General features: G+C 45.3%; 2 protein-coding genes across 2 annotated transcripts; one reads left to right on the forward strand and one right to left on the reverse strand.

The window, feature by feature from the left end:
• The first annotated feature begins 2,795 nt into the window (after positions 1 to 2,795).
• LOC115155881 (cytoplasmic protein NCK2) lies at positions 2,796 to 49,990 on the forward strand. Its single transcript, XM_029702888.1, has 4 exons — positions 2,796 to 3,149; positions 36,516 to 36,760; positions 47,532 to 48,349; positions 48,657 to 49,990. Exons 2-4 carry the CDS (start codon positions 36,532 to 36,534, stop codon positions 48,849 to 48,851), a joined length of 1,242 nt encoding a protein of 413 aa, XP_029558748.1. The 5' UTR covers positions 2,796 to 3,149; positions 36,516 to 36,531; the 3' UTR covers positions 48,852 to 49,990.
• Positions 16,919 to 21,827, reverse strand: LOC115156363 (extensin-like). The gene is made up of 3 exons (XM_029703840.1): positions 21,299 to 21,827; positions 18,839 to 21,028; positions 16,919 to 16,965 (listed from the first exon to the last, which is right to left on the reverse strand). Exons 1-3 carry the CDS (start codon positions 21,825 to 21,827, stop codon positions 16,919 to 16,921), a joined length of 2,766 nt encoding a protein of 921 aa, XP_029559700.1.
• Positions 49,991 to 72,089: the final 22,099 nt, after the last annotated feature.

Below are 72,089 nucleotides of genomic sequence, written 5' to 3' on the forward strand. Positions count from 1 at the left end.
CCCTCTTCAAACCGCCTAATCCTGCCTAATGAGCGGGTCAGCCTTGCCTGTATTAGCAGACCAATCGCGGTCTTCTACTGGATTGACACAGCTTTCTGCAGCGCGGGGGGGAAATTGTTTTTCTCCCATAACCCCCCCCCACGCAAAATATTCACAGCACCCCCACACAACTTCCCACAGCTATGCCAGTCGATCCAGTTACCATCATAGAGCGTTCTTCCATCTGTTGGGGATAGTAACAGTAATAACGAAGTCTGCAGCGCTCTCCAAATGTAATGGTCTCCTCAGTCATTCTTCAAATCACTGATTATCTGTTGGCCCTATGTTGACACAGTAGGGACCACTCATTAAGGAGAGAGCCGATTCACTCTAATTGAACCCATTACCCAATTAATTGTTCTCCCGTTTTGCAATGACTGCATTCAAATTGTCTCCATTAGAGGAATTCGCATTGTCTCCTTCCTTGCATTGTATAGTTGTGATGTTTGTTTACACTATGCTATTAAATGGAGCATGTAATGCAATTATTTACTTCTAAAGAACCAAAGCCAAACCAGACCAGGGAGAGAAATGGAAGTGCAACAGAGAGATTAGTTCTAGTAGTTTGTTGTTCTTTAGCCTCGTCGAGAACCAGGCTTACCTATAAGGAGGAGGGACAACGACCTAATTTTGTAGGTCTGGCTACACAGACTAGTTGTCTGTAATTACACAGAGAGCAAGGTTTCCTTACTGGAAGTAAGAGCTGGTCAAAGGCAGGGTTGGCCCTCTTCTTCTTTGATGAGGTTTAACGGTGGTTGGCATCCAGTAAATGTTGCATTGCCGCCACCAACTAGACTGGGGTATAAATTCCTTATACTTTGCGTGGGGAAAGGGAAAAAATAACAAATATATTAAAAAAATACCCTGCCATCTAACCCTGCACTCATTAAAAACCCACCACCCTATTCCACTATTTAAACCTATCTGGTCCTAGCCCAGGCTAAAGGCCTGGGAGGACGTGATTTAACCACTCAACACACCCTGTAACTCTTCTGACATCAAATCTCGTACACTCAAATTCTTCTCTGCAGCTGCCACCGCACGACCTCTATTTTCTGCAACTTACATTCCATCCCTGTGATACAGTTGATAAATATTGCTATGAACGTTATAAAGTAAATCTTACTGAAGCATATAATCACTCAAGGTCCTATCCCTCTGTGCTGGCACAGATCTTTTTTTATTTATTTCACCTTTATTTAACCAGTTAGGTCAGTTGAGAACAAGTTCTCATTTACAACTTTCTTCACTGCCTCATCATATGACACCCTCTGCACTACTCTAACACTGGTAACCTCAAACTGCCTCTCTCATACCGGACACTTCTGATCCCCAACCCCATGGGCACCCCTACAATTAACACATACCACTTCTTTCCCCAATACTACACATTCCTGTCTCATGCCCTTCTGCACACCTACCTCCCTCCTACACACTGCTGTCACATGCCCATAAGCTTGACACCTGTAACAACGTAATGGATTCGGCACAAAAGCTCGTATGGGATAACAGAAAGACTCGTACGGGATAACGGGCAAAGACTCAACATCAACTCAAAAGAACAGACAATGACTCTTCTGGTTCACCACTCACGCCACCCTGTCTGCATCGCACTAAACAATGAGATTCACAAATACCTGGAATCTTCCCCTTCAGTTGGTCAACTTTTTCATGTACAGCTACCCCAGTATTCACTCCTTTCAATGGCACCCTTTTCTTGAGAGCTAAACAAGTCACAGCTATTGACCCCATTCATGTAGCGCGGAGCGCCTGGTCCCTCTGACCAGCAGAAACACAAACAATTATCACAAGACCACTTCGTAATTCCTTCACCGATTTCACAGCACCCAACTCCATTTTCACCCACCCTGAAACCACATGTGGATCAGCCAAAAGGCAAGGGTCCACTTTCTCCAAAAATATGACTCATTTTTTCCCTCCATCTTCAACCGATTCAAGCTCACCCTCTACCTCCCTCACCCTCTACCTCCCTCACATTGCAAGTACACGTCTCCTAATATGATAACATTGCACTTCTCCTAACTTACATCTAGCTTTGGCCCTCCACAGTGATGTTTATTTTTATTCCCTGAGACATGGGTCACGTTCAGTAATGAACGTGACCCATTTCACCCCGTTTCAAAATGTTTTGAAACGGGGTGAAACAGGAAACTCTGTACAAAAAGAATACTGAACATCACAGTGGGTTGCATTCAGTGATCACAAACTCCATTTCATTGGTTTGTTTGGTTAAAGTCATACTTCCTCAAAATAACAATTGATAATTGTTTGGGCTCCTGAGTGGCGCAGTGGGCTAAGGCACTGCATCTCAGTGCTACAGACCCTGGTTGGATTCGAGGCTGTATTACAACCGGCCGTGATTGGGAGTCCCATAGGTCCAGCGTTGTCCGGATTAGGGTTTGACTGGGGTAGGCCGTCATTGTAAATAAGAATTTGTTCTTAACTGACTTGCCTAGTTAAATAAAGGTAAAATAAAAATAATGTTTTCACGAGGAAACAGTGCTGCAGAATAAACATTGAACAAAGGTCAGATTGGAGTGTTTGTCCTGGCTTCCAGTCCAAGGCAGCAACTTGCCCTTTACACATCAACCTGGAAACTCAACATGTCACGCAAATGCAAATAAAAACAGAATAAAGCTGATTACTTGTTATATCACTGTGTAAATTGAGGTGAATACCTTTAAAGTAGGCTATTTGAATTTCCTCCTTGATTATGAAAGCAACTTCCGAATGCAAAATAACCAGTCATTCAACAACGTATATTGTATGGTTAGTAGAAGTGAATCAATCTCCATGTCATACCACGCACTGTCCCTCGTCTCCCCCCTCGGCGGTGACGTCACTAGTCGGACCAGTGGATGGTGGTGGAGGCAGCTTGTGCCGGAGGGGGAGAGAACTAGCAAGCAGCGAGTGGAATAGCTGGGCCAGAGGAAGGAATCGTTCTGAGAAACCGAACAAAATACGTGAACTTAGTTTTGTTGCGCTTTTGATCGCGACTCGGTTGGTTTGTGAAAAGGTTTTCTGTATCTTCCCCAGTGTGTGTGGCTCTCCAGTCCCCGTTGCCCGTTCTCGTTGGAGTGAACACCAAGGTAAGGACAATTTTAAACTGAGCGTAAAGTTGGTGTGGTCGCCCGGGCTTGATGCTTGTGGCGTGAACTATAGGCTATAGCAGCTGTGTTTTCTTTACACAAACGTAGTAATGCAAACTATGACACGTCAGTGGGTACAAACATACAAAGTAGCCTATCCATTGTTTGGTACAAGGCCTAGACAATATCCATGGACCATGTTGTCCGTTCACTAGAGTAGACCGTCACTTTGTGATTCTTTAGGGCACTGTCTTTGTGTCCACACTCCACACGGTGCAGTTGATAGGCTATATGTGCGTTATTACAGGCTTCCAGTAAAATATGGTTAACATACAAATGTAATGTTTCCCTTTTACATTAAGGAATGCACTTATTATATGAAGTATGCTCGAATATGTTATTACGCTACAATATGCCGAGTAGCCTAACCTTCGACTCATTCATTAACATCTCTTGTGCTTCCACTGTTTGAAACCGTCGTGTTTGGTTTACATCGTAGGCTATCTGTTTTCTTTAAATCCTTCTAATTGCTTCCCAGCTTTTCCCTTTGTTTCAATTTGTTTTGCGCTTTAATCAATTGGGGAATTGCTAAATGCTATCCCATAGCCTATTGGCTTGTTCCACAATGGGTCTACAATCCAAAGATCAAATTCCCACACACTTGTCATATTCGTTGGTATGAGTATTGTTAGCCTATTGAATTGGTTGTTTCACTGTGGCTTTAACAGCTGCGCTTAGATGGACATTTAAACACTCTTCATAGCACACTTCTTTTCACACATTGCAGAAAGTGATGTTTTTGCCAGAATAAAAGAGCTTCACATTGTAGTCTACTGTAGCCAACAGGGTTTACATACAGTAGCCTGTTTTGCAGTCTGGCAGAGTAGTTCATGAACTGCTCTCACCCACAGCCCAGACAAAAGAGCAATGACAGCAATGTGTAAGTAAATCCCATTAGAATCCACCATGGTGTGTCCACTCTTTTGTCGACTACGGTTTAAAAACTGTCATTCAGCACAAGGCCGATTTGTGATATTTATGCTAACTAATGTGCGGTTTCATAGCCTGAAATACACATGGTTTTGAGTAGCCTAATGTAGCTTCCAGTTTTTAATCCACTCCCTTTGCAACACCTACACCCCACCGTTCTCTTATGTAATTCCTTCCGTTAGGCTTCGGGATGTGTGAAGTGGTTCCAGCTGAGAGATACTGTACTTTACAGTCAGGTCCTAATCCTATTTTACTCACATTATACTGCAAATGTGGCAGAAATGCCAGAACTAACACATTTCGCTCCTAGATGTGGACAATAGCATGAACATGTCCTAGTGATTAAGAGACCTGTATGGAAACGGAGCTTATCAGTGTTCTTCTCCTTATCAGATAGTTTTATGTGATGCCGGATTAAGGTACTGTAGGCTACCTGGGACAGTCAGACAGTACAGACGCTCAGGGGTAAGGTGTAGTTTCAGGCCGCACCTACAGTGCCGCCACACCCCTGTGTTAAGATAGGTCACCATGGCAACCCCGTTTTTATGGTACACGGTTTGCTGCCGTTGTTGCAATGACAGGTATGTATGTGGAATGCAGGGTTTGGCGTTCTCTGTAGTCCTGTTGTTACATTTGGGAGGGGACCAGTTTGATTTTGGCATTATGTAAACTACTGTTTGCTGACTCAGGAAGGGCAAGCCTTTCTGCTGCTCTGTGTGGCCTGCACTTGTGTTTTTGGTTGGGGTGAAACGTGGCCTAAAGGACAGAAGTCAGAAACTACCACAGAGTCTTCTCAGCACACAACCATTACCCTCAATCCACGCCTAAAGTGATCAACGAATCACCAAGCTCTTGATTATCTGAAGGGGTGTGTTAGTGCCGGGTTAAAGGGAGACTTCGGGATTTTGGCAATGAGGGCCAGATGAACTCGTGGACACCATTTTTATTTCTTTGTGTCCAGTATGAAAGAAGTTCTAGGTAGTTTTGCGAGTCAATGTTAACTAGTGTTAGCTCAGTGACTGGACGTTTACGGGGGTCTGCTAGCGTGCATGTGAAACTACCTCTTCTTTCATACTGGACACAGAGACAGAAATGGTATCCACCAGTTCACCTGACCTCTGGGGAAGTAGATAAAGGGCCTCATTGACAAAATCCCGAAGTCTCCCTTTAAAACTTACAATACAGAAACAGATTGAGCAACACTGCTGTACAACCTGATTGGAAATCAAGGTGCTAAATCATTTAGTGCTGACAGTAGAAATCATTAGTTTGTTAGCGAGACCGAACAGTAGCCTAGCCCAGTTTGGTTTTCTATGCCTGACTCAACTGTTTAACAAAGACCGACACCACAGTCTTAAACGCAATCACGTCAGGTCTGATTAAGGAAAGGGGGATACCTAGTCAGTTGCACAACTGAATGTATTCAACTGAAATGTGTCTTCCGCATTTAACCCAACCCCTCTGAATCAGAGATGTGGCGGCTTCCTTAATCGACGTCCACGTCATTTGCGTCCGGTGAAACGAAAGACTTTCTGGATAAAGTCATCCGCATGCTTCCCAGACGAAACAGTTCGTTAGAGTTCATGCATATATTATGACGTTTTGTGACGTTTTTGTTCAGACTTTGGTGAGTGTTTTTTTCGGCTTTTTGGGAACACGCATTTTTTTCTGGAGATAGACTTCGGGCTTTGAACTTTAGTTTATGCCCCTTCATCGGTGATTGGTCAACAGTAGGGATTCTTCAATAAAGTATTTTTCATTCAACCAGAGACGACTCGTTTTCATGCACATTTTTCAAAAAGAAATAGATATAAAATTGTGCAACTAAGATCTCATCAGCAAAAACGTAACTCAAATCTGTCATTAATTATCTTAGATTAATTCAGACTATTTTGAGGAAGTCTATACTGGCTACGGTGTCTCAAAATGGACAAACAGCACTATTGCCCCCTTTTTTAGTTTTTCAAGCGAATGTCTTTTAAGGGAGTATGTGAGCACACTCGTTCGGGTTCGGCTGGGCGTCAGCCAAACTGAAGCATGCTGACGCCTTAAACCTGCTTTGTAATATCACACCAACGATGGGACAGTGTTCTTTCTTAAATAGCCAGAACATTTAGGCCTAATGCTATCACAACCCACCATCCTACTGAGCACTGGAATTTGTTGTGTACACACTGTGCCCATTCAGTGCCATGATCTGATTTTACACAAAAGAGCTGTATGGAGTTCGCACTTGCTCTGTGTGTTTGTAGAGAGGGTGTATTGACCCCACTGTGAGAGAGAAACCACTATTTGTCCCTTGACGACATGGGCTCTTTCAGGCTTCTAGACATATAAACCTCTAATGCAGAGGTCTCCAAGTCCGAGCTACCGGATTCTTACATTTTTCACAACTGTATTTTTTTTTAAAATTGCATTTAGTCAATTCGGGGGCTTGTTGGCAGTGCACTTCTAAATATAGGCTACATGCAATGGTAAAGAAACCTCATCGGTTGTGCTTGTTAGAGAGAAAATCAACGAGCTCCACATCAGAAGCCATGCTGGAAAACCACTGCATCACAACACAACTGATTTGGTAGCAAAGTAGCCGATGCTGAAAGTATCTTTCTGTGACCTCTTTCCCCCACTGCAACATGTTCATCTTCTCAAAAGAGGAGGACTAGATAGGCACAGACCCAGATGAATGGATCATCAGCGGACATGGAGAGAGATAGAGTGATGGGAGCCCAATGGTTCTCATTGTTATTCTCCCTCTAGCCATTGTGGTAATCTGGAGCATGGCAGTCAGGGCAGGGCAGCCGTTAACCGTGGCAGCAGTTACAGTAATAATGGAACTCAACACACTGTGACCCAGGAAGTGAAAGAGGATTTGCTGTGCCATTGAGAAGACAAGACACAGTGACGGCAATCAACAGAGGTGTTAGTGTGTTTTGTTCTGTATGCCATATCGATCTGTGCACACACACACATTGCAAGCCTAATGATAACATAGGAAAAGCAAATGTTGAAGAGATTCATGTCATTATAGGCACCCAATACATGATCTCATAAGAACCGGCCCTTCGAGCTTGGAGCTCTTTAAGAGTTCTCTGGACACAGACAGTTCCAGGAGTCTTTGGCCTTTGGCTGAACCTTCTAATTCTGCCCTCACATCAATTATGGTTTCACAGCCTTCACCTTTCCTCAATTTCATTACACAGTGTACCAGCTCTCCCTCTTAATCTCTCTTTGTTGCTCACTCACTCTCCCTGGCTCGCTCTCTCACTCATTCTCCCATTAATGATTTTAAGCTGTTTATCTCACTTTTGTCTCAACGCTCCCTCTCCCATCCTTCCCTCCCTCTTTGCCCTCACTCTGCTCAGGCCCCCACTGCTCGAGTCCACCTGAACCGCCAATGACCTTGTGTCACCACTGGGCACCAAGCCTAATCCTGTTCTGGGACGCGTATATGGACAGAGAGGGGGACAGATAGAGGGAATGGGATTGATATAGGGAGGGAGAGATGGTACTGTTATGACTCTCTCACTACCCATCCACAACCCCTGCCCCCAGCCCCTTAAAATAGGCCCTTAAAAAGACCGACCTCTCCCATGGATGCTGGAGGACAGGGAAAAGAAATTGAGCATGCTTGGGAGTCACTGAAAAATATCTGTTAACTTGGTGCATCATGAAGACATTACATACAGAGACAGTATACAGACTGTCAGTGTGCAAGTCCAAGAGCTTTAGAAACTCCACAGGGGTGGGACGGGGGGAACACCACCACCACTCTCCCAACTTGTCCCCCTCAAACTGATGTCACCACCACCTCTCCACCCCCTGACAGACAAGAGGCCATTAATTCATAAACACCCTCAGAAGTGCTCGTTAAAGAGTAATTAAGGGTCGAAGGCACTCCCGTGCCCTCTCCCAGTTTGCATGGCTGGCTTCGAATTACCTCGGTGAAAATTGCCACTTTGGGCCGTGGAGCAAGACGGAGCGAGCAGCGAAACCCAACACTCCCTGAGAGAAAGAAAGAAAGAAAGAGAGAGATACAGTCCTCAGTTCAGGACCTCTACACACACACACAGTTAGGTAATCGCTGCATCAAGATCTGAATTTACTTGGCTTGCTATCTAGTCATAGGAAATACAGTGGGTGGTGGGATTCTGTGTGTGTGCCCTTGCCTTTGCCTGCCACCCTAGGTGCAGCCTGATTGTAGGGCTCCTGAGAGGCGCAGCGGTCTAAGGGACTGCATCTCCGTGCTTGAGGCGTCACTACAGACACCCTGGTTCGAATCCAGGCTGTATCACAACCGGCCGTGATTGGGAGTCCCATAGGGCGGCGCACAATTGGCCCAGCGTCGTCCTGGTTTGGCCGGTGTAGGCCATCATTATAAATAAGAATTTGTTCTTAACCGACTTGCCTAGTTAAAGGTTAAAAAAAAAAACAACATGTGAGCCGAAACTGAAATACAAACACAACATAATTTATTTCCGTGCAACTTGTGCACTCTCCCTGACAGCTCGTGCCAGTGCCGTTCTGTGAAAGTTGTGAAAAACATCCTTTCAACTTGAACACTGGGGTACTAGTGTGACTCCCCCAGAGGCAGCAGTCATATGCTGCTGCCAGTTTAAAGCAGCCAGTCACAAAGAGAAGGCAGGTTGCCAGAAGTAGCATGGAGCTTTAGTTTTCCCCCTCTGCCTCCTGGCTTCAGTCATGTTCAGATAACAACCCAGATCCCCCGTGTGTTCTGAGGAGAGGTGAAACCTTCAAGGAGCTGGACCGCCATTACGGAGAGAGGAGGAAGACCGAGTGAAGGGTAAAGAGATGGGGGGTGAGAGAGGCAGTGGAAAGATGATGGAGGGTACAAGGAATGGAAAAGGTCAGGCTAAAGGAGGGAGGACAGAGGACAAGGTCCTTGAAATGTAAATAGCGAGGGAAGGTAGGGACGGTCCTATGAACACAAAGCAGTAACTGGTAGAAGAGGGATGTTTGTCAATTTGTTTTAGTTAGTAGATATGTTGGTAGGCCCTTCATGCTCTAAGTGGACACTGCAATCCACTCTCTCTCTCTCTCTCTCTCTCTCTCTCTCACTCACTCACTCACTCACTCACTCACTCACTCACACACACACACACACACACACACACACACACACACACACACACACACACGTGTTGTGATATTTTAATGGATTTACTGCAGGACATCAGTTTGGCTCAGTCCCAAAATGATGGAGAATGCTTTCATGAGTGGCTCACACCTGCCCAACTGCCTCTCTGTCTCTGCGGGTATAAATGGCATTTCTCCTCTCATGAAAAGAGAGAGTTTTTTTTCACTCAATCTCCTCTTCTTACCTCCCCATTACTGTGTTGAATGTGATCCTCTGTCCCGCTGGCTGTGTATGGATCACATAGCCATAGCCCTGATGATGAGACAGCTGTCAGGGTTAGACGTGGCTGCTATACCCTATCCCTGACCCTTACCCCTCTCCAGTAAGACTGGTAGAACTACCCTATACCACTAGAATACACAGTATTCAAATACTTAAAAAAAAAATAGAGCCCCTAATGATTTCCACCAACAGGAACTGGACTTCTTACAGGTTCAAATGTCTCCCTCACGTCATTGCATGCTCTGCAGCTTAGGGCTGATGGGTAATGTTTGGAGGAAGTCGTGACCGAACTACCCGACCACCCATCACAGCATCACTCTATCTACACAGCATGCCTGGATCTGTGATGGGTTATTTAAGTAAAGGTAGACTCAGCGACAGGATGTAGATGCAGAAAGTAAATGGCGCAGTGGACACACAAATACACAGTGGACACACAGATGCCTGTTGAATGTGGCTGTTCAGTGTTTTGTGTGACAGGGTTTCTGTGGAAGGAGACATCACCATTCTGCCTGGTAATACAAAAAATAGGAACACTTCTGTTGTCAAGAGCTGGGTTGTTTAGCATGCCATTTTCAGGGGGAAAATCTATTTCGTGGGGTGTTATTCTGTGACGACTTGTTATAGTGTAATGCCAGAAGTTTGTCCTGACCAAAAAATGTCTAGTTCGACACACACATATACACACACACACACACACACACACACACACACACACACACACACATACACACACACACACACACACACACACACACACACACACACACACACACACACACACACACACACACACACACATACACACACACACAGGTTGATGCAGCAAGTCGTGACATTTATTTATTTTGTCCTGGGCCAGAGATGTTCCACCACACACGTCTCTCTCTCTGATTGTGCGTCAGACTTACTCCCTGGGTCTGAGGGCATTGTCACAACGTCAGAGCAGGGCTTGGGAATATATAACACACACACGCTTGGGCAAGGCAAGCAGGACAGCAGTGACTCACCCCCAGCATATACCCGCTGCTCATCAGGCCAAAGGCCATGACAGACAGTCACTCAGTCACTCAGTCACTCAGTCACTCACTCAGTCAGTCAGTCACTCACTCACTCACTCACTCACTCACTCACTCACTCACTCACTCACTCACTCACTCACTCACTCACACTGAGAGATCTCTTCAATCAAATAAAAAATAAATCCAATTTTATTTGTCACATGCGCTGAATACAACAGATGTAGACCTTACAGTGAAATGCTTACTTACAACCAACAATGCTTTAAGAAGTAAAAAAAAAGAAGTTAAGTAAAAAATAGAAAATAAAAGAAACAAATAATTAAACAGCAGGAGTAAAATAACAATAGCGAGGCTATATATAGGGGGTACCGGTACAGAGTCAATGTGCGGGGGCACCGGTTTGTCGAGGTAATTGAGGTAATATGTACATGTAGGTAGAGTAAAAGTGTCTGCATAGATAATACACAGAGTGTAGCAGCGGCATAAAAGAGGGGCCTGGGTAGCCCTTTGATTAGCTGTTCAGTAGTCTTATGGCTTGGGGTAGAAGCTGTTAAGAAGCCTTTTGGACTTAGTCTTGGCGCCCTGGTACCGCTTGCTGTGCGGTAGCACAGGGACTATGATGGTCTGCTTGAAACATGTTGGTATTACAGACTCGGTCAGGGACAAGTTGAAAATGTCAGTGAAGACACTTGCCATTTGGTCAGCGCATGCTTTGAGTACACGTCCTGGTAATCTGTCTGGCCCTGTGACCTTGTGAATGTTGACCTGTTTAAAAGTCTTACTCACATCAGCTACAGAGAGCGTGATCACACAGTCGTCCGGAACAGCTGATGCTCTCATGCATGTTTCAGTGTTACTTGCATCGACACGAGCATAGAAGTAAATTACCTCGTCTGGTAGGCTCGTGTCACTGGGCAGCTTGAGGCTGTGCTTCGCTTTGTAGTGTGTAATAGTTTGCAAGCCCTGCCACATCTGACGAGCGTCAGAGCCGGTGTAGTACGATTCTATTTTTGCCTGTTTGTTGGTTTGTCGGAGGGCATAGCGGGATTTCTTATAAGCTTCCGGTTTAGAGTCCCACTCCTTGAAAGCGGCAGCTCTACCCTTTAGCTCAGTGCAGATGTTGCCTGTAATCCATGGCTTCTGGTTGGGGTACATACGGTCACTGTGGGGACGACGTCATCGATGCACTTATTGATGAAGCCAGTGACTGATGTGGTGTACTCCTCAATACCATCGGAAGAATCCCGGAACATATTCTGGTCTGTGCTAGCAAAACAGTCCTGTAACTTAGCATCTGCTTCATCTGACCACTTTCTTGTTGACTGAGTCACTGGTGCTTCCTGTTTTAGTTTTTGCTTGTAAGCATAAATCAGGAGAATAGAATTGTGGTCAGATTTGCCAAATGGAGGGTGAGGGAGAGGTTTGTATGCATCTCTGTGTGTGGAGTAAAGGTGGTCCAGAGTGTTTTTCCCTCTGGTTGCACATTTAACATGCTGGTAGAAATTAGGTAAAACGGATTTAAGTTTCCCTGCATTAAAGTCCCTGGCTACTAGGAGCGCCGCCTCTGCATGAGCGTTTTCCTGTTTGCTTATGGCTGTATACAGCTCATTGAGTGCAGTCTTATTGCCAGCATCGGTTTGTGGTGGCAAATAGACAGCTACGAAGAATATAGATGAAAACTCTCTTGGTAAATAGTGTGGTCTACAGCTTATCATGAGATACTCTACCTCAGGCAAGCAAAACCTAGAGACTTCCTTCAATCCCTATGTTTCATCACCCATCAGTTACTTCTGGTGAACCACTGTGTATTTAAGAAGTTGTGTACCAAGTTAGTTTTCCGTCATAAGTAATCATCTTGCCCTGAGTTCTTGGCTTTAGCTCAGTGAGCTAACACTGTCTTGTGGTATGCCAACAACCAGCAAGCAGTGGATGGTAGTGTAATGAAGGTTCATACAGTAAACATACACTCGTCACTCCAAATTGTTCTCTTCACATTCTCTCGTTACCCCTCTCTCTGTCAATCCCCCTGTACTGTCACTCTGTTCACTCTGTGGGGCACTGGGTTGCGCTTAATAATTCTGCTATTCAGAGCAGTTGTAGAGTAGAGGGGGATGGAGAGGAGAAGAGCAGGAGGTACAAAGAAGGTGAAGCACATGCTGGGAGAGAATCAACAGCACTTTAATGGAGGGAGGTAGAGCAAGAGATACTTGTTACTTTTTATTATGGAGTGTGACTTTATATACAGTATGTAGCAGTACGACTATTATAGCCTTTCTTGTCTCAGCGAGACAACTCAAAGGCGAAATCCATTAACGCCAAGATAATGGAATTCATTTCCCTTCATTTCTGTCGTGGATGATGTTGGCTTTCGCCGACTGGTCAAGCCTCGGGACACACTATTTTTCTGATGTTGCCCTACCGGTGTTACACAGTATTGTTTAAACGTACGTCTATGAGCTACTTGCAATGGGCGTCACTACTATTAGCTTCACGACTGACATTTGGACCAGTGATGTCAGCCTCATGAGCATGCTGAGTCTGACAGCACAGTGGGTCAACGAGGATTTTGTACTGAGGAAAGCCTTATTGCAAGCTCAAGAATGTGCTGGTTCTCATACCGCTGCTGCCATTTCAATGGCATTTGAGAACATGTTTGAAACTTGGAAACATGAACACACTAGCTAGCTCCATTCAAACAACTGACTGGAGAAATAAGCTCATCAACTGCGTCTGCAGTAGACGTGATGCCCTCTGTCATGGCATTGAAACGCCTGCTCAACAAAACTGCTGACAGACCGTGGGGTTAAAACTTACAAAAGTACTAGAGGCTGTGAACAAGCGATTCATGGTATTCTCTCTGAGCCTCTTTACTGTGTCGCCACCATGCTAGATGCTAGCTACAAGGACTGCTACTTCGATGCAGACAAGAAACAGGGTTTATGTGAAATGTTACATACACAGCTGGACAAGATGGAAACGGACACAGTGACTGTGCGCACCGAGGAAGAGAAGCCACGGACAGACAGCTGAAACTTCACTGCTTGACATGTATGATGAAATCCTGGTTGAGAATGAAACGACTGAACAAATGAACCGCGAAACAGCACAGCAAATAAGTGAAAGAAATAGGTTTTGATTATGGTTTACTGGTAATGGGGACATAAGTAAATGCCAACAAAATAACTTTTTGGTCAGTGTGTGTATGTGTGTGTTTAACCTTAACTAGGCAAGTCAGTTAAGAACAAATTCTTATTTACAATGACGGCCTACCCCGGCCAAACCTGGACGACGCTGGGCCAATTGTGCACCGCCCTATGGGACTCCTAATCACGGCCGAATGTGATACAGCCTGGATTCGAACCAGGGACTGTAGTGACGCCTCTTGCACTGACATGCAGTGCCTTAGACTGATGTGTCCATGTGTGTGTTAACTATTTAATTGTACTAGAACGCTTAAAAGGGCGCTAAATATTATGTGTCGTTTTTATTGCCAAGGAAAAAATCGGATGTCGGAATCGGACAAAAATGTAATATCGGTGCATCCCTACCTACTGTATTATTGTTGACAACAAGTCTATGTTGGAACTGTTGCTGTTAAAATACAAGTAATCTTTTTTATTCTGAACTGGAATAAAATGATTGAAGCAAGATGCTTTTTGAGGCAAACACTCATACAGTTCTGGGTTGTTCATCTACAGCAGGAAGCGGTCTCCTGCCTGACTGAGAAAGCAGTAGATGTTCTGATCCAGTTTGGCACCACATACCTATGCGAGTCAGGGTTCTTAACTCTGACATACTTAAAAAACAAGTACAGAAACAGACCCAAAAACGAAGCCCAGAATAGACCTGCTTGCTGAAAACTTCAACCAGCCACACACCTCTCATTAGGAGTGTGTTTGTTTGTTTTCTGGTCTACATCTGTGTGATGTGATCAGTTTATTCTAGTTCAGAATAACAATGATGTATTGTATTTTAACAGTCACAGTTCCAACAATCATTTCTACAGTAAGATGTACATTAGGCCTGACTATTTTCATCTGTACTGTTACTTACGGTTGCACGATCAAACAGAACGTGTGTGTGTGTGTTCTGATCAATCAGCTTCTTCCTGTTCAGAATGAAAATGACTTATTGTATTTTAACAGCAACAGTTCCAACCTAGACAAATATGTAAGAGTGTTTTTAATGGGGAACAATAAACATCAATAGCTATTCATATGGGTTTGTAATTTCATTGTTATTGTCTATATTGCTTTAGTTTTAGGCATAAGGGCAATGTAATGTACCCATATTTACGTATAGTTGCATGTTTTCCTAAGCTTGGGTCCCGTGCTGAAAAAGTTGAAGAACCCCTGGGCTGTTAGCATCGAGCAGTAATGTCACCTTCCTCAGGGCTTGAAGTACAGTTGCAAAGGGTACACGACTGCCTTGTGTAGTCAGACGGAGAGCTGGGAGATATATCGAATTCATGTTTTTGCACGATATTCCAAATGCCTGTATCACAAGAATCAAGTTTTTTGTATTCGTTTTTATGTGCGTTTCATGTCCGCTTGTTCTCATGTCGTCTTTTTAGTCTCGTCTCCTTCTTCTGTGCTGTGTGCACATTCCCATTTACACCAGAAATCTGCATATAATGACGAGATGCTCATGTCTCCGCCTTAACAATGGGAGTCGTTGTCCCAAAGGCGGGAAGACAGGCGACAAGCTTAGGTCCAAAATAAGCCCATAGAAATGCATTGGGCTTCTTTTGGATCGATTTTGGCGAGAGAAACCTCTCTCTTCACCTCTTCCTCTCTGTTAATACACACACACCAAGCCCCTCCCCTTGCCACTCACACCAATTTAAGTTGAGAGATCACTTCTTCCTCTCTGACATTTGCATTTGAGGTTTTGCCCAACAGAATCGGTCATATAGACACCGAAACAAACACATTGAGACATTATTTTACTGTAATAGAGGTAGGGCTGTCCCCAGCTAAAAAATAACTTGGTCGAACGAAAGTCGCATCTTCTTTCGACCAATCGAATGGTCTAAATGATAAAACTTGTATTTTTTCATAGACACCCTATGTGTTTTAATAAAATCAATTATATATGCATTGAGCTTGTCTGATGCAGGAAGCCTAATGGTTAGAGCGTTGGGCCAGTAACCGAAAGGTTGCTGGATCGAATCCCCGAGCTGACAAGGTAAAAATCTGTCATTCTGCCCCTGAGTAAGGCAGTTAACCCACTGTCCCCCGGCAGGCCTTCATTGTAAATAAGAATTTGTTCTTAACTGACTTGCCTAGTTAACTAAAGGTTCAATAAAAATAAACATATACAATTTAAGGGCACTGTTTGAAATCAGACACAAATGACTGGAGGGAGCCAGAGATCAAGATAACCAGGAAATATAACCCCCTACCCTCCTAATGGTTATGGCAGATTCTGCCGTTACTCTCCTGAAGTTGCCGGTAATAGGCTACATGAGGAGTCTCCAACCTTTCTCATGTGGAATGGCAATTTATCTGACCGTTTCTACCCATCTGCATTGCGTGCCAGTTATGCTTTTCAGATGCATATTTTTGCGGAACATTTTCATTTAATTTCAATTTTTTTGTCTCAACTAATCCAATTGCGCGCAGAGCAGACACTACTAAAACAAGAATATCAATGAACATTGATTTTGGAAAATGCTCAGTTTGTCTCGCAGCATTGCACGTACCGCTAGCAGCATTTTAGCCAAAGTCTGTTATACTCGCTGTCTAGTCTGTTTTATAAATGGGCAATAATCCTAACACACAATTATATAAGGAATTGTCAACTTGTTGTCATTCTGAGAAATAAGGTAGACAGACCACTTGATTACAACATCTGAACGAAGTGGACAGTCTGGCATGCTGTTCAAACAGTTGGAAACGGACAGAAGGGTTTGTTCATAACAATTCAAATGTTCTACCTTGTTCACTAGTAAATAGATTTGGCTTAACTTGAAATATAAAGATTAGCTGGCTACTCACTAGCATGTGGGCTTCTGCTTGAGAGATGATGAAACCTGTGTTAATTTTCTATAATGCCTGCTACAAGAAGTTAGTCATTATTAGTGAATGTGCAGTTTGCATAGTTGTGGGTAAATTTGTAACAAAAAGGTAAGAAAACTGTTTTCATACAGACTTCAATGCCAGATCATTGCTTATTTTTGATAAAATGATTAGTGGAACTTCTATTTAGTCTAATTTCACACATCCTGAATTCATTCAACTATTGCTGACGGTTTCAAATGCTGTTTATTTTGACCTTTTTAATTGTACAACAAAGCTTATTTAGAGAGAACATTTGAAATATGTAGATTTTTAGGCCATGCTGCCCAGCCCTAGTCAGACGTACAGAGATGGACTCTGTTACACATCCTGATCTGAACTCCCTGAAGGCAGGCTGCGCGTGAAGCCTGCGAGATACAGCCGAGACATACAGCCGAGACATACAGCCGAGACATACAGCCGAGACAATCTCAACCACATGTTATGCTCTGCTTCTTGAATCCACACACATTATCACACCTAATGATGCCCACAGTGACTACACCACACCCTGTATGTGTACACCAAGCTGTCGATCTCTCTCACACACATTATCACACCTAATGATGCCCACAGTGACTACACCACACCCTGTATGTGTACACCAAGCTGTCGATCTCTCTCACACACATTATCACACCTAATGATGCCCACAGTGACTACACCACACCCTGTATGTGTACACCAAGCTGTCGATCTCTCTCACACACATTATCACACCTAATGATGCCCACAGTGACTACACCACACCCTGTATGTGTACACCAAGCTGTCGATCTCTCTCACACACATTATCACACCTAATGATGCCCACAGTGACTGCACCACACCCTGTATGTGTACACCAAGCTGTCGATCTCTCTCACACACATTATCACACCTAATGATGCCCACAGTGACTGCACCACACCCTGTATGTGTACACCAAGCTGTCGATCTCGCTCACACACATTGCATGTAGTTTATGTAGTAGAGAATAGTCATCCTTCCCAGGTTAGCTGCCTTCCATTGCCTTGGAGGGATCACACCAGTATTATCGTGCATTTATACGGAAAACAAAAATATAAACGCAACATGCAATTTCAAAGATTTTACTGAGTTACAATTCATATAATGAAATCGGTCAATTGAAATTCATTCATTAGGCCATAATCTATGGATTTCACATGACTGGGCAAGGGTGCAGAAATGGGTGGGCCTGGTATAGGCCCACCCTCTTGGGAGCCAGCATAATTCGTTTTTCCCCACAAAAGAGCTTAATTACAGGCAGAAATACTCGTCAGTTTTATCAGCTGTCCGGGCGGCTGGTCTCAGACGATCCCGCAGGTGAAGAAGCCGGATGTGGAGGTCCTGGGCTGGCGTGGTTACACGTGGTCTGTGGTTGTGAGGCCAGTTCTTCATGGCGTATGGAGCATTTCTGGGATCTTTTATTTCAGCTCATGAAACATGGGACCAACATGTTTTTTTGTTCAGTATATAATTACACATGTACATAAACACATCATTACATTAATGATGGGTGAAGGTGTCCGATGTTTGAACCCATTGTAGTACCAGGCCCCGAGACCTCTTCAACCCCCCCGTTAGGCTTCTACGTTTCTGAACTCAAACTCCTAACACTGGTCTGCTGCGTCTGGTCTCCCAGGTAGGCACGGCACCGGTACTAATGAGCAAAACAGGAACAGTTCACTAACAAGAGTAGCTTGGAGGTTCGTGTGTGTGTTTCTGTTCGAACGAGAGAGTTTGTGGCATCTGAAGCTAAATCTTCCCCCACATTGATTCTGAAGTTCAGACAATGTTTTCCCCCTATACATGTGTGTGTGTGTGTGTGTGTGTGTGTGTGTGTGTGTGTGTGTGTGTGTGTGTGTGTGTGTGTGTGTGTGTGTGTGTGTGTGTGTGTGTGTGTGTGTGTGTGTGTGTGTTCAATTCAGCTGGCATAGTGGTCTCCATTGTGTTGAGTGACAGTTAGGTGGAGCTCTACCACTAAATCAGAGAACACATGCATCATGTTTTTGTTTTGACAGGTGTTTTAGCAGCCAGTCACAGTGAAAAGGACATGGTAGGGTAAACAGTAGTGGGAGACTAACCTGCAGGTAACTGGACACTAGTGGCATCACATTTCCTCTGTGTGCTGAGTGTGTATAAGCTACAGCCAACTGAGTTTACCCTTTGAGCTAACTGTATTGTTTACACCAGCAGATCTGTGTTCTGCTCCGCTGTTTCTTACTCTTTCCTACATACCTGAGGGTTGTGCAGCGTGGAGGGGTTGTATAGGGTTGTGCAGCATGGAGGGGTTGTGGAGGGTTCTGCAGCGTGGAGGGGTTGTGGAGGGTTGTGCAGCGTGGAGGGGTTGTATAGGGTTGTGCAGCATGGAGGGGTTGTGGAGGGTTCTGCAGCGTGGAGGGGTTGTGGAGGGTTGTGCAGCATGGAGGGGTTGTGGAGGGTTCTGCAGCGTGGAGGGGTTGTGGAGGGTTGTGCAGCGTGGAGGGGTTGTGGAGCGTGGAGGGGTTGTGCAGCGTGGAGGGGTTGTGCAGCGTGGAGGGTTGTGGAGGGTTGTGGAGGGGTTGTGCAGCGTGGAGGGGTTGTGCAGCGTGGAGGGGTTGTGGAGCATGGAGGGGATGTGGAGCGTGGAGGGTTGTGGAGGGTTGTGCATCGTGGAGTGTTGTGGAGGGTTGTGCAGCGTGGAGGGGTTGTGGAGCATGGAGGGGATGTGGAGCGTGGAGGGTTGTGCAGCGTGGAGGGGTTGTGCAGCGTGGAGGGGTTGTGCAGCGTGGGCGTTGTGGAGGGGTTGTGCAGCGTGGAGGATTGTGGAGGGTTGTGCAGCGTGGAGGATTGTGGAGGGGTTGTGCAGCGTGGAGGGTTGTGGAGGGTTGTGCAGCGTGGAGGATTGTGGAGGGTTGTGCAGTGTGGAGGTTTGTGGAGGGTTGTGCAGTGTGGAGGGTTGTGGAGGGTTGTGGAGCGTGGAGGGGTTGTGGAGGGGTTGTGGAGCGTGGAGGGGTTGTGGAGGGGTTGTGGAGCGTGGAGGGGTTGTGGAGCGTGGAGGGGTTGTGCAGCGTGGAGGGGTTGTGCAGCGTGGAGGGTTGTGGAGGGTTGTGGAGGGGTTGTGCAGCGTGGAGGGGTTGTGCAGCGTGGAGGGGTTGTGCAGCGTGGAGGGGTTGTGGAGCATGGAGGGGATGTGGAGGGTTGTGGAGGGTTGTGCATCGTGGAGGGTTGTGGAGGGTTGTGCAGCGTGGAGGGGTTGTGGAGCATGGAGGGGATGTGGAGCGTGGAGGGTTGTGCAGCGTGGAGGGGTTGTGCAGCGTGGAGGGGTTGTGCAGCGTGGGCGTTGTGGAGGGGTTGTGCAGCGTGGAGGATTGTGGAGGGTTGTGCAGCGTGGAGGATTGTGGAGGGGTTGTGCAGCGTGGAGGATTGTGGAGGGTTGTGCAGCGTGGAGGATTGTGGAGGGGTTGTGCAGCGTGGAGGGTTGTGGAGGGTTGTGCAGCGTGGAGGATTGTGGAGGGTTGTGCAGTGTGGAGGTTTGTGGAGGGTTGTGCAGTGTGGAGGGTTGTGCAGTGTGGAGGGTTGTGGAGGGTTGTGGAGCGTGGAGGGGTTGTGCAGCGTGGAGGGGTTGTGGAGGGGTTGTGGAGCGTGGAGGGGTTGTGGAGGGGTTGTGGAGCGTGGAGGGGTTGTGGAGCGTGGAGGGGATGTGGAGCGTGGAGGGGATGTGGAGCGTGGAGGGGTTGTGCAGCGTGGAGGGTTGTGGAGGGGTTGTGCAGCGTGGATGGGTTGTGGAGCAGGGAGGGGTTGTGCAGCGTGGAGGGGTTGTGCAGCGTGGAGGGTTGTGGAGGGTTGTGGAGGGGTTGTGCAGCGTGGAGGGGTTGTGCAGCGTGGAGGGGTTGTGGAGCATGGAGGGGATGTGGAGCGTGGAGGGTTGTGGAGGGTTGTGCATCGTGGAGGGTTGTGGAGGGTTGTGCAGCGTGGAGGGGTTGTGGAGCATGGAGGGGATGTGGAGCGTGGAGGGTTGTGCAGCGTGGAGGGGTTGTGCAGCGTGGAGGGGTTGTGCAGCGTGGGCGTTGTGGAGGGGTTGTGCAGCGTGGAGGATTGTGGAGGGTTGTGCAGCGTGGAGGATTGTGGAGGGGTTGTGCAGCGTGGAGGGTTGTGGAGGGTTGTGCAGCGTGGAGGATTGTGGAGGGTTGTGCAGTGTGGAGGTTTGTGGAGGGTTGTGCAGTGTGGAGGGTTGTGCAGTGTGGAGGGTTGTGGAGGGTTGTGGAGCGTGGAGGGGTTGTGCAGCGTGGAGGGGTTGTGGAGCGTGGAGGGGTTGTGGAGGGGTTGTGGAGCGTGGAGGGGATGTGGAGCGTGGAGGGGATGTGGAGCGTGGAGGGGTTGTGCAGCGTGGAGGGTTGTGGAGGGGTTGTGCAGCGTGGATGGGTTGTGGAGGGGTTGTGGAGGGTTCTGGAGGGGTTGTGGAGGGTTATGCAGCGTGGAGAGGTTGTGGAGGGTTGTGCAGCTTGGAGGGTTGTGCAGCGTGGAGGGGTTGTGGAGCATGAAGGGTTGTGCAGCGTGGAGGGGTTGTATAGGGTTGTGCATCGTGGAGGGTTGTGGAGGGTTGTGCAGTGTGGAGGGTTGTATAGGGTTGTGCATCGTGGAGGGGTTGTGCAGCGTGGAGGGTTGTCGAGGGGTTGTGAATTGTGGAGGGTTGTGCAGCGTGGAGGGGTTGTGCACTGTGGAGGGTTGTGGAGGGTTGTGCAGCGTGGAGGGTTGTGGAGGGTTGTGCAGAGTGGAGGGTTGTGGAGGGTTGTGCAGCGTGGAGGGTTGTGCAGCGTGGAGGGTTGTGTAGCGTGGAGGGTTGTGCAGCGTGGAGGGTTGTGGAGGGTTGTGCAGCGTGGAGGGTTGTGGAGGGTTGTGCAGCGTGGAGGGTTGTGGAGGGTTGTGCAGCGTGGAGGGTTGTGTAGCGTGGAGGGTTGTGCAGCGTGGAGGGTTGTGTAGCGTGGAGGGTTGTGGAGGGTTGTGTAGCGTGGAGGGTTGTGCAGCGTGGAGGGTTGTGGAGGGTTGTGCAGCGTGGAGGGTTGTGGAGGGTTGTGCAGCGTGGAGGGTTGTGGAGGGTTGTGCAGCGTGGAGGGTTGTGGAGGGTTGTGCAGCGTGGAGGGTTGTGCAGCGTGTGTTTGTGTGTGATCATCAGAGCCAGTAATCTTGTTGATGTGCAGAGGATGGGTTTTACATAAGGCATGATTTCCTCCTGTGCTTTAATCATTCTGCTTCTCTGGTTGTGTTTCAGTCTTTAACTCAAGGCATCTAAGCAGTCTAAATTCCAGGGGTAATAATGAGATAGCATAGTACCTTAAACAACCTAAGGACATGGGCATCTGGTGTGTAGCAGTGGCAGATGGGGTCTTCCCAACTGAAATACAACATTCTGTCTATATCGCACTGCCGTTACATAGTAATGTTACCTATCCCAACCCAGTCCTTGAGGACCTCCACATTCCACGTCTTTGTTCTATCCGAACATTAGCACACTTGATTTGACAAGTCAACTAATTGCTGTCATCAGAGAAATATGATAGGTATCTGGCCCTGTATCAGTTCTTAGGCTGGGGCAACTTCTAGCTACTCTGTCATTCCTGTCCTTTCTGTTCCACCAAAAGGGAAAGCAATCAAGTCATGTTAAATCATACAGATAACCCACAGGATGTCAGTGGAGGGGCTGGCCTTATGTGTTTCAGACGAGAAACATGATCTGTCTCTAAGCCTCATTAGTCAGCTGGGTTGGTGGGCTCCCTCTCTCTTTGCAGACTGACTAGCCTAATTTGTTGTTCCTCTACTGGCGGGCTGGACGACAAACGCCATCATCTTTGCCTCGTTTCTTTGTTCATGTTTTTGAGATTGCGGTACACGTCCAGACTCCTAACAGCGTTCAGGCTGTAAAATCACTAGACTATTACACTAATGATAATGGATTGCGAGTCTCAAAGTGCTTCACATTGTGTCTAACACTATTTGCACCTAGCTGGACAATTCAGATGCCCCAGGAGTCCTATTTGCTCCAGGTGGTTGTGCCACAGAACCCCTTCCTGTACTGTCACTCACACCAACATGAAGGAGTTTGCATAAGTAAAGTGATTGTGAATGAGGATTGTGTTGGAGTGTGCTGGGGAGAGAGCGTAGTACTATAATCAATGATGATGTTCAATACAGTGCAGTGGTTTTAGCCCACAGACATTTCTGTTGTATTTTCCCCTTTGGTTGACCCTATGGCTGATTACATTGGCACTGTGGCATACACACACACAGGCATTTAACCACACTCACAAACCACAGCGTTACTCCTCCAGACAGGACTAAACAAACAGATCTGTACATCAGAGCTGTTCTTTTCAGTCCATTGCCTGTCATTTGCTTTGTATTGTGTGCTTTGTGATGCTGTGCCCAGAGACATGGAGCAAGCGACCAGACTGTCACCTCTCCGGGAGTAAAAATAGAGAGAACATGATTAACACTGTAGTCGGGTGCACTTCCATTGAAGCGGTAAGAAATGAACAAAGAAGGGGAGAAAAACATGCCAGGAACTAAACAATGGTCATACAATAGAAGCCTGTGTCACGGTTGTCGTATGAACGAGACCAAGGCGTGGCGTGCGAATCGTACCACATCTTTATTTATATGTGAAACTATGCAATACATACAAGAAACTATTTAAAAAAATGTTTAAACAAACGTGACGAAGAGGTACAACATGCACTAACTCAAAATAATCTCCCACAAACACTAGTGGGAAAAACAACTACTTAAATATGATCCCCAATTAGAGACAACGATGACCAGCTGCCTTTAATTGGGAATCATACGAAAACCCCAACCTAGAAAAAATAACCTAGAACACAACATAGGAAATGAAACTAGACAAAAAACCCAACATAGAAAAAAGAAACTAAAACCAAACATAGAAATAAATACACTAGACAAAACCCCCCAGTCACACCCTGACCTACTCTACCATAGAAAATACGAGCTCTCTATGGTCAGGACGTGACAGCCTGAGGTAGTGAGTCATGAAAAGGAAAGGGAGGGTTTGAGACTAGTTGTGTAAATAAATAGTAAACTTGCTCCAGCACCTATACCTTTATTGGTTGACAACATTTTTTAATTCAGATTTCAATCCAACTCCGATCTGAATACTTTGAGTGTACAGGCATAGCTTTATTACAAATATTTTTGTCCCAGCACCCCAACATAAGTCATTTTTGTTTGATCTCCTACGTCATCGTTTCCTGAACTCGGTCCTTGGGACCCCAAGCTGTGCATGTTTTGGTTTTTGACCTAATGTTACACAGCTGATTCAAATGATGAAAGCTTTATGATTAGTTGATCATTTGAATCAGCTGTGTAGTGCTAGGACAAAAACCTGAGTTTGGGGGAAACCCTGTCCTACGTAGATGGTGGGACACAAGGATGCAGGGAGGTTATGTTTATAAATGTATGTTTAGAGTAACGGAATTCAAGGGTCAAATTATCATTACGATGGACATATTTATGATGGATGAACAGGAGAGGTGGAAAGGGGGGGTAAGAGATGGTAGCGTGGGAGGTAATGAGAGGAAGGAAAACTCAGGAGATGTAGGAGCCGTTAAATGGAGAAGAGTAAGTATGGAAAGAATGAACAGAGAGCGAGAAGAGAAGAGTAGCAGAGGAGAGAAAGGATGATTTCAGGGGGGGGGGACCAGTCGCAGTCTGACCAGTCTGATATAGGACCAACTGGAACCATGGAAACTCACCAAACAATGTCTCTCCCACTCAGGGGGAGGGAGAGAAATGACAGAAAACGAGTGATGTGACAAATTGCTTGAAAACTGGGAGTGAATGGAGGAAAGAGGGGGAGGACAGCGATAAAGGGAGCAATCCACCATTTCTGTAGTCAGCCGTTTAATGAAGATGGGCATAAGTGTGAAAGCGCTGTCCAAACGCTGTCCAAGGCTGCTGACAAATATGTGGGTGGACAGAAGAACCCAAGTTACTATTTTCTCTGTGCAGAAGAGAAAGATGGAGTGATACTGTCAGAAAAGAATCACATCGCTGCTTTCTGAAGCACTAACTGAGTGGGAAAGTATTCACAGAAAGTAGACTATATCCTGATTTAGAAACTGTGTACACTGTACAGAATATCTAGCAAATGTATTAGTTTTGCTTTTGATGTGTAACCTTTGTAGAAACGACGAGGAAGAGAAGAGAATCTGGCTATTTCAGTCCAACACTTACACTCTCAATCCAATCCACTTTGCCAAACAGGGTTTTGTCAGTGATATGGTTTAAACAGAGTTGCTTTGATCAGGACTTGCAAGAGCTTCGTTTGATAAGTCCCTCTTCCTCCTGTATGATATCACCGTGAAGTGGCTGGCTAAGTGACTGCAGGCGTGGGTCTCGTTCTGTGGTCAGAGCATTCTGTCAGTAGCTTATCTCCCGAGGGTTTATTTTGAGTAGACAGTTGAAAGGACGGCATGATGTCGTCTGCCTTTTGGACCTCCCTGAGCATCAAAACATTCGGTCTGACATTTTTCACTCTGTCTTCTTTGAGGACATCAAACATGATAGTGATTTTCCACCGCTCAAACTGAAGAGGAGCTCATACCAACCCTGTCAGAGAGATGGGCCTAGCCAACTGCATTGCATACCAGGGCAGGTGTGGAAAGAATGCTCTGGCATGACAGTGGCACTGGACTCACTATAAAACAGATCATTAACATTGACAGTGTTCCAATTCATTTGGCCCCGATGACGAGGGCTTTGACCTGTTTTCAGCAGCCATTCACAACCAGCCAAAGCAGTCTGTTGTGGGTGCTTGTATTAGGCCTTTTCAGATCACAGTGAACCGATTGGTCTATGGGAGTACCAGGAGCCGTTTCCGTATGCTGCAGTGTATTTATTCAGGATGGTCCAAATGCATATTAACCAGCTTCCTACTCTGAGAAACAACTCAAAGCAAACAGCATCAAACAAATGAGAGTACTGGGAAAAGAAGAGAAGGAGAACAGTTTGTTCCATTGGTTTTTCCTCTTACTGTGTTTTTGACCTGAATGCCAAACAGAGGACTGTGCCAGTCTTTTTCTCTTTAAAAAAAAAAAAAAAACGTTTATTTTCTTTAATCCTCTTTTACTATCCCTTTCTCTTTGTGTTGTGCTGAAAAGGCCTGGGAGCTTTTTTCTCTCCCCCTCAATGAGGAGCTGTGAAGTCCAGGCGGAATTCAACTCAGCATTCTGTCATTATTCTCTCCTTTTAACTCTCTCAATAGAGGGATGGGGGAGCAGAGACTCCCTCTTTTTCTCCCCTTTATTCTCCCGCTACCCCCTTTTGTATTTTACATTTGTTTACCTCAATGTCTCCCTTCCTCGGTTTCTCCCCGATTTATCCTTTAAAGACAAAATTCGACAATAGCAGGCATGGCACATGGCAATGCAGCTAAACCTAGATGGCTGTAGGGAAAGAGACTCAGTAATTGAATTAAGAGAGTTACACACTACAGCTCTGCCTGGAGACCAGAAGTGTGAGCTGTAACACATCTCGCACACAACTGAGGTAAGCTGATAGTGTGTGACTGATGGTGTGTTTGCCGCCTGTCGGCGTGTGTGTGAGCGCCCAGCGAGGAGGATGGATGTGATTCTTAGTGGCATCCCCACCACTCTCCCTAATGAGCACGGTCATTGGGGAGACTGAATAATCATGGTGGATACGGAGGGAAGCAGGGCCATCACTCTGAGGGAGAATGAGTCAGTATTAGAATGCTGATAAATGGGGCAAGAGGGAGAACGAGAGGGGAGGGATACAGGTGGTTTATTGGAATACTCTTTTTGCCTGTCAGATCCTTGTAATCTCGATACCAGACACTTCCTCCCCATTATCGCCTGGGGACAGAATTGGTGTGTAACTGTGACATACAGCTGTTCTGTAAGCCACATCGGTTATACCTCACCTGACTAACTCACCCTTCTACATTCCTCCCAGGGCAAGGATAGACTCACAGGCAAGATTTGACCTGTTCCTCTCAAAGTCCCTCCTCCTACCTTCTCTCCTCCTCTACCTCCTCCCTTCCTTCCTTCCCAGGCCTGTGAGGGAATCCTGTTATGCAGCTTTAGTGTGTGCAAGCAGGGTCACATTCACTGTATTTCAATGCTACACAAATGCTTGTACTCTTGCCAGACTCTTTCCACTACAGAGGCTGTGACAAGAGTCTAGTGTGACAGTAGGAGGTCTGATATACTATACATTTTATTTATATTTTACCTTTATTTAACTAGGCAAGTCAGTTAAGAACAAATTATTATCTTCAATGACAGCCTTCAGGGGCAGAACGGCGGATTTTTACCTTGTCAGCTCTGGGATCTTGCAACCAAGTCCAACGCTCTAACCACTAGGCTACCTGCCGCCCCAAATGACCCACACATTTAGCTAAAACACCCGTAGACACTGCATTAAGAGATGAGCCTGTCCTGGATAGCATTCATATGGGATAGTTGTGTAGAATTTCTTCAGTCTCTGTTCAGCCTCTCTGTGGATCTGGCCTTATTGAAGTAGAGTTTAATATCCTGTGTTAAACGCCCGAGTCTCGGAGTAATCCATTTGCATTTCTGAAATGCAGTGGTCTATATCTGAAGATATAAATCTTTCCAGCGGTAATGGGGTCTTTTATGTGGTGTAATTGTGTGACTACTCTTCTCGTGAGTTATACGGTCCTTTGTGGCGGAGCTTCATCTGTGAATTGCCCTCATTAAAGAATAAAGTGTAGAAGACGATATGAGAAAGGAAATGTGTGATCCCTAGTGTGTCTCTCTTGTGGGACTGGATGTTTTATCATTTATCGCTGTGTGCCTGCCTGCCTGCCTGCCTGCCTGCCTGCCTGCCTGCCTGCCTGCCTGCCTGCCTGCCTGCCTGCCTGCCTGCCTGCCTGCCTGCCTGCCTGCCTGCCTGCCTGCCTGCCTGCCTGCCTTCCTTCCTTGAACACTCAACTCCAGTTTTTTGACACACACCCACACTATAGCAGCATTCTGTTTTTCCCACTGGGTTGTTCCACCTCAAAAAGCACAAGAAAAAGGATTTTGACACCCAACAATGCAAAGCTGTCACCAAGGCAAAAGGTGGCTACTTTCAAGAATATAAAATCTAAAATATATTTGGATTTGTTTAACAATTTGTTTTGGTTAGTACATGATTCCATATGTGTTATTTCATAGTTTTGAGGTCTTCACTATTATTCTACAATGTAGAAAATAGTCAAAATAAAGACTGGAATGAGTAGATGTCAAAACTTTTGATTGGTACTGTATTTCTCTATTAACATGCTGATTTGCTGGTGCTTTTAGTCTTTATGTAAAAAAACAACAACTATAGGCCTATTGTAATAAAAAAGGTTTGTCTAAAATAAAATGATCTATGTGACATTGCTACATACATGGCTAAACCATGATATTAGACATTTTTTGTTATTCAACTGTTTAAATGTAGCGCGCCCCATTAAAGAAGACATATCGGTAGCCTACTGATGTAGGTATCTAGTTATTGTGGGTCAATCAAAGCAACACTACTGTCAGAGGCTCCATGTGTGGCGAGTGAAGTGGGAGATTTCCAATCAATGCAAAATGGAATTACAATTACTTTTTATTTTTTTATTTTATTTTACCTTTATTTAACCAGGTAGGCAAGTTGAGAACAAGTTCTCATTTACAATTGCGACCTGGCCAAGATAAAGCAAAGCAGTTCGACACATACAACAACACAGAGTTACACATGGAGTAAAACACACATACAGTAGAAAAATAAGTCTATATACAATGTGAGCAAATGAGGTGAGATAAGGGAGGTAAAGGCAAAAAAGGCCATGGTGGCAAAGTAAATACAATATAGCAAGTAAAACACTGGAATGGTAGATTTGTAGTTGAAGAAAGTGCAAAGTAGAAATAGAAATAATGGGGTGCAAAGGAGCAAAATAAATAAATACAGTAGGGGAAGCGGTAGTTGTTTGGGCTAAATTATAGATGGGCTATGTCCAGGTGCAGTGATCTGTGAGCTGCTCTGATAGCTGGTACTTAACCTCTCTAGGGTATGTGGGACGAAATCGATATTCAAATACCTTAGAAATGCAGTCTCATTGTTCTCAGATCGACCACTATCCAAATGCGCTACTGTTTTTCAGCCATGGCCTGCAAAGTCATCATTCAACGTTCTGCCGCCTTCTGAGAGCCTATGGGAGCCGTAGGAAGTGTCACGTTACAGCAGAGATCCTCAGTTTTCAATAAAGAGAGTGTAGAAGGCCAAGGAATGGTCAGAGAGGGCACTTCCTGTAAGGAATCTTCTCAGGTTTTTGCCTGCCATATGAGTTCTGTTATACTCACAGACACCATTCAAACAGTTTTAGAAACTTTAGGGTGTTTTCTATCCAAATCAAACAATTATATGCATATTCTAGTTTCTGGGCAGTAGTAATAACCAGATTAAATTGAGTATGTTTTTTATCCGGCCGTGCAAATACTGCCCCCTACCCTAGAGAGGTTAAAGCTAGTGAGGGAGATAAGTGTTTCCAGTTTTAGAGATTTTTGTAGTTCGTTCCAGTCATTGGCAGCAGAGAACTGGAAGGAGAGACGGCCAAAGGAGGAATTGGCTTTGGGGGTGACCAGAGAGATATACTTGCTGGAGCGCGTGCTACAGGTGGGTGCTGCTATGGTGACCAGTGAGCTGAGGTAAAGGGGGACTTTACCTAGCAGGGTCTTGTAGATGACCTGGAGCCAGTGGGTTTGGCGACGAGTATGAAGCGAGGGCCAGCCAACGAGAGCGTACAGGTCGCAGTGGTGGGTAGTATATGGGGCTTTGGTGACAAAACGGATGGCACTGTGATAGACTGCATCCAGTTTATTGAGTAGGGTATTGGAGGCTATTTTGTAAATGACATCGCCGAAGTCGAGGATCGGTAGGATGGTCAGTTTTACGAGGGTATGTTTGGCAGCATGAGTGAAGGATGCTTTGTTGCGGAATAGGAAGCCAATTCTAGATTTAACTTTGGATTGGATATGTTTGATGTGAGTCTGGAAGGAGAGCTTACAGTCTAACCAGACACCTAGGTATTTGTAGTTGTCCACATATTCTAAGTAAGAACCGTCCAGAGTAGTGATGCTAGACGGGCGGGCAGGTACGGGCAGCGATCGGTTGAAGAGCATGCATTTAGTTTTTCTAGTATTTAAGAGCAGTTGGAGGCCACGGAAGGAGAGTTGTATGGCATTGAAGCTTGTCTGGAGGGTTGTTAACCTCTTACATCTAGACGTTCCGCTAGCGGAACACCTGCTCCAATATCCAATGATGGGCGTGGCGCAAAATACAAACTCCTCTAAAATCCGAAAACTTCAATTTTTCAAACATATGACTATTTTACAGCATTTTAAAGACAAGACTCTCGTTAATCTAACCACACTGTCCGATTTCAAAAAGGCTTTACAGCGAAAGAGTACCCAGCCAGAAATAATCAGACACCCATTTTTCAAGCTAGCATATAATGTCACAAAAAACAAAACCAGAGCTAAATGCAGCACTAACCTTTGATGATCTTCATCAGATGACAACCCTAGGACATTATGTTATACAATGCATGCATGTTTTGTTCAATCAAGTTCATATTTATATCAAAAACCAGCTTTTTTACATTAGCATGTGACGTTCAGAACTAGCATACCCCCCGCAAACATCCGGTGAATTTACTAAATTACTCACAATAAACGTTCACAAAAAACATAACAATTATTTTAAGAATTATAGATACAGAACTCCTCTATGCACTCGATATGTCCGATTTTAAAATAGCTTTTCGGTGAAAGCACATTTTGCAATATTCTCAGTAGATAGCCCAGCCATCACGGCTAGCCATTTAGACACCGACCAAGTTTAGCCCTGACCAAACTCCGATTTACTATTAGAAAAGTTTGATTACCTTTGGTGTTCTTCGTCAGAATGCACTCCCAGGACTGCTACTTCAATAACAAATGTTGGTTTGGTTCAAAATACTCCATTGTTATATCCAAATAGCGGCGTTTTATTCGTGCGTTCAAGACACTATCCGAAGTGTAAATAAGGGTCACGAGCATGGCGCATTTCGTGACAAAAGATTTCTAAATATTCCATTACCGTACTTCGAAGCATGTCAACCGCTGTTTAAAATCAATTTTTATGCCACTTTTCTCGTAAAAAAGCGATAATATTCCGACCGGCAAAGCGTGTATACGTACAAAGAGAGAGAAAATAAAAGCATGCTATCCCCTCGTGCACGAGCCTGAGTCTCATAGTACTGTTACTGGCCACTATCCAAACGCGCTAATGTTCTTCAGCCAGAGCCTGCAAAGCCACGATTCAGCTTTTTGCCGCCTTCTGAGATCCCATGGGAGCCGTAGGAAGTGTCACGTAACAGCAGAGATCCACTGTAATGGATAGAGATAATCAAGAAGGGCAAGAAATGGTCAGACAGGGTACTTCCTGTACAGAATCTTCTCATGTTTTGGCCTGCCAAATGAGTTCTGTTATACTCACAGACACCATTCAAACAGTTTTAGAAACTTTGGAGTGTTTTCTATCCAAAGCTAATAATTATATGCATATTCTAGTTTCTGGGCAGGAGTAATAATCAGATTAAATCGGGTACGTTTTTTATCCGGCCGTGCAAATACTGCCCCCTAGCCATAACAGGTAAACACAGTGTCCAAAGAAGGGCCAGAAGTATACAGAATGGTGTCGTCTGCGTAGAGGTGGATCAGAGATTCACCAGCAGCAAGAGCGACATCATTGATGTATACAGAGAAAAGAGTTGGCCCAAGAATTGAACCCTGTGGCACCCCCATAGAGACTACCAGAGGCCCGGACAACAGGCCATCTGATTTGACACATTGAACTCTATCAGAGAAGTAGTTGATGAACCAGGCAAGTCAATAATTTGAGAAACCAAGGCTATTGAGTCTGCCGATGTGGTGATTGACAGAGTCGAAAGCCTTGGCCAGGTCAATGAATACGGCAGCACAGTATTGTTTCTTATCGATGGCGGTTACAATATCATTTAGGACCTTGAGCGTGGCTGAGGTGCACCCATGACCAGCTCTGAAACCAGATTGCATAGCGGAGAAGGTGCGGTGGGATTCGAAATGGTCGGTAATCTGTTTGTTGACTTGGCTTTCGAAGGATAAGCTATGAGAATTGGTCGTCTATGACGCCCAGAATAGAGAGTTAAAGGAGCAGGTTTCTGGGGGCGATAATATATATAAAAAGATATGCGAAGAAAAGATGGAAATATATATATACATGGGACACAACAAGATGAAGGACAAAGACGTCTGACTGCTACGCCATCTTGGATTATTGATAATTACGATAATAAATTGGCTAAATGAGAAGGGGTTGGCTACAAGGATCAACCAACAGATAGGCTGTTTAATATGAATGGAGTTGTTGCAGACAAGTTGTTGCAGACAAGAATGCGGTGAGAGCAGCAAAATAGACTCCATTAGTCTCGTTAGCTGGCTAACTAATTTAGCTAGATAGTGTAGATAGCCTGGATTCTGTACATCGAGTTGATGCAGTCAAGACAGACACTACCAGATGACATGATAATCTATTGCAGCAACAAGTTTGTCTATCTAACATGAGCGAGTTGGTTTGGCTACTTTCTCTCTCTCTATACCCTCAGTGTGAGACACACCTGCACCTGCTTCTCTTGTGCCCCTCCCCCACCGATCTGTACTGAAACAACAAGTAGAGTGCCTCTCCTGAGTCACGCAAGTAAGTCCCAAGTGAAGTGCAAAGAAATATAAATATATATACAGTGGGGAGAACAAGCATTTGATACCGATTTGCAGGTTTTCCTACTTACAAAGCATGTAGAGGTCTGTAATTTTTATCATAGGTACACTTCAACTGTGAGAGACGGAATCTAAAACAAAAATCTAGAAAATCACATTGTATGATTTTTAAGTAAATGATTAGCATTTTATATATACAAAAATACTCACCATAAACGTTGATAAAATTTAAACTGTTATTCAAAGAATTATAGATAAACATCTCCTTTATGCAAACGCTGTGACAGATTTCAAAAAAGCTTCACGAGGAAAGCACACTTTGCAATAATCTGAGTACTGCGCTCAGAAAAATACACTAGGCAATACAGATACCCACCATTTTGGAGTCATCTAAAATCATAAATAGCATTAGAAATATTCACTTACCTTTGAAGATCTTTATCAGAAGGCACTTCCAGGAATCCCAGGTCCACAATAATGTTGTTTTGTTTGATAAAGTCCATCATTTATGTCCAAATATCTCCTTGTTGTTAGCGCGTTCAGTTAGCTACTCCAAATGTAGGAAGCGCGCGAAAATGTCTTGACGAAAAGTAAAAAAAGTTATATTTACGTTCGTTCAAACATGTCAAACGTTGTATAGCATCAATCTTTAGGGCCTTTATCACTTAGAACTTCAATAATATTCCAACCGGACAATTCCAATGTCTTGAAAAACGTTTTGGAACACAGCTAACTCTCATGTGAACGTGCGCCAATGAACGGCAGTACCGTCCTGAGTCAACAACTTCCAACTTCCACTGTTCGCTCTCTGTTCGTCATAGACGCCTCAAACAACTTTCTAAAGACTGTTGACATCTAGTGGAAGCCTTAGGAAGTGCAAAATGAACCCTAAGTCACTGTGTTCGATAGGCAATGACTTGAAAGGACTACAAGCACCAGAATTCTCACTTCCTGGTTAGATTCTTCTCAGGTTTTTGACTGCCATATGAGTTCTGTTATACTCACAGACATCATTCAAACGGTTTTAGAAACTTCAGAGTATTTTCTATCCAAATCTACTAATAATATGCATATTCTAGTTCCTGGGCCCGAGTAGTAGGCCGTTTAATTTGGGTACGTTTTTCATCCGGCCGTGAAAATACTGCCCCCTACCCTAGAGAGGTTAACAGTTGGACAATGTTGACTATTGGAGAACATTCATGCTCTCTTCCTCTTAGTGATCATCGCAGTTTCATGTTAACAAGGCAACGCTTCCTTAATCTATTTAAATGTTCAGTTTTCCATCTGCAGTAGTTGAACTTTGGAGTACACTATCGTTCAAAAGTTTGGGGTCACTTAGAAATGTCCTTTTTGAAAGAAAAAAAAAGCACATTTTTTTGTCAATTTTAAATAATATCAAATTGATCAGAAATACAGTGTATATATTGTTAATGTTGTAAATGACTATTGTCGCTGGAAACGGCAGATAAAAAAAAATGGAATATCTACATACGCGTACAGAGGCCCATTATCAGCAACCATCACTCCTGTGTTCCAATGGAAAGTTGTGTTAGCTCATCCAAGTTTATCATTTTAAAAGACTAACATTAGAACGTACACTAACATAGACACTGGATTGTAAGGATGCTTTTCATTCCACTGGCACTGTGGGACCCAGAGAATATCATTAGGCTGTCAGAGGGCTTGACGGGACAGAACTGTTAGACTGAGCACATCCAGCCTGGGATTGTGCTGCATTCACAATGATTTATGTTGTTGTTGGTGCTTTTTATTACTATACAGATAATATAGTGCTCATCGCATGCACACAGCCACTCACACATACAGCCACTCTCACATACAGGCACAAATACAGTGCATTCGGAAAGTATTCAGACCCCTTGACTTCCACATTTTGTTACGTTACAAATAAATTGTTGAGATAAAACAAAATCCTCATCAATCTACACACAATACCCCATAATGACAAAGTGAAAGCAGGGTTTTAGAAAGTTTAGCAAATTTATTTAAAATAGAAAACATACCTTATTTACATAAGTATTCAGACATTTTGTTATGAGACTTTGAAATTGAGCTCAGGTGCATCCTGTTTCCATTGATAATCCTTGATGTTTCTACAACTTGATTGGAGTCCATAGAGCTCAGAGACAGGATTGTGTCGAGGCACTGATCTGGGGAAGGGTACCAAGAAGTTTCTGCAGCATTGAAGGTTCCCAAGGACACAGTGTCATTTTTTACATTCACATTTACATTTTAGTCATTTAGCAGACGCTCTTATCCAGAGCGACTTACAGTAGTGAATGCATACATTTCATACATTTTTTTCCATACTGGTCCCCCGTGTCCTCCATCATTCTTAAATGGAAGAAGTTTGGACCACCAAGACTCTTCCTAGAGCTGGCTGCCCGGCCAAACTGAGCAATCAGGGGAGAAGAGCCTTGGTCAGAGAGGTGACCAAGAACCTGATGGTCACTCTAACAGAGTTCGAGAGTTCCTCTGTGGAGATGGGAGAACCTTCTAGAAGGAAAACCATCTCTGCAGCACTCTACCAATCAGGCCTTTATGGTAGAGTGGCCAGATGGGAGCCACTCCTCAGTAAAAGGCACATGACTGCCACTTGGAGTTCGCCAAAAGGCACCTAAAGGACTCTTATACCATGAGAAACACGATTCTCTGGTCTGATGAAACCAAGATTGAACACTTTGGCCTGATTTCCAAGCGTCAGGTATGGAGAAGCATGGTAGTGGCAGCATCATGCTGTGGGGAGGTTTTTTAGCAGCAGGTGCTGGGAGACTAGTCAGGATCGAGGGAAAGATGAACGAGCAAAGTACAGAGAGATCCTTGATGTAACCTGCTCTAGAGCGATTAGGACCTCAGACTGGGGTGAAGGTTCACCTTCCAACAGGACAACAACCCTAAGCACACAGCCAAGACAACACACCAGTGGCTTCGGGACAAGTCTCTGAATGTCCTTTAGTGGCCCAGCCAGAGCCCGGACTTGAACCCGATCAAACATCTCTGGAGAGACCTGAAAACCACTGTGCAGTGACGCTGCCAATGCAACATGACAGAGCTTAAGAGGATCTGCAGAGAAGAATGGGAGAAACTCCCCAATTACAGGTGTGCCAAGCTTGTAGCATCATACCCAAGAAGACTCATGGCTGTAATTGCTGCCAAAGGTGCTGAAGGGTCTGCATACTTATGTAAATGTGATATTTCATTTTTTATTTGTAATATATTAGCAAACCTTTCTAAAAACCTGTTCTTGCTTCGTCATTATGGGGTATTGTGTGTAGATTAAATTCCCAATCTAAATTCCCAATCTGGCACTCATACCATCACGGCTGTCTAATCATCCCCAGCTTACAATTGGCTCATTCATCCCCCTCCTCTCCCCTGAAACTATTCCCCAGGTCGTTGCTGTAAATGAGAATGTGTTCTCAGTCAACTTACCTGGTAAAATAACGGTAAAATAAAATAAAAATAAAAGATTGAGGAGAAAAAAACAATTTCATCCATTTTAGAATAAGGCTGTAACATAAAAATGTGGAAAAGGTGAACGGGTCTGAATACTTTACGAATGCACTGTACGTACATGTACGGATGCACGCACACTTTCTTTTACATTCTCGTGCTAACACAGAGTAGCTAAGGTGGTGCTGTAAAGCTGTGTGTTCACCTGACTCCCCTCCTGCACTGTGAAATAGAGCATGCTTAATCCCTGTCACACACACACAGTGCCCTCATGCCTGCGGTGTGATTTGATAGCTGTGGTCTGTAGTTAGACGGTGAAGCTGAGGATCTAATGTAATAGTTGGGTGGCGTAGTAGGGATTATCTTGTCTGACGTCATAATTCTGCCGTGTGAAATGGAGAGAGGATTACATTAGTCTGATTCTATGTATTCGCCTGCTTTTCTGCTTTCTTTTTCAATCTCTCACACACTTAACATTTCCCCCATTACCACAATTGTCTCATCGTTGATTTTCTTCTAGCATTAAGATCAGTTCATCAGACATTCCTGTGATAATAGGTTAGACAACCCTCTGTCTTTCTGTCTCTCGTCTAATTTGGGGTCTATGTGTAACTTACCGTCTCTCCCTCTCCTTTCCACCCCCGCCCCGCCAGGGGGACTCCATGAAAAATGATGGAGGAGGTGACAGTTGTAGCCAAGTGGGACTACACGGCCCAGCAGGACCAGGAACTTGACATCAGGAAGAATGAGCGGCTCACCCTGCTGGACGACAGCAAGACGTGGTGGAGGGTGAGGAACGCCTCCACCCAGACCGGCTACGTCCCCTCCAACTACGTGGAGCGCAAGAACAGCCTGGTGAAGAAGGCCTCGCTGGTCAAGAACCTCAAAGACACACTGGGTAAGAAGGGTGGCGGTGGGCAGGGTTAGAGGTGTGGGGCAGGGTAAGAAGGGTGGCGGTGGGCAGGGTTAGAGGGGTGGGGCTGGGTAAGAAGGGTGGCGGTGGGCAGGGTTAGAGGGGTGGGGCAGGGTAAGAAGGGTGGCGGTGGGCAGGGTTAGAGGGGTGGGGCTGGGTAAGAAGGGTGGCGGTGGGCAGGGTTAGAGGGGTGGGGCTGGGCAGGGTTAGAGGGGTGGGAGTGGGCAGGGTTAGAGGGGTGGGGCTGGGTAAGAAGGGTGGCGGTGGGCAGGGTTAGAGGGGTGGGAGTGGGCAGGGTTAGAGGGGTGGGAGTGGGCAGGGTTAGAGGGGTGGGAGTGGGCAGGGTTAGAGGGGTGGGAGTGGGCAGGGTTAGAGGGGTGGGAGTGGGCAGGGTTAGAGGGGTGGGAGTGGGCAGGGTTAGAGGGGTGGCGGTGGGCAGGGTTAGAGGGGTGGGAGTGGGCAGGGTTAGAGGGGTGGCAGTGGGCAGGGTTAGAGGGGTGGGAGTGGGCTGGGTTAGAGGGGTGGGAGTGGGCAGGGTTAGAGGGGTGGGAGTGGGCAGGGTTAGAGGGGTGGCGGTGGGCAGGGTTAGAGGGGTGGGTGTGGGCAGGGTTAGAGGGGTGGGAGTGGGCAGGGTAAGAGGGGTGGGAGTGGGCTGGGTTAGAGGGGTGGGAGTGGGCAGGGTTAGAGGGGTGGCGGTGGGCAGGGTTAGAGGGGTGGGAGTGGGCTGGGTTAGAGGGGTGGGAGTGGGCAGGGTTAGAGGGGTGGGAGTGGGCAGGGTTAGAGGGGTGGCGGTGGGCAGGGTTAGAGGGGTGGGTGTGGGCAGGGTTAGAGGGGTGGGAGTGGGCAGGGTTAGAGGGGTGGGAGTGGGCTGGGTTAGAGGGGTGGGGGTGGGCAGGGTTAGAGGGGTGGCGGTGGGCAGGGTTAGAGGGGTGGCGGTGGGCAGGGTTAGAGGGGTGGGGGTGGGCAGGGTTAGAGGGGTGGGAGTGGGCAGGGTTAGAGGGGTGGGAGTGAGCAGGGTTAGAGGGGTGGGAGTGGGCTGGGTTAGAGGGGTGGGAGTGGGCAGGGTTAGAGGGGTGGGAGTGGGCTGGAGATGGAGAGGTCATAGAGTATGTTTTTGGTAGTTTATCAGCAGAGAAGAGTGGAGCGTCCCTTGACTCCCTCCGTCTCTATTTTTTCATCCTCCTCTAAACTCCAGCTAGAAATAGATGAATTCATTATTTGCATCTCTCCTGAATTGTGTGTGTGTGTGTCTCATCATGCCCTCACTCAGTCTCTGTCTGACAGGGTCTGGACTGGGGTTGTGTGTGTGTGTGTGTGTGTGTGTGTGTGTGTGTGTGTGTGTGTTAGGGCTATCAAATGGCTGGTGGAGACTGGAGAGAAACTCTTCCATGTTCCGTCTCTCTGTCTCCTTATTTTACTGATCTTATTTTTCAGTAACTGTTTTTATACTTTCTTATACATACATTTTCTGAACTGCAAGTTTCAGGAATCAGTCAATATTTATTGTCTGCTCCAAAGAGAGAAACATATGAAGCTGAGCACACATGCCTTATTCTTCCTGTCAGTGTTGACTAATTCAATTAATTCTTGTTTGCAAACTGTCAACAGACATTACTGGAGTTTGTAAACCGCTGGGTTTGAATATCTTCTGCTGAGAGAGAGAGAGTGAAGTTTACAAAGAGAGAGACAGAGACAAACATACAGAGAGAGTCTGGGAGGGGAGAGCAGGGCAGAGTGAGGGGAGAGCGGGGCAGAGTGAGGGGAGGGGAGAGCAGGGCAGAGTGAGGGGAGAGCGGGGCAGAGTGAGGGGAGGGGAGAGCAGGGCAGAGTGAGGGGAGGGGAGAGCAGGGCAGAGTGAGGGGAGGGGAGAGCAGGACAGAGTGAGGGGAGGGGAGAGCGGGGCAGAGTGAGGGGAGGGAGAGCGGGGCAGAGTGAGGGAGGGTGAGAGCGGGGGCAGAGTGAGGGAGGGGGAGAGCAGGGCAGAGTGGAGGGGAGGGGAGAGCGGACAGAGTGAGGGGAGGGGAGAGCGGGCAGAGTGAGGGGGAGGGAGGAGAGCGGGGCAGAGTGAGGGGAGGGGGAGAGCAGGACAGAGTGAGGGGAGGGGAGAGCGGGCAGAGTGAGGGGAGGGAGAGCAGGACAGCGTGAGGGGAGGGGAGAGCGGGCAGAGTGAGGGGAGGGGAGAGCGGGGCAGAGTGAGGGGAGGGGAGAGCGGGGCAGAGTGAGGGGAGGGGATAGAGCGCGTGGGCAGAGTGAGGGGAGGGGAGAGCGGGACAGAGTGAGGGGAGGGGAGAGCAGGGGGCAGAGTGAGGGGAGGGAGAGAGCGGACAGAGTGAGGGGAGGGGGGAGAAGCCGGGCAGAGTGAGGGAGGAGGGGAGAGCAGGACAGAGTGAGGGGAGGGGGCGAGCAGGGACAGAGTGATGGGAGGGGAGAGCAGGGCAGAGTGAGGGGAGGGGAGGAGCGGGGCAGAGTGAGGGGAGGGGAGAGCAGGGCAGAGTGAGGGGAGGGGAGAGAGCGGGGCAGAGTGAGGGGAGGGGAGAGCGGGGCAGAGTGAGGGGAGGGGAGAGCGGGACAGAGTGAGGGGAGGGGAGAGCAGGGCAGAGTGAGGGGAGGGAGGGGAGAGCAGGACAGAGTGAGGGGAGGGGAGAGCAGGGCAGAGTGAGGGGAGGGGAGAGCGGGGCAGAGTGAGGGGAGGGGAGAGCAGGGCAGAGTGAGGGGAGGGGAGAGCGGGGCAGAGTGAGGGGAGGGGAGAGCGGGGCAGAGTGAGGGGAGGGGAGAGCGGGGCAGAGTGAGGGAGGGGAGAGCTGGGCAGAGTGAGGGGAGGGGAGAGCGGGGCAGAGTGAGGGGAGGGGAGAGCAGGGCAGAGTGAGGGGAGGGGAGAGCAGGGCAACGTGAGGGGAGGGAGGGGAGAGCAGGGCAGCGTGAGGGGAGGGAGGGGAGAGCAAGGCAGGGAGGGTAGAGCAGGGCAGAGTGAGGGGAGGGGAGAGCAGGGCAGCGTGATGGGAGGGGAGAGCAGGGAGCAGGGAGAGCAGGGCAGTGTGAGGGGGGAGCAAAGCAGAGGGAGGAGAGAGCAGGGCAGAGCGAGGGGAGGGAGGGGAGAGCACGGCAGAGTGAGGGGAGGGGAGAGCAGGGCAGAGGGAGGGGAGGGGAGAGCAGGGTAGAGTGAGGGTAGGGGAGAGCGGGGCAGAGTGAGGGGAGGGGAGAGCAGGGCAGCGTGATGGGAGGGGAGAGCAGGGCAGAGTGAGGGGAGGGGAGAGTGGGGCAGAGTGAGGGGAGGAGAGAGCAGGGCAGCGTGATGGGAGGGGAGAGCAGGGCAGTGTGAGGGGAAGGAGGGGAGAGCAAGGCAGAGGGAGAGGAGAGCAGGGGAGAGCAGGGCAGCGTGAGGGGAAAGCAAGGCAGAGGGAGGGGAGAGCAGGGCAGTGTGATGGGAGGGGAGAGCAGGGCAGTGTGAGGGGAGGGAGGGGAGAGCAGGGCAGAGGGAGGGGAGAGTGAGGGGAGCGCAGGGCAGAGGGAGGGGAAGGGAGAGCAGGGCAGAGTGAGGGGAGGGGAGGGGAGGGCAGGGTAGAGGGAGGGAGGGCAGGGTAGAGGGAGGGAGGGAGGGGAGGGCAGGGCAGGGCAGAGGGAGGGCGGGGGAGAGGGAGGGGAGGGTAGAAGGAGGGCAGGGCAGAGTGACGGGAGGGGAGGGCAGGGTAGAGGGAGGGAGGGAGGGGAGGGAGGGGAGAGCAGGGTAGAGGGAGGGAGGGCAGGGTAGAGGGAGGGAGGGAGGGGAGGGCAGGGCAGAGGGAGGGGAGTGGAGGCTATGCGAGGGGATGGGTAGAGTCTGTTACTGACACAGGGATTCCTCTCTGCTCCTTGGACCTCTGCCCCCAAAAGGAGCTACATGAGACTGTGTGGGCCAACACTGCACAGCCTGTCACTTTCGTTCACCAGCAGCACATTGTATGTTTGTGGTTGTGCCATCTTTAATCTCTATCAAAAAGAACATTTCACATAATCCTAGAGCGGGGATGGGCAACTTTGAACTTTTGAATCATGAGGGGCCGCATTTGCTTGCGGGTCAGCGTACCCACATCAACCCACCCACACACACACACACACACATTACGAGCAAAATATTTTAGTGGCCTTTCTCTTGACAGCAGAGATTTTTTGTTTGTTTTAGAGTTAATTACATGCAATTCTAAACATTTTGCCATGGGGTGTAGAGACAACGTTGCAGTTTTAAAGAACATTTGCTACAATTCTACACATTTTGCCATGGGGTGTAGAGACAACGTTGCAGTTTTAAAGAACATTTGCTACAATTCTACACATTTTGCCATGGGGTGTAGAGACAACGTTGCAGTTTTAAAGAACATTTGCTACAATTCTACACATTTTGCCATGGGGTGTAGAGACAACGTTGCAGTTTTAAAGAACATTTGCTACAATTCTACACATTTTGCCATGGGGTGTAGAGACAACGTTGCAGTTTTAAAGAACATTTGCTACAATTCTACACATTTTGCCATGCGGCGGAGAGAAGATTTAACAAATTTCATGCAATTGTATACATTTTGCCATAGGTTGGAAAGAAATGTTTGCAGTTTTTCATATGATATGAGTGAGACTAACAAAATCAATGGGGCCATCCCGGGTGGTAATTCGACCCTGATAACAAGTTTAGATAACTGGCCGCTAAACGAACTTGGCAATCGAAAATAAAATGTAGCTGACATGGGCTAATTGACTGACAGTGACTGACATAACAAGACTGCTGATGCACAACAACATTTAGAAATTGCACCGTATATTCTACTATTCTAACTATCAACAGGAAGTTGAGACCACGACTGAGTTCTCCCCCAACCCCACCTCCAAAAAAATGTGTTTTATCCGAGGACCAGTTACCCATCCCTGTCCTAGAGGCACTGAGCCATCACTCAACAAACATTCAAGTCTTACTCTGTTATCCCCTGTACACTCTGTCATTCTGACACCACTATGAGTGTATCCATAATTAAAGGGAAGTGTCTGTATATTCCAGGATGAGTCAATAAGTCCTGTGTGCAGGCCAGTGAACCTAACCAGGGTTGTAGTGTGGTCCCTAACACAGCCATGCTGTTCCCCACCTATCCATTAGAGCATTGAACAGTGCTCCACTCACCAGCCTAATGGTGTTACAGCCTGTGGCGAAACCATGGAACAACGAACCATCCCCATCTGTTATTGAGTTCTACATTATGCCCAGGTTCCTTTCCAACCCCTAGCATTTCAATATGTTGTATTTGATCATGAATCTGTACTCGGATAGTTAAGATTCTGGCTTGGCAGTAACTTCTAATGTCTTATTTTGAATCAGTTCTGTGTGCGCGCGCGCGCGTGTGTGCGTGCGTACGTGCGTGCGTGCGTGCGTGCGTGTGTGTGTGTGTGTGTGTGTGTGTGTGTGTGTGTGAACTCTTCTTGAATGGAATAGAAGCCCAGCAGCACTGACTCAAAATGGCTGTGCCGTTGACAGACTGCAGGGGAATACAGGGTAACCATCTCCCCAGTGATCCAAAATGGCTGTGCTCACTCATCCAGTGACACCTACTGCAGGCCAATACAGGGAAACCAATGATCTCCAGACTGAATCAAAATGGCTCCCTTGGCTTCAGTCCATCTGACAGATTTACAGGGTGCATAGTACACACTGTCACCGTGCCAACGCTGCCTGCCCATAATGTTTGTGAAGACATAAACAGCTGGATGTTTATGGACTGTTTTATACACTGAGTGCTGAGCTACAGTAGCGCTTTGTGTTAATAGCACCCTGCTAACATAATGTTATGACAGGCAGTAACCTTACAGTGAAGGAAATGGAAAATATATGAACTTTGTGCTTGTTAACTGTTAATAGCTTCTCATTTGTAGCGGCATGCAAACTAGAATGATGATGATTTATGGGTTGGATGTATAGTGTTTCTCCAAGTGCTGACGTACCTCATCCACTACCTCTCAAAACACCTGTGTATTTACTATATTCACTCCTGACTCCCCTGGGTTTCATGGTACCGCTCCCTGTGACTCCGTCAGGTGGTCCTGTGTATTTACTATATTAACTCCCGACTCCCCTGGGTTTCATGGTACCGCTCCCTGTGACTCCGTCAGGTGGTCCTGTGTATTTACTATATTAACTCCCGACTCCCCTGGGTTTCATGGTACCGCTCCCTGTGACTCCGTCAGGTGGTCCTGTGTATTTACTATATTAACTCCCGACTCCCCTGGGTTTCATGGTACCGCTCCCTGTGACTCCGTCAGGTGGTCCTGTGTATTTACTATATTAACTCCCGACTCCCCTGGGTTTCATGGTACCGCTCCCTGTGACTCCGTCAGGTGGTCCTGTGTATTTACTATATTAACTCCCGACTCCCCTGGGTTTCATGGTACCGCTCCCTGTGACTCCGTCAGGTGGTCCTGTGTATTTACTATATTAACTCCCGACTGCCCTGGGTTTCATGGTACCGCTCCCTGTGACTCCGTCAGGTGGTCCTGTGTATTTACTATATTAACTCCCGACTCCCCTGGGTTTCTTGGTACCGCTCCCTGTGACTCCGTCAGGTGGTGCTGGGTATTTACTATATTAACTCCTGACTCCCCTGGGTTTCATGGTACCGCTCCCTGTGACTCCGTCAGGTGGTGCTGGGTATTGGTATGCCGACCTCTGACGTCCCTCTGGGTTCTTATAAAGACATGCTGAGGTAGGAGTCTCCTGGGTCAGGCTCCAGTGCTGAAGGAGGTCTCTGTGTCCAGGGTGGTGAAAGAATGGAGGGATGGAAGGAGAGAGAGAGGGAGTGTGGGAGGAGTGAATGGAGACTGTTCCCCTGCCAACCAGCAGGCCAGAGCCTTGAAGTGGAAACGAGGGAGAGCAAAAGAAAGTTTGTGTGTGTGCGTGCGTGCGTGCGTGCGTGCGCGCGATTCAGCTGGGCTGCATGGGTCTCAGGGGAGTTTTATGTCTGCTGTTCCCTGCATATCTCTGCTCTCTACCCTGTGACAGTCGACAGCATAGTCTCTCCACGGGATGGCTTGAAGTAGGCCCCGGAGGAGAGCATTCAAATTGGCTCACATCAAGTGGGGCAACACACACACACACACACGCACGCACGCACGCACACACACACACACACACGCACACACAGTGCATTCAGAAAGTATTCCGACCCCTTCCCTTTTTCCACATTTGGTTACGTTACAGCATAATTAAAAATGTATAAATACATTTCCTCAATCTACACACAATACCCAATAATGACAAAATGAAAACAGCTTTCTTTTGCAAAAATGTTTGCAAAAAAAAAAGAAATAACAGATCCTTTGCTATGAGACTCGAAATTGAGCTCAGGTGCATCCTTTTTCCATTGAGTCCACCTGTGGTAAATTAAATTGATTGGACATGATTTTGAAAGGTACACACCTGTCTATATAAGGTCCCACAGTTGACAGTGTGTGTCTGAGCAAAAACCAAGCAATGAGGTCGAAGGAATTGTCCGTAGAGCTCCGAAACAGGATTGTATCGAGGCACAGATCTGGGAAAGGTACCAAAACATTTCTGCAGCAGTGAAGGTCCCCAAGAACACAGTGGCCTCCATCATTCTTAAATGGAAGAAGTTTGGCCGCCTGGCCAAAACTGAGGAATCGGGAGAAAGGCCTTGGTCACTCTGACAGAGCTCCAGTTCCTCTGTCGAGATGGGAGAATCTTTCAAAGGCCAGCCATCTCTGCAGCACTCCACCAATCAGGCCTTTATGATAGAGTGGCCAGACTGAAGCCACTCCTCAGTAAAAGGCACACGACAGCCCGCTTGGAGTTTGCCAAAAGGCATGTAAAGGACTCTGACCATGAGAAACAAGATTATCTTGTCTGACGAAAACAAGATTGAACTATTTGACCTAAATGCCAAGCGTCACATCTGGAGGAAACCTGGCACCATCCCTACGGTGAAGCGTGGTGGTGGTGGCAGCATGCTGTGGGCAGGGACTGGGAGACTAGTCAGGATCGAGGAAAAGATGAACGGAGCAAAGTACAGAGAGATCATTGATGAAAACCTGATCCAGGGTGCTCGGGACCTCCGACTGGGTCGAAGGTTCACCTTCCAACAGGACAACAACCCTAAGCACACAGCCTCTGAATGTCCTTGAGTGGCCCAGCCAGAGCCCGGACTTGAACCCGATCGAACATCTCTGGAGAGACCTGAAAATTGCTGTGCAGCAACACTCCCCATCCAACCTGACAGAGCTTGAGAGGATCTGCAGAGAAGAATGGGAGAAACTCCTCAAATACAAGTGCGCTAAGCTAGTAGCGTCATAACCAATACTTGACGCTGTAATCGCTGCCAAAGGTGCTTCAACAAAGTACTGAGTAAAGGGTCTGAATACTTATGTAAATGTGATATTTTTTATTTTTATACATTTGCAAAAAATTGTCATTATGGGGAATTGTGTGTAGATTGATGAGGGGAAAAAGTCAAGGGGTCTGAATACTTTCCGAATGCACTTTATACACACACACACACACACACACACACACACACACACACACACACACACACACACACACGAAGATGGGTTTTTCATTCTTAAGTGTCTGTATCAAGAATGGTACACCACCTAAAGAACATCCAGCCAACTTGACAACTGTGGGAAGCATTGGAGTCAACATGGGCCAGCATCCCTATGGAACACATTCGACACCTTGTAGAGTCCATGCCCCCAACGAATTGAGGCTGTTCTGAGGCTAAAAGTGAGAGCAACTCAATATTAGGAAGGTGTTTTGTATACTCCGTGTGTGATGTATGTTTGTGGTGTCTTATGTCTCCTTCACTGTCGTCACTTCTCAGGCGCTCTGAAAAACACGCCTCTTACATAACCCTTGTTTTACATGGACCTTGACTATTCTATTAAACATTATGGTCTGTTCAATATTTCTGTCTTGTTTGCATTTGCCCATCCCTTTGTCTGTCTTTTTCATTCTCTCTTTCTGTCAGCTCTGCCCTGTGATGTCTGGTCTTCTGTGTTTTAGTAACAGCTGCCAAGGGACTCCTCTCCTGCTCCCATCTCCTCACCTGCTCCTCTCTCACACAACAAAACAGCAGGAAAGTTTAGTGCCACTCTGTGTGAACCCAATAACTTCCTGAGTTAATTCACACAGTCATCTAAACAGATGTGACCTAGCTCTGTCTACACTGCAACACACACACACACACACACACACACTTGTCACTTTTCCCTGTGTTGTGACTAAACAAATGACAGCATTGGGAATATTTGTGTGCAGTGGAATGTAATTGTGCTTACTTTAGTTATGCAGTATGTTTGGTTCCATTTGTATTAGTCAGATGTAATTGGTTTGTACAGTAAGAGCTGCCCGGATGTAGATCTGTCTGATGTTATGTTCCAAGCAACCACCATTCAACCACCATTCAACCAACATTCAACCACCATTCAACCACCATTCAACCACCATTCAACCACCATTCAACCAACATTCAACCACCATTCAACCACCATTCAACCACCATTCAACCACCATTCAACCACCATTCAACCAACATTCAACCACCATTCAACCACCATTCAACCAACACTCAACCACCATTCAACCACCATTCAACCACCTGAGCCATGAGACATCTGTATGCCAGTCATCCGTGTCCCTGGGTCCGGCAGCTGAACGCATCAGAACAACTCTTAGTTGGCCCCGGCTAGCGCTCCCGCGTGGGTTACGATGGGTAAACAAGCAGCATGGAGGAGACGAGCGCTTTGTTGTTGCTGCCTGCTGTCTTTGTTGTGCAGAAAGAGGCAAGGAGACAGGTAGGAGGAGAGGAACCTTTGATCCCCTGCCTGTCTGTCAGTCAGTACCACAGCAGAGCCATGCACCAGACACCCTGTCTGGTCCACTTTCCTCCCTAGCCCGCACGCACTAGTTTCAGCCTTTTGATTAGTGGAGACGCAGGTAGCTGAGTGGTGCTGAACACCTGGTTTAATGAGGAGATGTGAGTTGTGACGAACACACTAACAGTTGTGACCGAGGGAGTGTGTATGTGTCTGTCACTTGGGTGCATTTACTGTATGTGGGTAGAGAGAATTTCTGTGTATGTAGTGTCTGATCTTGTACTGTATCTATGTGATTGAACTATAGTATGTGTGTGCTTGCCCTCTCTCAGATCTCTGAGGATGAGGTCCTCTATCTTCTATTTTAAGTGTTGACATCTCCACTGGGCCTAGAGTGCAGCCTGCAGCCCCCCCCCACTTCGTCTCCTGCTGCCTCATTTACTCAAAGCTTTCTCGGTCCCACTGGATTAATGACTTATCAAAGGACTCAAGTGTCTTGGGTTGTAGATATGCGGCAGGGGTGGCAGAGCGTTGGGCCAGTCACCGAAAGGAATCCCCGAGCCGACAATGTGAAAAATCTGTCTGTGCCCTTGAGCAAGGCACTTAACCCGACTTGCTCCTGTAAGTAGCTCTGGATATGAGTGTCTGCTAAATTACAAACATGTAGATGTGAAAGATGTATGTTTAGTGTCTGGTTATACAAGTGTCGTAGTACCACTTCCTGCCACCTGCGAGACGAAACCTGAAATGCTTTTGATTCAATCCACTGTCAACAACAGACTGTTGTCTTTCACTGGCTGTCTAAAATGAAATAAAATGTCAGGTCATGTTAGCTTAACTTTCTGATGTAGTGATTCTCTTCCTTTCTCCCCATCTCTCCTCTCTCCTCTCTCCTCTCTCTCCTCTCTCTCAGGACTGGGTAAGGGCAGAAGGAAGCAGAGTGCCCGTGATGCCTCTCCCACACCTAGCACGGATGCAGAGTACCCTTCCAATGGGAGTGGAGGAGGAGGAGGAGGAGGCGGTGCCGAACGCATCTACGACCTCACCATCCTGGCCGTTGTCAAGTTCTCGTACATGGCGGAGCGCGAGGATGAGCTGACCCTAGCCAAGGGGTCCCGGGTCACGGTGATGGAGAAGTGCAGTGACGGCTGGTGGCGGGGCAGCCAGGGAGGTCGCGTGGGCTGGTTCCCCTCCAACTACGTCCTGGAGGACCCCGCAGAGAGAGAGGGTGAGGGGGGTGGAGGAGGAAGGGACTCCCCAGGTTATCCAGGGCAGGGCAGGGGGGCCACGATGACCAACGGGCGGGCGGGAGGTGGTGGCGGCCGGGATGGAGAAGGAAGTGGTGCGCTCCATCTGGTCCAGACTATTTACCCGTTCAACTCAGTGACGGAGGAAGAGCTAAACTTTGAGAAGGGAGAGGTGATGGAGGTTGTGGAGAAACCAGAGAATGACCCAGAGTGGTGGCGCTGCAGGAATGCCCAAGGCCTGGTGGGCCTAGTGCCTAAGAACTACGTGCTGGTGCTGAATGATGCTGACGGGCCTCCCGGGCTCCCCACCATGCCACAATCGCCCCCTGGCTCCTCACAGATCCGCTACGTGGGGCCGGCGATCGTGGGCAAGTTTGCAGGCAGGGACTGGTACTACGGAGGGGTGACCAGACACCAGGCAGAGCTGGTCCTCAACGAGAGGGGGAAGGAGGGGGACTTCCTCATACGGGACAGCGAGTCATCGGTGAGTGGGGGAAGAGAGGATGAAGGGCTGATTGAGGATAGTTGGAGTGGAGGGGGAGAGGAAGAGATTGAGGACAGTGGGAGGAAAGGAGTGTTAAGGGAGCAGAATGGAGGGAAGAATAGAATAATACGTTGAAGAATAGGAGAGATCTGCACACATGAACAGCAGAAATATTGGCCTGTGGTTTATAAATTAAGCCATGGTGCCCTCTGCTGGTGGATAGTGAGTAGCGGTAGTAAAGTAAAGCATGTTTGTTGGAGACAAATTGGTGAGTAAATGAGCTGACTTTCCCTTTTTCTCCCTCTAGCCCAGTGATTTCTCTGTCTCTCTGAAGGCGCCTGGGAAGAACAAGCACTTCAAGGTGCAGTGTTCAGAGGAGGTGTACTGTATCGGCCAGCGCAGGTTCAGCTCCATTGATGAACTGGTGGAACACTACAAGAAAGCCCCCATCTTCACCAGCCAACACGGAGACAAGCTCTACCTGGTCAAACCGCTGCTGTGACACACATACATATACACACATAGGCACTCAGACATGCATATACACACACATACGCACTCCACCAAATGCCCATATCCCAGCAGTCCTCAACATGCTGAACTTGGGGAGATAACTTAGTCTGTTTTAGCCTAGTCACATAGCTGGTCTTGGTTCTGTTTCCTTTCTTTGGTTTTGGGTTTTCTCTGTTTGTTTGGAATTCACACATTTTTGTATCTAATTTAAAACCCTCTCCAGAGGTTCCGATGATTTCTAAAGGAAATAATGACTTCACTAAGTGACCATTGTAAACACCCTCTTTTGCCTTTTCTCCTCTTCTCCGCCTTCATCCTCCTCAGAACTGTAGTCATTTTCTTCCACCTCTACCTCCTCTTCATCCCTCTATCATTGAGGAGAAGTAGGAGAGAGAGAATTGAAAAGAGTGGAGAATTTGAATGTCTGTCAATGTACAACACTTACTCTTCTATTGGCTCCAGCTCTACACTACACTTATGGCACATTTCCAGTCAGGATTCACCCGTGTTTTACCCACAAGGCTCAGACTTATCTGTTTCCCTCAACTCAGGCCGGCACCCGTGTCTTTCTGGGCCATGGCTCCGGCGGACCTGCTCTCATTTGGGGCCAATAACAGGCCACAGGTACTTGTCAGCTGTCATTTACATAAATGGCTAACTGAACTTTAGCACCTTCTCACAAAGCAACTGTTATTATTCTGTTCTTCACAAATCTTCATTGTCAGCCCTAGCTATGGAAACATAATTTCCCTAGTATAACATTAGTCTGTATACACTATCTAGTGTAACGCTGGTGTTACAGTCCAAAAGCAGCATTACTGTTTTGCTAGTCTATTGGCTCCAGCTCTACACTACTTCTATTTGATTGTCTCCAGCTCTACACTACACTTACTGTTCTGATGTTCTATTGGCTCCAGCTCTACACTACTTCTATTTGATTGTCTCCAGCTCTACACTACACTTACTGTTCTGATGTTCTATTGGCTCCAGCTCTACACTACTTCTATTTGATTGTCTCCAGCTCTACACTACACTTACTGTTCTGATGTTCTATTGGCTCCAGCTCTACACTACTTCTATTTGATTGTCTCCAGCTCTACACTACACTTACTGTACTTACTCACTCACTTTACTCCCCAGCCCTAGTGCTGTTTTCCAATGAAGATCAGGTCTTCAGGCGTTTTACTCTCACAGTTATATACAGTGCATTCGGAAAGTATTCAGACCCCTTGAATTTTCCACATTCTGTTACGTTACAGCATTATTCTAAAATGTATTAAATAATTTTTTCCCCTCATCAATCTACACACAATACCCCCATAATGACAAAGCAAAAACAGGTTTGTAGAAATTTTTGTAAATATATTAAATATAAAAAACTGAAATCACATTTACATAAGTATTCAAACCCTTTACTCAGTACTTTGTTGAAGCACCTTTGGCAGCGATTACAGCCTCAAGTCTTCTTGGGTATGATGCTACAAGCTTGGCACAGCTGTATTTGGGGAGTTTCTCCCATTCTTCTCTGCAGATCCTCTCAAGCTCTGTCAGGTTGGATGAGGAGTGTTGCTGCACAGCTATTTTCAGGTCTCTCCAGAGATGTTTGATCGGGTTCAAATCCGGGCTCTGGGTGGGCCACTCAAGGACATTCACTGACTTGTCCCAAAGCCACTCCTGCATTGTCTTGGCTGTGTGCTTAGGGGTCGTTGTCCTGTTGGAAGGTGAACCTTCGCCCCAGTCTGAGGTCCTGAGCAGGTTTTCATCAAGGATCTCTCTGTACTTTGCTCTGTTCATCTTTCCCTTGATGATGACTAGTCTCCCAGTCCCTGCCGCTGAAAAACATCCTCACAGCATGATGCTGCCACCACCATGCTTCACCGTAGGGGTGGTGCCAGGTTTCCTCCAGACATGATGCTTGGAATTCAGGCTAAAGAGTTCAATCTTGGTTTAATCGGACCAGAGAATCTTGTTTCTCATGGTCTGAGAGTCTTTAGGTGCCTTTTGGCAAACTCCAAGCTGGCTGTCATGTGCCTTTTTACTGAGGGGCTTCCATCTGGCCTCTACCATAAAGGCCTGATTGGTGGAGTGCTGCATGGTTGTCCTTCGGGACGGTTGTCCAATCTCCACAGAGGAACTCTGGAGCTTTGTCAGAGGGACCATCGGGTTCTTGGTCTCCTCCACGACAAATGCTTTTCTCCCCGATTCCTTAGTTTGGCCGGGCGGCCAGCTCTAGGAAGAGTCTGTGGTTCCAAACTTCTTCTATTTAAGAATGATGGAGGCCACTGTGTTCTTGGGGTCAATCAATGCAGACATTTTTTGGTACCCTTCCCCAGATCTGTGCCTCGACACAATCCTGTCTTGGAGCTCTACGGAAAATTCCTTTGACCTCATGGCTTTGGTTTTTTCTCTGACATGCACTGTCAACTGTGGGACCTTATACAGACAGGTGTTGGCCTTTCCAAATCATGTCCAATCAATTGAATTTACCACAGGTGGACTCCAATCAAGTTGTAGAAACATCAAGGATGATCAATGGAAACAGGATGCACCTGAGCTCAATTTTGAGTCTTATAGCAAAGGGTCTGAATACTTATGCAATAATGTATTTCTGTTTTTTTATTTGTATTACATTTGCAAACTTTTCTAAAAACCTGTTTTCGCTTTGTCATTATGGGGTATTGTGTGTAGATTGAGGATTTATGTATTTTATCAATTTTAGAATAAGGCTGTAACTGAACAAAATGTGAAAGAAGTCAAGGGGTCTGAATACTTTCTGAGTGCACTGTATGTGTTTATGTAGCTGATGGCAGGCACTAATTCAAGAGTACTTAGACTGTTTTTATTGACTTTTTGCTCTCTGCGTCTGTTTACCAATGTATCGATCATGGGGTTCTCAGCTTTTATGAGTTGATATATCTGAATGTTATTGAGCATTGTTATTTCATTCTTGTTCCCACTGTATGTATATATTCAGAAGAAGAGGTACGTAATATGAATCATTTCGATCCAACCTACGGGACTGTGTCTCTAATGACGCGGTGAGAATTATAATACTTTTGTTCAATAAAAGTTTTTGCAGAATAACTCAAATCGTGGGCTGTGTGGCAGCGTCTACGCTTTCTGTCTCAGATGTTGTACTGTGTGACAAGTGGTGATTGCTGCTGGTCTCTGGGAGTGGATGGATACAACATGTTATTATTGTCCCCTATAGTTACCATCAGAGCCATGTATTTACCTAGTTGGGCCCATAGAGATCCTATTAAATTCCTAATTCTATGGTTGGGCCATTGAGGTTTCTGCATTATGATGCATTTACACGACACTATTACATTCTATTTCAACCATGTTGGCGCCCCATTAACATTACATGGGAAATATTTAAATCATGCTATGTAACTGCCACTAAGCATTAGGCGATGTCTTCTGGACGTCTTTTTTTGTCTTGTCTGGACCGCTGGTCTTTTTTTTGGTGCTGTCCGGACTGGCCTTGATTTGTCGTCTATATTTGGCCTTGATTTGACCCAAAAAGACATCTGTGATTGGTTCGGATTGGCCTTGATTTGGCCCAAGTATAGATGTGTATGATTGGTCCAGTATGGTGTTTGCCTTTCACGCCACGACCTGGGTTTGTCTGTCGCTACATTGGTGTCAGAAATGGGTTGGCAGCTATGACCTTGAAACATCATGACTGGTAGCCTAAGCAATATGGTGAAATCTCCTACTAGCCCAGAATTCCACGGATCCTCCTTTTAGATTTGTGGGGAGTACTGTAGTGAACAAGTATAGGCCTACACTTCCCACTTACCGATAGCGATGTCTTTTGCCCGTATTTTTTGGGATCATATTTTTTTGGTGCAGTCTGGACCAGCTTTCATTTCATTGTCCAGGGACGTTGATTCTTGGTCCGGACCAAATTGGAACTAATCATAGACATCTGTTTGGTTCAGATTTGGTCCGGTCTGGACTGGCCTTGATTTCAATGTCCATTGTCCACTGTACAGTAAAGAAAAGTAGAGTACAGTATTGTATTGTACCCTACTTGACTCTAATGTACTTTACTGAACTAAACTGTACTATACTGTTCTTTACTGTACTGTGTACTGTACTGTAATGTACTCTACTGAATTAAACTGTACTCTACTGTAATCTACTCTACTGAATAAAACTTGACTGTCCTGTACCATACTGTACTGTGCTCTACTGTACTAAACTGCTGTACTGTAATGTGAAGTTCAATCTTGTGAAACAGCCCAGGCGTCTATGAATTGTTCAGATTTGGATCTGGTCCGCACCGACCATATTTGTACTTGTATGTGTCGGAGGTCATTTGAATAATACCAGTATGCTTTAGAAGTGTTTGTTTTTCCGTTTCCATTTTGGTCATTCAGCAGACACTCTAATCCAGAGCGACTGACAGCCATAGCGTTCAACCAAGGTATATAAACATATCACAGTCATAGCAAGAAAAAATACAAATGTGTAACCATTACTGAGAATGTTATTGTAGGTGAAGTGGCCTGCTGGTTTATTCTGTAGGTTGGACTACTTTGAACATCATCGCTGACAGTTTTAAAGCTTTTGAAAATGCTAACATAAGTCCATGTGACAGATGGGAGCAATAATAAATATTCTGTTGCACTCTTCAGTTGGCTCTTCTATATTATTGTCATGTGACGCTTCCTTCATTGAGAATGCATGTGCAGTCAATTTCTCCATAGAATCATGACTGAAAAATACAAACTTCAGCAATAAAAAAAAACGTCCCTTTTTCAGGACCCTGTCTTTCAAAGATAATTCGTAAAAATCCAAATAACTTCACAGATCTTCATTGTGAAGGGTTTAAACACTGTTTCCCATGCTTGTTCAATGAACCATAAACAATTAATGAACCTGCACCTGTGGAACGGTCGTTAAGACACTAACAGCTTACTGACGGTAGGCAATTAAGGTCACAATTCTGAAAACTTAGGACACTAAAGAGGCCTTTCTACTGACTCTGAAAAGCACCAAAAGAAATATGCCCAAGGTCCCTGCTCATCTGCGTGAACATGCTTTAGGTATGCTGCAAGGAGGCATGAGGGCTGCAGATGTGGCCAGGGCAATAAATTGCAATGTCTGTACTGTGAGACGCCTAACACAGCGCTACAGGGAGACAGGACGGACAGCTGATCGTCCTCGCAGTGGCAGACCACGTGTAACAACACCTGCACAGGATCGGTACATCCGAACATCACACTTGTGGGACAGGTACAAGATGGCAACAACAACTTCCTGAGTTACACCAGGAACGCACAATCCCTCCATCAGTGCTCAGACTGTCCGCAATAGGCTGAGAGAGGCAGGACTGCGGGCTTGTAGGCCTGTTGTAAGGTAGGTCCTCACCAGACATCACCGGCAACAACGTCGCCTATGGACACATTACTCACATGTCTGTTAAACTTGTTCAGTTTATGTCTCAGTTGTTGAATCTTATGTTCATACAAATATTTACACGTTAAGTTTGCTGAAAATAAACGGAGTTGACAGTGAGAGGACGTTTCTTTTTTTGCTGAGTTTATTTTCAAAGTCTGTAAATTATGCATTTTCAACTTCTGTATTTCGATATCCAGAAAATGACTGATTTTGCTTACTGGTGAATCTCAGATTATAGCAATATAAAAAAGGATAGGTTGGCCGAACTCTAAATACATGGCTCATCATAGATCTGTCTGGCTGTTTAAATGCAGTCTGGCTGGCTGCCGATTGACTCAGGCCAATGGATAATGGACTGACACTGTCTGCCACGGATCAACATGCAGCTTGACTGATTGATTGGACTCACTTGCCTCAGTCTGATCAGAGTATATGACTAATACTGTAGTTCCCTCACAGACACGGTGTCAGCCCCCATCATCAGTACAAATTATGTTGATGATTGTGAAAGGGTAAATGAACAGACTAGACAACCTTTTTCTACACTGACACCCACAACCTTGTCAGACATGGATTAAGGGTTTGTTAGTTGTCAACATGGTGTGAAATTGTAGCTTCCTTTCAAAAACAAAACGTTACTTTAACAACAGCAGGTACTCTCACTACAGCAGGTAAATCCCCACATTAAGAGAAAGTGGGGGAGAGGATGGTGGAAGGAGGAGGGGGAGGAGAGGAGAGGAGACGATGGTGGAAGGAGAGAAGGATAGAGGATGGTGGAAGGGAAGGAAAGGATGGTGGGAGGAGGGAAGGAGAGAGGATGGTGGGAGGAGAGAAGGAGAGGATGGTGGAAGGGGGAGGGGAAGGAGAGGAGAGGATGGTGGAAGGAGGAGAGGAGAGAGGATGGAGGAGGGGAAGGAGAATGAGAGGATGGTGGAAGGAGGGGAGGAAGGAGAGAAAAGAGGATGGTGGAAGGGAGTGGAGGAACGAAGTAGAGGATGGTGGAAGGAGGAGGAGAGGAGAGAAGGAGAGGATGGGGAGGGGAGGAGAGAGGATGGTGGAAGGAGAAGGGAGAGGAGAGGATGAGTGAGACGGAGGGGATGTGAGAAGGCAAGGGATGAAAGAAGAGGAGAAGAGAGAAGAGGATTGTGGATCAGAAAACGGTAGAAGGCAGGAAACAAGAGGATGTAATGTTCCCTACCCCTGAATCTCCCATAGAGGGCACTGGTCCTTTATCTGAAAGAGATTTCTTCCTATGGAAAAGCTCTAAAATGTCTAAAGTTTCCTATTAACTTACTTTATTAACTTCCATGTCATACTGATCTATAAACACATGATCCATACATTAGATTAGAGGGCGCTGGTGAAGGGTAAAGCAAAAAGGACATTCATTACAGAAAGTCCAGTACATTGGTCTCTGAGACAGCCAAGCTTTGTTAATCCTGATGAATACATGATCCATTGGTAATGACCTGTCTAATGGAGTTAAGGACAGATGTGAATTGAATTTTATTTCATTCAGGTTTGCTGTGAGAGGTGGAGAGGTGATTGGCAGTCTAGTGTTATTGCTGCAGTGTGGAGCAGGGGTATCTGCTGAGTAAGGGAGGGTGTTGTGTTAGTCCTTGCAGCTTGATCTCTAGGGGAAGGGCTTGGCCAGACAGACTGTTCACATTACACTGAGTAAATCCTTCACCAGCAAAACATCACACAGTGGCTGTCTGGTGAGGAGGAGTGGGTGAAACAAGCACACAAATGATACAGGGCCTGAGTTGTGTGTGTGTGTGTGTAACGGTGGCGGTCGATGCTGTTTAAGATGAGGGAGGATGATAATCTTTTTTGTGAGCATGGCCTTATTTCTATTACAGCATATTGGATGACTGTCATTCATATTCCATTCACCCAGTTAAATGTAACAGCGATAGGTTTAGGCTACTACATGATACAAACATTTTCCCTGTACCCATCATGAGGTTGCTACAACAGGTTGAGAGAGAAATTTGAGTAATCAAGGTGACAGAGTGACACATTCAATACCACCTTGCACACTCTTGCCTGCATCTAGCTGATCTAGGTTTTAATTATTAGTCCGACAGTTACAAATTAGAGTTTATATTGTACAAATTCAGGTACGTTTATCCCCGTTTTGTTCCGTTTTCTCTGTTTAAGAAACTTTTTTCCACAGAACTGGTGGAATGAATATACCCTCTTAATTTTTGAAGAAATGTATTTGTTCAAAACTGTTCAACTAATGTCTTTCTCTCTCTTTGAATCAACTACTCACCACATTTTATGCACTGCAGTGTTCAGTACAAGATACATTCTCTGATCCTTTGATTGGGTGGACAACATGTCAGTTCATGATGCAAGACCTCTGATAGGTTGGAGGACGTCCTCTGGAAGTTGTCATAATTACTGTGTACGTCTATGGAAGGGGGTGAGAACCATGAGCTTCTTAGGTTTTGTATTGAAGTCAATGTACCCAGAGGAGGACAGAAGTTAGCTGTCCTCCGGCTACACCATTGTGCTACCCTACAGAGTGCTGTTGAGGCTACTGTAGACCTTCATTGCAAAACAGTGTGTTTTAATCAATTATTTGGTGACGTGAATATACTTAGTATAGTTTTAAAGGATAACTTTTTTAATGTTTCACTATTTTTATTTTTATGAAATTCGCTGAGGAGGATGGTCCTCCTCTGAGGAGCCTCCACTGGTGTGTACATATTGCTGTGTGTTAGTGTGAGCTCACATACCGGTGTGTGTAGTGGTTGATTGATTACTGATTTATTGGCTGGTCTGATCCACTGCTATCTGAACGAGCCGTGGTTGTATTGATTGGCTAATGGGTCTTGTGCACTCACACCTCTTCTCCCTCCTTCTCCTCGTCCTTCTTTCATCTCATTGTGTGTGTGAAGGTGTCAGTGAGAGGAGACTGCTCATAAAAAAGTATGTTTCAGTCTCTGTGATTACTCTCACCTCTCACTGATCGGAAAGCTTTTAACACACACGTACACACATCCTCCTGTATCTCTTTCACACACATCACACATTCCCTCTCTCTCTCTTTATCTGACTCTCACACAAACACTACATTTTTTCATCTTTTTTAAAATTAGTTTTTCCTAATTCTAACATATGGAATTGTTTTAAGATAAAGAACATTCATAAATGGCAAAAAAGACAGTCCAAAAATGTATCATAAGGAGTAAGGTTTTGAAGTGTCTATCCTATATCTAGGAGATATAGTAAAGCTCAGGATAAAAAATAAATAAATTGGGACATATATTTAACCCCTTATTTTTGTTGACAGAGGACTACCTCCATACTTCCATTTGTTTGTATGGGGGTTGACACTTCTGGGTGTTGTAGAGCAAAACGGAGAACACCATCGTGTCCGTGAGTCTCCCTTTTCCATAGAGTGGTCATAAAATGTAGGCCAAACCGTTCGGACGCTAGACGTTTTCGTGAGAAGAATGATTTTCTGGATGTCACATGGTCTGACAAACACTGCTGTAGCTTGGCCACCTTCCACCACAAATGAGGATGTGGTGGATTGAGACACAGCCCAAGATATCTCTATCTTAAATTGACAGATTTTGATGGGGATTTTTTTATTATGTTACTTAGATTTACGCACAAAATTGTAAGATAGATAGGTGGGACATCCACATATCACAGTCATAGTAAGACATTTTTCTCAGCATAGTCAGAGCTAGTAACAGGGAAAAAAGTCAAGTGCGAGTGTTAGTTCACAAAATACTTTTTTATTTATATATTTAATCTAACTGCACTGTCCAATTTACAGTAGCTATTACAGTGAAAGAATACCATGCTATTGTTTGAGGAGAGTGCACAGTTATGTACTTGAAAATGTATCAATAAACCAATTAGGCACATTTGGGCAGACTTGATACAACATTTTGAACAGACATGCAATGGTTCATTGGATCAGTCTAAAACTTTGCACATACACTGCTGCCATCTAGTGGCCATGAACTAAATTGTACCTAGAGTCCAAAGTCAGATATTGGCCTTCTCTTGCATTTCAAAGATGATGGAACAAAAAAAATTGTATTATCTTTCACCAGATGTAATGTGTTATATTCTCTTACATTAATTTCACATTTCCACAAACTTCAAAGTGTTTCCTTTCAAATGGTATCAGGAATATGCATATCCTTGCTTCAGGTCTGGAGCTACAGGCAGTTAGATTTGGGTATGTCATTTTAGGCGAAAATTGAAAAAGGGTCCCATCCTTTCAAAGATACTCTGAAAAGTTAGGGTTTCAGATGTTTTCAGAAGATGGGCAGGGACTCTGCTGTCCTAGCTTCAGGAGGAAGCAGGTTCAGACGAAAGATGACAACTGCCTGCATTTGGACCTGCGCCGATTCCTGTGTGAGGTAGGGTCATCCTCTATTGATGTTGTAGAGCATGAACCTGCAAGAGCAAGTAACTGCTTTGATGTTTGCAGAGAATGACAGGGTGTTGTCCAGGGTCACGCCAAAGTTCTTTGCACTCAAGAAGGTGGACACCGCTGAGTTGTCAACTGTGATGGAGAGGTCTTGGAGCTGGCAGGCCTTCCCTGGGAGGAAGAGCAGCTCTGTCTTGTCGATGTTGAGCTTGAGGTGGTGGGCCGACATCCAAGCTGAGATATCTGCAAGGCACGCAGAGACGCGTGTCGCCACCTGGGTGTCAGAAGGGGGGAAGGAGAAAAGTAGTTGAGTGTCATCTGCATAGCAATGATAAGAGAGACCATATGAGGATATGACGGAGCCGAGTGACTTGGTGTATAGAGAGAAGAGGAGAGAGCCTAGAACCGGGCCCTGGGGGATACCAGTAGTGAGAGTATGTGGTGCAGACACAGATCCTCTCCACGTCACCTGGTAGGAGCGACCTGCCAGGTAGGATGCAATCCAAGAGTTTGCAGAGCCTGAGGCATCCAGCCCTGAGAGGGTGGAGAGGAGGATCTGATGGTTCATGGTGTCGAAGGTAGCGGATAGATCTAGGAGGATGAGAACAGAGGAGAGAGAGTCAGCTTTGGCAGTGCGGAGAGTTTCCATGACACAGAGAAGAGCAGTCTCGATTGAGTGAGACGTTTTGAAGCCTGACTGATTAGGGTCAAGAAAATTGTTCTGAGAAAGATAGCAAGAGAGTTGGTCAGAGACAGCACGCTCAAGTATTTTGGGGAAAAAAGAAAGAAGGGCTACCGGTCTCCAATGCTCCCTCTAAGCTGCTTGCACAAGATTGAACTTCACTCAACTTTCTAGAGTTTTCCCCCTTAGTTAACACTATCAACATTTCCCTTTACTGTGGCAATTATGATCGAATCAATGCAATATTAGCCACTTTCAGTGCAACATACCGAAACAAAACAAACTATGCAAGACTTATTATGCAAAACAAACTACTCAAGAGATTTTATTGAAGGCAGAGCGCATCGGAGTAGTATTTTATTGCGGCATAACCAATCAGAGCTGCAGTAGGCTTATATGCAAATAGGTCATTGCTATTGCTATATATGGATCTGTTCCATTTACTCTGAACTGGACTGTTTACAGCATGAGCGGTCTTGAGTAGATGCGCTTGTTTTGAGATCAAAGCGAGATCTGCATGTAGCCATGTGTGCACATTTTGTTAATAGTTTTGTTAGTGAGTTATTAGCCCAGTTATAGATAATTTGTATTCAACAATAAGGCAGTGTTTGCTTCCTATAAGAGTAAAAAACGTGTACATTTATAGACTTCTTTGAAAAGCAAGTCAGATAAAGATGTTTTTTTTGGCTTAAAGGGGCAGTGTTTTATTTTGAGACAGGCTTGAATAAGCTAAGTAGCAAATAGGCAGGGGGTAGCATAATTTGTCTGATTCTCTGTAATAATGGTATGGGAATAATAATGCATTTTATTTTTATTTATTACGTGGATTCTTGCATCAAACAACAAAACAACATTTTCAGTTACCTCGTCTGAAGGACAAGTGGATAAACAGGTTAATGTCAAGCCCTGCATGTTTTTTTTCAAAAGTCTAATGGAATCTAGGCCTACATTGAACACCACACATTGGCTGCTACTGTAGGCTGAATGATAGAACAGTTATTTCCATGTTAAAATGTTATGGGATGCATTTTCTCCATTGTTTTTGATGGTAGAGTACTCAGATAGGCATACATTAGGATCAAATAGCCACAGTAGCCTACTTGGCCACTATTAAAACTGTTACTTAAAGAGGGTACAGCCTCAGTGTACACAGTAATCGTGTGCTGGATGTTGCACAGAATTTTCACAATGTTCAAGTTTGTGCTGAGCCGACCAGAAATTTGCTCACTGCCGGAAAGAAATTAGAGGGAACATTGGTGAGTGGCCTCAATTTTTATTTTTAAGAGACTGGTTCTTTGTATTGCCCCCCTGGCTCCTGCATCAGTAGTAGAGATCAGTCCCTCTTTTTGTGTCTGACAGTTTGACATTTATACATGAGTAATTAAAACATGATACTAATGGATATTTCAGTAGTTCATATAAAGTTTGATATATCTTTATTAAAATGTTATCAAAAACAGGAATTTTCCCCATCTGAAAAGAATAAATTGCCAGCCATAGTTTGTCATGTGTAATTAGGCCATCACAAAAATAATTGGGTGTCGCAAATGGTTTAACATGATTTTTGGGGAGAAGGATGTCACAAAACTTATCGTCAAGTGAGTTTGAAAGAACTTGACGAGAACATTTGTTTAAAATGTTTTACTTCCTCATTGAAAATCTCTGTTGGTGAGAAGGATTTCTCCATTGTTTGTACCTATTTTTTGTAGGTTATTTTTGGTCACGTTTCTATATTGAAGATTTAGGAAAAATGTGGTGAATTTTTTGCCGTTCTTCATCTGATTTGCTTTGTTTTTTCGATAAATTAAACCCGATCATTTATGAATAAGTTCCTCAAACTCCTTTTGTTTTGTGTCTAGATTATTCACTGCTTCTGTAGTACATTTATTTACACCATTGATGTATAATGTTGGATATTCTATTTCTACTGTGTCTTTTCTCTGTTGGCCGTTTTTGTTTTTGGGATGAATATTGAATTGAATGGCCTCCAAAGGCACACTTACAGGCATCCTATATGATAAGTGGGTCCGCTGAACCTGTATTGTGCAAGAAAAGTCTTATGAATTCCTTAGATTTTATTTAGTGTCAGTCAATAAATCCTGGTCAAATATCCCCGCCCTCGTGGAATGTCTGTCATACTTACATGGAGGGCTATAAGCTGTTGTTCTGATCGCATTCGATCCTCAATCCATACTCTTTTCACTTTTGGCACCATAGAAAAGGATACCAGAAAATAATCAATTCGACTAGCTTGATTAAGCCTCCTGAAAATGTATCTTTAGAGACATAGGTTTTTAAGCCTCCAAATATCCATCGATTCCAAATGTCCTTAATATTCGTAATCTCTTTGAGCACCAGAGGGGGATAGTTGGTAGTATGATTGCCTTTACGTTCCATTGACGGACTTCAAATTGTATTGTAGTCCCCTATCATTATAAAATAGTTATTTGTATCTTGGAGACCAATTGTATTATTATAAATGTTTTTGAAGAATCATCAGCTGTGTATTCAGCTCCCATCCCCATCCCAACCACTGCGGAGTGAATGTCAGTACTATGTGTCCATGCTCTGTGCAGTCAACTACTATAATTAGTGTTTGTGAAGTAAATATAGTATTTCTTATTAAAGTGTCCTGTCTAGGGCTGGTTCTGCCTTCTGAGACAGATGAAACACTTCTAAAGTATAGGCCTATATTGATCATTTGTCCTGGCCAGCGTGATAGGCCTACCTCTTGTTTTCTTTTTTTTGCAGAAGGAAAGGAAGAAGTTGGCCCTCTCAGGGTCAATACTGTAGTGGGGTAATATTTGATATGTAAGATATTATATATACCTCACATGTGACTCGTAATAACACTAAGCAATTAGTACATTACATTAATCATCTTTATCTGACTCCATTTAACATTATACAAGGCATACGTTTAAGCTACAAAACATTAACAAGCATTACAAGGCATTATTCTAAGCATGGTCAGAGAGAGATGGAGACAAAGAAACCATGGCTTGAGCCATAGCTCATATGAGAGAGAGAGAGAGAGAGAGAGAGAGAGAATTAAAGAAAGAAAGAGTATCTCTCACCACAGCAGTTCAGGAACAAAAAAGAGAGAGAGGCAATGAAGACCCTTTTATAACATCTAAGTTGTAAGGGATTCAAAATCTGAGTTGTTGACCAATCGCATTACTGTAAAGTTAACCTCCAATCAAATATCAGATATACAGACCTGTAAAGACAACAGGTGTGACAGTGGAGGTTGTATAGCAACACAGAGAATGCTGAATACCTAAGACAAGATTTCTGTTGACATCGTTGGATATTTTCTTCATCTGCTTAGACAGTTTCTTATTGCCAGTGCAAATTGTCTCTAAACTCACGTTAGTCGAGTCAGCAGCTACTTGGTCTATGGCCGCGTTGTTTTGTTATTTTTGTTTCTCTATTTCTTGATCTAGTATTTGCCATAACATGCAGTTGCCAACATAACGTTTCAGTTATTTCTTAACTTTAGAGTCAAGTTCTTTCCTATTTAAGAGGCATATTTTAGTAAAGAGAGGGAATGCTAAACGGATCACCTTCACCTGACTACCTCATGGTCGCCACTCGCCATCTCTGTACAAATGCTTCTTGCAATGTGTCCAAAAGCCTAATAAAACAGTTCAATGAATCATTAAAGAGTTATTAAACATGCATTTAAATACCAGCCAAGCACTCAAAGCCTTGAATGAAGACTATGATTCATTGATTAGTATCATCAGGCAGGCTACTGCTTGGCTGGAGTTAAAGACTGCAGCCCACCAGCCCTGGCAGGGTTAGTTGAGCAACCTTGGTCTGAACTTCTAAACAATGGCTCTGTCTAAGTCTCAGGCTGACATCCTGGTGCCAGCCTCTCCTAAAGGCAGTAAACAGTCTTCTGACAGACCAGATAGAAGAGAGAAATGGCAGGATGCTTAGTTTCCTATCTATTCTCTCATGATCCGTGCCAGTCTCTGTGTGTATGTCTGGTCTCTGTGTCTCACCCAGTCTGTGGGCTCTTTCTCTTTCCCCACAAAGTAAATAAACAGATTCATAAATCTGTTGAATCTTCTAATACTGCAGTCGGCTGGTGTCAAGGGCCCGTCTGGATACAAAGTGTGAAGAGTTCTGGACTGGCTGTGTATGTCACGACCCTGATCTGTTTCACCTGTCCTTGGGCTTGTCTCCACCCCCCTCCAGGTGTCGCCCATTTTCTCCATTACCCCCTGGGTACTTATACCTGTGTTCTCTGTTTGTCTGTTGCCAGTTCGTTTTGTTCCGTCAAGCCTACCAGCGTTTTTCCCTCTGTTCCTGTCTATTGATTCTTCCTGTTTTTCCCGGTTTTGACCTTTTCTGCCCGCCCTGACCCTGGGCCTGCCTGACGTCCTGTACCATTTCCCCACTACTCTGGATTACCGATCTCTGCCTGCCTTTGATCTGTCGTTTGCCTGCCCCTGTTGCTGTAATAAACATAGTTACTTCAACACAGTCTGCATTTAGGTCTTACCTGAAATGTGATAGTGTACTCTCTCTCTCTCTTTGACACACTCACAGTCTATTGTCTTTCTCTCTCTCTCAAATTCAGATTGCTTTATTGGCATGACATACAATTTGTAGATATTGCCAAAGCAGTATAGTGGTACAGCAATTCAGTAAATACAGTACGATGCAATGAGGATAATGAAATACAGTTATTTTCAGTAGCAATAATAATAGTACATATAATCATCATCATCAATTCAAAACAAAAAGAAGATGATTGTGGACTACAGGAAAAAGAGGACTGAGCACACCCCCATTCTCATCTACGGGGCTGCAGTGGAGCAGGTTGAGAGCTTCAAGTTCCTTGGTGTCCACATCACCAACAAACTAACATGGTACAAGCACACCAAGACAGTCATGAAGAGGGCACAACAAAACCTATTCCCCCTCAGGAGACTGAAAAGATTTGGCATGGTCCTCAGATCCTCAAAAGGTTCTACAGCTGCACCATCGAGAGCATCCTGACTGGTTGCATCACTGCCTGATATGGCAGACTCCAGCCGCCCTAGTCATAGACTGTTCTCTCTGCTACCACATGGCAAGTGGTACCGAAGCGCAAAGTCTAGGTCCAAGAGGCTTCTAAACAGCTTCTACCCCCAAGCCATAAGACTCCTGAACATCTAGTCAAATGGCTACCCAGACTATTTGCAGTGCCCCCCCCCCATCACCCCCTCTTTACACCACTGCTGCTCTCTGTTGTAATCTATGCATAGCCACTTTAATAACTCTACCTACATGTACATACTACCTCAACTAACCGGTGCCCCCGCACATTGACTCTGTATCGGTACCCCCCTGTATATAGTCTAGCTATTGTTATTTTACTGCTGCTCTTTAATTAATTGTTACTTTTATCTCTTATTCTTATCCATATTATTTTGAAACTGCATTGTTGGTTGGGGGCTTGTAAGTAAGCATGTCACTGTAAGGTCTACACCTGTCAAATACAATTTGATAGGATTTGATTTGAATCATGTATACAATCTTCGGTCATTAATTAAATAGAAATATGATTATAAAAAGAAAAAGAAAGAATGGTTAATAAATAAACAACAAAATGTACATGGATGATGGCTACACTATGTATTACTTGTAAGTTATATACAATGTAAATACTTCAGGGAATGAATGGTTATGGGATGTCCCTCAGGCTATGGCAATCATATATATATCTGGCAGTAATATTTGCTTTGCAGGCTTTTTCTTTTAGTGCATTCACTCCCTCTCCCTTCTCTCTCTCTCCCGCTCTCTGACACACTCACTGTCTATTGTCTCTCTATTTTCTCTCTCTCCCTCTCTCTCTCAATTCAATTTGCTTTATTGGAATGACATAACAGTGTAACAAGCTTACTTTGGAGATTTACAATATTAACATAATAATGGGATGTCAATGGGACAACAGTAACAACAATAATCAAGGGTCAAAATAACCACATGTTGAACAATAAGCATAGAGGACATGTGCAGGTTGGTTGGTCTGTCAGACACTGTCCCTCATCTTATGGCAGGCAGCAATGTAGTGCGCTGCCAAGCCACAGCTCTCTGAGTCCTCCCTCAACAGGACGGGTAGCCTATTCTCATCAGAGAGGTCTTGAAAACTTGAATAATCATTTACAAGTTTGACATTTTGTCAGGAAATGTTCTCTCTCTCTCTCTCTCCCCCCTATCTCTCGGTCAGTCATATGGCTGCAAAGAAAGACCTAGTTAAGCTGCAGCTGGCCCAGAACAGAGCGGTTCTTCATTTTAATCAGAGGGCTTCTTTTTCTTTCTTTTTTTAGGAAAGACTGACTGCATCACTTGTTGTTTTTACAAGAAACATTAATGTGTTGGAAATTCCAAATTGTTTGCATAGTCAACTTACACACAGCACTGACACACACACTTACCCCACCAGACATGCCAGCAAGGGTCTTTTCACAGTCCCCAGGTCAGGAACAAATTCAAGAAAACATACAGTATTATACAGAGCCATGATTGCAGGGAACTCCCTTCCATATCAAAAAACAAATAAAGCCACACCTCCAGGCACAAGGCCTCTCCCCCATATGACCTACTTGTTGTGTGTATGCACTGACAAGTATGTGGAACTGATAGATGCGCACACACACACACACACACACACACACACACACACACACACACACACACACAAACACACACACACACACACACACACACACACACACACACACACACACACACCATGTTAATGTTTTTAAATATACAGTGCAATCAAAAAGTATTCAGACCCTTTGACTTTTTCCATTTCGTTACGTTACAGTCTTGTTCTAAAATTGATTTTTTTCATCAATCTACACACAATACTCCACAAGGACAAAGCAAAAACAGTTTTTTTGACATTTCTGCAAATGTATATAAAAACAACCCCAGATTTACATAAGTATTTAAACCCTTTACTCAGTACTGTGTTGAAGCACCTTTGGCAGCGATTACAGCCTCAAGTCTTGGGTATGACACTACCAGCTTGGCACACCTGTATTTTGGGAGTTTCTCCCATTCTTCTCTGCAGATCCTCTCAAGCTCTGTCAGGTTGGATGGGGAGCGTCGCTGCACAGCTATTTTCAGATCTCTCCAGAGATCTTCAGTTAGGATGAAGGCTCTGGCTGGGCCACTAAAGAACATTCAGAAACTGCAAGCAGGCTGTCATTTGTCTTTTACTGAGAGGTGGCTTCAGTCTGGCCACTTTACCATAAAGGTCTGATTGGTAGAGTGCTGCAGAGATTGTTGTCCTTCTGGAAGGTTGTCCCATCTCCACATAGGAACTCTGGGACTCTGTCAGCGTGACCATCGGGTTCTTGGTCACCTTCCTGACCAAGGCCCTTCCGATTGCTCAGTTTGGCCGGGTGGCCAGCTCTAGGAAGAGTCTTGGTGGTTCCAAACTTTTTCCATTTAAAAATGATGGAGGCCACTGTGTTCTTCCTCTCTCTGAGGAGGTACACTGTATTTGATGCATCATAAACAAAGACAAAAATAAATCCTATAGATTCAGCCTCGTCTGTGTGTTTCAATGTTGGTCTGCTTCACACTCTTGGGATTCCTCAGTTTCACAGGTAGGCGAACGCCTCTGAGTCTCCCGCTCATAGTGTCCTTTTGATAGAACAACACTGAACTTTGACTTCCGTCTGACTCTTTCCGTTTCCCATCTCTCTCTCTTAACCAGGAGCAGAAGAGACGGTGAGTGCCACAGAGGAAGGTAAAGGTGAACCAAGAAAGAATCAGCAAAGAGAGAAAATTAAGATGATGGATGGATATGTTTGATTGATTTGTTGATTGGTTGTTTGATTGCTTGCTTGCTAAACTGATTGATACATTTTTCCCCAGGCAGGGTGAAACGTGAAATGCCCAACTTAACAGGCTGGATGCAGGAGCTGACGGCCCAGGCCAGTTACGACCGGATCCAGGACCTGGCCAGAACCTACTGGGCCCACTTATAGCCAGCAACCTGGGTTACCACAGCCCAGACCAAGACACAGCAGAATCTGCAAAATAAAGTTTGGGTCAAACAAAATCCTTAGAGAATATTTCAAATCACCACCTTTTCACCATTGTCTGACCATTGCATTGATAAAACTATACCCTGGAAATGTTTAGGATCAAGCATGCATGAACACACAGTTGATGCTATAAATCTTGTTAAAACAAATTGATGTTTGATAAAAAATGTTCTTTGTTATTTAGTCAAAGCAGAAAAGTTTGCAAAGTAATTATCTTTGAACAGTTTGATTCTCATACATTCAGATTTGTACATCAGAAACCTGACTTTTTGATGTAAAAAGTCTGATCATGGCATGGCTTTGATGAAGTCTAATTTCACAGTGTTGATTGAGTTGGTTAGAGAGTAATTCTGGTGGACAGCAGGGGGGAGACAGGTGCTGCTGTGTCCCTCTAGGCTTCTGAGAGGAACGGAGAACTGAAATACAGTTCGTTGGACATCTGCCACCTATATCCTATCTTGGCCCAGCCTTGCAGAGTTACAGAGATGGAAGGAGAGACAGAAGGAGATGGAGTTGGACCGGGCTAAAGCCGAATCATTCAAACTTAACGTCATCCTTAACCTCCCCCCATCTGCCTTGAAGTAATCACTGCTCCAACACACTAGATCAGTAGTTCAAGTGAAAAAAGTAAAGAAGTGAAGTCCTCAGTGAATGTAATTGGAACAGGGCCCTATTCTGTGGACAATGACAAACTTGACCTCTGTAAAACAATAAAGAAATCCCTTTAATCACCCTGCTCCAGACAAAACACATTTGTTTTGGTTGTGTTGATGAATGATGATGAAAGCACACAGCAGATACAGGAGATTTGAATACTGATTTGGAGTAGTTATTTTTGCCCCTGCACAGATATGAAAATGGTTTGATTTGCATGTCATTCATGTATATAATCCAACCTCGATACATCACACCTGTGATCGCTGACCTTCCAGTGACCCCTCCTTCCCAACTCATTTTCTGAAGTTATTCCCAACTGTTCCCAGTGTTATTCCAGAATGCACAGGCCCTGGGTCCATATACAACAGAGCTCCTCATCAGAAGACTACTTTCCCAACTCTGTTGTGATACGGTACTACAGCAGAAATCCTCTCTGCTCCTCTGCCACAACACTGAATCTCATTTCATGGTGCAGTGTACTGGGAACGGAGCGGAGTTCTCACCCCCCCGGAGCGAAGCTGCTGTGTCCCCCAAGCTTTACTGTTCTTTGGGAGGCAAGTGCTGTGGTTGGACGGAGACTTGAGGCAAATCCAATGTCAGGTTGAGGTTTGATGTGAAGAAAGGAGCGGCGTTTAATGAAAAGCCATCCTCCGCTCCTTTCATTTACTTTTCTTTGTCATCTGTGCAGCCCTTTCTCCTCCTCCTGTTCTGTAATCCTTTTATCTGTTCTCTAGATGTGCCATAGATATGCTGTACTACTGTATCACACAGCTTATGGGAGGTGATCTATCGTGTGTGCGTGGGTTTGTGCAGGCCTATGTGTGTGTGTAATTCAAACCAAACGTTTCCAATCTCACTACAGTATTAAATGAAAAGGAAAAAAATATTAGATATTTTATCGCACAAATCCAGGGCCATCTGTTTTCCCTCAGGTGGATTTGTTCCATCTGCATAGAAATATGTGCCTGGAGATTCACATGATCTGTTAGTGCAGCCCCTAGGAGAGGAGCTCATGCTTTTAGTTTAGGAATAACAAAGGTAACTACAGGGGGATTTCAGAATACTAAGCAGATCTTTAGTAAAGCTGTTTACTCACTAGCACACCTCCACACACATGACTGTGCCTTCTCTCTGCAGGGTAGGGGGGCTGCATTGGAAGGGGGTTGGTAAACCAGCAGAAAGGAACAGTGCAGCAGGGGGAATGGTCTAAAACTTCTGGTTTCACATCCTTCTTTTGTTGACTAATTGTTTTGAGAATGTGTGTGGGAACAGGGAGGGAGTGCAGCTCTAGTCAGGCAGATTATTGTTGTGTTACTGTGTATGATGGGTTTATGTCTGGCTCAGACCATTGTTGTAAAGAGAGGGCGAGCACTTAATAAAGCTGCATCTGAAAAAGAAACAACAAAAACTGGGATATGAGTCTGACACTTCTCGTTTCTCTGTCTAGCTCGCTGCCCTCTGTCGATTTCATTCCTTCTTTTTCTATCTCTTTCTATAGTCCCTTTATCTTCTCTCTCCACTTCCGTCCCTCTGGCTTTCTCCCTCGTCTCTTTGTCTCTCTCTACCTTCTCCCCCACTTTCTCCATCCCTCATCCAGTAGCACTTTTCTGAGTGCTTTAGCCCTGTGCCAGTTTCCTGTGTCCCTGTCCAGCCATAGCAAGACAAGGAGCTGCTGTTTGCTGCTCCCAAACCAGTGGTGTAACGTACTTAAGTAAAAATACTTTAAAGTACTACTTAAGTCATTTTTTGGGGTACCTGCACTTTACTTTACTATTTATATTTTTGACAACTTCTACTTCACTACATTCCAAAATAAAATAATGTACTTTTTACTCCATACATTTTCCCTATCCGTAAGTTAACACAACATATATATAATTGTGCTGTCTGGTTAGCTTAATATAAGCAATTTAACATGATTTCTACTTTTGATACTCAAGTATGACAATTGGGTACTTTTTACACCCCCCCCCCCCCCCCCACCCCCCCATTTTCTGCATCTCTGAATCTCCCTTCTAGACAGGTCAGTGCCCTATTATTAACATTAGTCGTAGCAGACAGTCTGGTGTGTTTGCATCTGCAATGCTTGCTGTCTATTGACTGACTGAGTATCAGTTAGGCCTACCACAGTTGACTGGAACTCATGCTGGTTTAATTAGCATTCAGTGGCTGTGATGTTGTCGTTCTCTGTCTCACCTTTGAAAAGTTGGGAAGGATTTTTAGAATGAAAGGAGTTATTTAATAGAAAAGATAAAAGGGATATTCACAGGGGTCTTCACAATCCGATGCCTCATTTCTGCTGGCAAATGTTTTTGTGAAGGTGTGTGTGTGTGTATAATGACAAGAACAGAGACAGGAATGGAAAGATACATATTTATGAAGAGAGAGAGAGAGAGACAGAGAGAGACAGAGAGAGAGAGAGAGAGAGAGAGAGAGAGGGCAACAAGAGGACATAGGCTTCTGAACTAAAGCAGCTTTCTTAATGCAACTCGGTTTGAGAGAATTTTCTCTGTGTTGAGAGGTTTACCAACATAGCCGTGGCACCATGTGATGGAACCTTCTCCTCTGGTATTTGTTTGAATCATTTTAAGAGACAAAGAAAGAGCCTGAGCTAAAAGATATTGAAGTTTACATAACAGCCAAGTCTTTGGAGTGTAGTAGACCCACGTTATGAAATGTAAAGGTCCATATGAATTACATAACTTGACAGATGTCTTGCAAAGGTCACATCAGTATCACACTAAACTCTGACCTAAAGTTTCTCACCTTAAACTTTGAGGCCTAAAGGTGACCTACAGTTGTTGAACCTCATCAGTGGTGTAAAGTACTTAAGTAGTACAATAAAGTATTTTACCTAAGTCGTTTTTTGGAGGATCTGTACTTTACTATATATAATTGGATAACCTTTACTCCACTACATTCCTAAAGAAAATAATGTATTTTCTACTCCATACATTTTCCCTGACACCCAAAAGTACTCTTTACATTTTGAATGCTTAGCAGGACAGGAAACTGGTCCAATTCACACACTTATCAAGAGAACATCCCTGGTCATCCCTACTACCTGATCTGGCGGATTCACTAAACACAAATGCTTAGTTTGTAAATTATACCTGAGTGTTGGAATGTGCCCTTGGCTATCTGTCCATTTTAAAAACAAAACCATTGTGCTGTCTGGTTTGCTTATTATAAGGAATTTTATATGATTTATACTGTTACTTTTTATACCTAAGTATATTTTAGCAGTTACATTTACTTTTGATACATAAGTATATTTAAAACCAAATACTTTTAGACTTACTCAAGTATAATTTTACTGGGTGACTTTCACTTGAGTCATTTCCTATTAATAAGGTACTATTCTTTACTTTTACTCTAGTATAAACATTGGGTACTTTTTCCACCATTGACCCCTCGTTCAGCTTCCCCAGGTAGGCTACCTATCAATACAACCCTAGAGGCTGGATTCAATCTGCAGCGCAGAAGATCTGCATTGTAGAATGGTATAAATCACGTTATAACACTGATCATCCACGCTACTGATTGAAACAGTCAGACTCACTTCCACAGTGCAGTTCCCTCACTCATTCCACCACTATAGTCTCAATTTTAACTCAACTATCACCTGCCAGTTCTGTCAAATCACTGGACTGTTCTTAGTGATGGGGATATGAAATGTCCCCAGCCATATGGCTGAAATCAATTTACCATGTGCCACACATCAAGGATCAGAGGTTTATCATTGACTCAGGATTGAAAGTTCACCTTTGGTATAAACTGTGTTGGGAGGACAACATTTATACAGTTAACATTCCTCTCCCTTATTGCTGCTACTGTACTTACTGGATGGCAAAGTGCACACATGAACATTCGATTGAGAGAAAAAAAAACTACTTCAGACAGGCCCGTTTCTGTGGGTTGGATTTTCGGGTAAACGACATTCGACCGCGAAGGGGACATCATGGCTTCTCAGTGGCTTTATCGAAGGCTGGTGGAGCTCACTGCTCT

The sequence above is a fragment of the Salmo trutta genome, chromosome 20 (assembly GCF_901001165.1).
Source record: "Salmo trutta chromosome 20, fSalTru1.1, whole genome shotgun sequence".
Classification (NCBI taxonomy): Eukaryota; Metazoa; Chordata; class Actinopteri; order Salmoniformes; family Salmonidae; genus Salmo; species Salmo trutta.

What these genes read in the sequence shown, in the direction of transcription:
- LOC115156363 (XM_029703840.1), bottom strand. Translation starts at nt 21,827, where the DNA reads ATGATTAAAGCACAGGAGGAAATCATGCCTTATGTAAAACCCATCCTC. An exon ending in ACCCTCCACAACCCTCCACA is followed by an intron (nt 21,029 to 21,298) that starts GTGCACAACCCC and finishes CAACCCCTCCAG; the next exon opens with AACCCTCCACAACCCCTCCA. An exon ending in CCACGCTGCACAACCCTCAG is followed by an intron (nt 16,966 to 18,838) that starts GTATGTAGGAAA and finishes TGTATCTCGCAG; the next exon opens with GCTTCACGCGCAGCCTGCCT.
- LOC115155881 (XM_029702888.1), top strand. Translation starts at nt 36,532, where the DNA reads ATGATGGAGGAGGTGACAGTTGTAGCCAAGTGGGACTACACGGCCCAG. An exon ending in GAACCTCAAAGACACACTGG is followed by an intron (nt 36,761 to 47,531) that starts GTAAGAAGGGTG and finishes CCTCTCTCTCAG; the next exon opens with GACTGGGTAAGGGCAGAAGG. An exon ending in TACGGGACAGCGAGTCATCG is followed by an intron (nt 48,350 to 48,656) that starts GTGAGTGGGGGA and finishes TTCTCCCTCTAG; the next exon opens with CCCAGTGATTTCTCTGTCTC.